Source organism: Drosophila melanogaster, chromosome 3L (genome assembly GCF_000001215.4).
Source record: "Drosophila melanogaster chromosome 3L".
Classification (NCBI taxonomy): Eukaryota; Metazoa; Arthropoda; class Insecta; order Diptera; family Drosophilidae; genus Drosophila; species Drosophila melanogaster.
In genome coordinates this window covers 10,767,893-10,828,840 of record NT_037436.4, presented here as the reverse complement: position 1 = coordinate 10,828,840, position 60,948 = coordinate 10,767,893, and the positions used below count along the sequence as shown (strand labels likewise).

At 40.7% G+C, this 60,948-nt stretch overlaps 3 protein-coding genes and 8 long non-coding RNA genes across 14 annotated transcripts; 1 reads left to right on the top strand and 10 right to left on the bottom strand.

Annotated features, from left to right (window-relative positions):
* Positions 1-3,239: 3,239 nt before the first annotated feature.
* On the bottom strand, positions 3,240-3,697 carry lncRNA:CR45246 (long non-coding RNA:CR45246). The gene has a single exon (NR_124861.1). It is a non-coding gene; the product is annotated as a long non-coding RNA:CR45246 (long non-coding RNA).
* Positions 3,698-11,658: 7,961 nt separating this feature from the next.
* Positions 11,659-12,260, bottom strand: lncRNA:CR45247 (long non-coding RNA:CR45247). The gene has a single exon (NR_124860.1). It is a non-coding gene; the product is annotated as a long non-coding RNA:CR45247 (long non-coding RNA).
* Positions 12,261-12,756: 496 nt separating this feature from the next.
* On the bottom strand, positions 12,757-14,022 carry CG42831 (uncharacterized protein). The gene has a single exon (NM_001202151.1). The coding sequence runs from the start codon at positions 13,770-13,772 to the stop codon at positions 13,398-13,400; it is 375 nt and encodes a 124-aa protein (NP_001189080.1). The 5' UTR covers positions 13,773-14,022; the 3' UTR covers positions 12,757-13,397.
* An 8,884-nt stretch (positions 14,023-22,906) lies between these two features.
* Positions 22,907-24,844, top strand: lncRNA:CR44347 (long non-coding RNA:CR44347). Of its 2 annotated transcripts, none has more exons than NR_124858.1 (1): positions 22,907-24,844. It is a non-coding gene; the product is annotated as a long non-coding RNA:CR44347 (long non-coding RNA). The 2 variants fall into 2 exon arrangements; NR_124859.1 differs by having other exon boundaries at positions 22,907-23,627.
* Positions 24,845-26,490: 1,646 nt separating this feature from the next.
* Positions 26,491-27,651, bottom strand: CG12523 (uncharacterized protein). 2 transcript variants are annotated; one of them, NM_001300093.1, is made up of 1 exon: positions 26,491-27,651. In NM_001300093.1, exon 1 carries the CDS (start codon positions 27,609-27,611, stop codon positions 26,859-26,861), a length of 753 nt encoding a protein of 250 aa, NP_001287022.1. In that variant the 5' UTR covers positions 27,612-27,651; the 3' UTR covers positions 26,491-26,858. The 2 variants fall into 2 exon arrangements, with proteins under 2 accessions (NP_001287022.1, NP_648411.1); NM_140154.3 differs by having other exon boundaries at positions 26,740-27,651.
* A 2,781-nt stretch (positions 27,652-30,432) lies between these two features.
* Positions 30,433-31,215, bottom strand: lncRNA:CR46231 (long non-coding RNA:CR46231). Its single transcript, NR_133216.1, has one exon. It is a non-coding gene; the product is annotated as a long non-coding RNA:CR46231 (long non-coding RNA).
* Positions 31,216-31,479: 264 nt separating this feature from the next.
* lncRNA:CR46230 (long non-coding RNA:CR46230) lies at positions 31,480-32,039 on the bottom strand. The gene has a single exon (NR_133215.1). It is a non-coding gene; the product is annotated as a long non-coding RNA:CR46230 (long non-coding RNA).
* Positions 32,040-33,665: 1,626 nt separating this feature from the next.
* On the bottom strand, positions 33,666-33,877 carry lncRNA:CR44546 (long non-coding RNA:CR44546). Its single transcript, NR_124857.2, has one exon. It is a non-coding gene; the product is annotated as a long non-coding RNA:CR44546 (long non-coding RNA).
* A 5,087-nt stretch (positions 33,878-38,964) lies between these two features.
* Positions 38,965-39,507, bottom strand: lncRNA:CR44545 (long non-coding RNA:CR44545). Its single transcript, NR_124856.1, has one exon. It is a non-coding gene; the product is annotated as a long non-coding RNA:CR44545 (long non-coding RNA).
* A 3,973-nt stretch (positions 39,508-43,480) lies between these two features.
* lncRNA:CR44544 (long non-coding RNA:CR44544) lies at positions 43,481-44,251 on the bottom strand. The gene is made up of 2 exons (NR_124855.1): positions 44,215-44,251; positions 43,481-43,949 (listed from the first exon to the last, which is right to left on the bottom strand). It is a non-coding gene; the product is annotated as a long non-coding RNA:CR44544 (long non-coding RNA).
* Positions 44,252-55,441: 11,190 nt separating this feature from the next.
* On the bottom strand, positions 55,442-56,916 carry CG43245 (uncharacterized protein). Of its 2 annotated transcripts, NM_001274759.1 has the most exons (4): positions 56,478-56,916; positions 56,289-56,401; positions 55,612-56,053; positions 55,442-55,537 (listed from the first exon to the last, which is right to left on the bottom strand). In NM_001274759.1, the coding sequence occupies exons 1-3, from the start codon at positions 56,483-56,485 to the stop codon at positions 55,974-55,976; spliced, it is 201 nt and encodes a 66-aa protein (NP_001261688.1). In that variant the 5' UTR covers positions 56,486-56,916; the 3' UTR covers positions 55,442-55,537; positions 55,612-55,973. The 2 variants fall into 2 exon arrangements, with proteins under 2 accessions (NP_001261688.1, NP_001246709.1); NM_001259780.2 differs by having other exon boundaries at positions 55,442-56,053.
* Between the last annotated feature and the right edge of the window lie 4,032 nt (positions 56,917-60,948).

Here is a 60,948-nt window from a genome sequence, read left to right as displayed (position 1 = left end):
CGCGGTGCATTTTTAAAAATGATGGAGACTTCGTTGAAGAGCCTCCTTAATCCTATTCTCCTTGAAATAGAGCTGAAAATCGTGCAATAAATAAGTGTGCAAGTGAAGGAATGAGAAAATTAAATAATATGTGAAACTAAGCAATTATTTTTTAAGGGTTGTCTATTTTTTTTTTAATTTTCAAGTTTCAGCCTAAATCAATATTCATCTGTTACCCGATATCTCATTCGAAGCGATTTTAATTAGAAACTTTTCGAAATTCTTCTTATTTTAAAGCAAATGAAGTATCCCGATATCTTAATCTCGATTTTATCGCCTCATTATTCTTTTCTCTTTCAACATTCCCCCCACATTCCCTGCCAATTTGGCTGTTTTTCAGCACATTCCCCTGAGTTGCGAAAACATCCTCACCCATCTCATCCACGATCCTTGGCAATCATCGTCAACGCATTGCTCAAGGTGTCATTTCCGGCTGCCCGGGCATTTTCCCCCTGGCCCCATGGTGCCTGCCCATCCTTCGTCCTCCACTCTGATTTCATTCCCTTTCCAACTGAAAGCGGTGTCAGGAGCAGTTGGTAAGTAACAAAATTAATTTTCGTACAATCCGGGCATCAAGGAGGAACAACAGGAACAACAATGGGAAGCAATAGCAGAGCGTTAAAAAAGGTGCAACCAAGCAGAGAGTTTTATCAGAGGAGTGTGCCCTCCGCTTTCCTTTTCAGCTCTTCAACATCCTCCTGTTCCGCCATCCCATCCCGAATTCCCATTTCAGTACCCCACATTCAACATACCGTTGTGCTGGCCTTTTGTCCAGTGGAGCATGGCAAAGCGGCTCCTTGACAGGACAACGCAGAAACAATCGCAGCGTTTTCAACATGTACTAATTTTCCACTCCACACCAAGGAACAATCACCCACACGCACACACAGATGCACGCCCACACGCACAGGGCACACACACACACACACACACACACATTCATTTTCAAAGGACAAAAGCCATTGCAGGGACTTGGACTTGACGCGTTTGGTCCTTGGCACTACAAGGGATTAACCTCAAAAAATCTCATCAAAGTCAAAGCCAAGAGGAAGACAACGAACAAAAAAAAAAAGAGATGGTGTCCAGGGAAGTAGGAGGCGATGCACTGAACAAAAATATTGGTTATGTTACAATTTAGCTCTTTCCCATAATTCATATTGTCACATCTTAAGTCTTCAACTCAGCTTATCATAATTTATTTATTAAAAATCAATTATGATTTTGTTGACTTATGCTTCTAGTTTTATACTTTGTAGATACAATTTTATACTGTTTGAAGATCTATAAGTGCAATATGGGTCTGAGAAGTAACGAAAGATCAAACTCCAAAAACATCAAAGCTACAGGGTTCTTCAGGTTTATATCGCTTAAGACTCTTGCACAAAGTTCTTGACTTTGGGTCAGCTCTCTTTTCTTCCGTGTGGACAAATGGGTGTGAGTCTGCAAATAGCATAAGAATCCAACGCACGCACACACACACACCGAAGTAAAAGGAACTTTGGGGATGGAGCCATAAAAATAAACCACCCAAAAGTGGGCTAAAATGAAGTTGTGTGTGCCAAGAACAATAAAAATGGCAAAGGAAGCTGCGAGCAGCAAAAGACCATGGAAAAAAAAATGTGGAAAAAAGGGAATGAGCCGGCTGCCAACATGATGATGGTGATGGCTAAAAGTTACAGCCTCGATCCAGTGCGAGGAAATAAAAAAAAACCCGAAGCGAGAAAAGAAAACCCAAAAGGAAAGCTTCCAGCGAAGGAATGAAGGAAAGAACAAATGGAAAAGGACGTGCCACAGACAGCGAGGGGAGTGGGGGTGGATGGAATGTTAGGGGGTTGGCGAGGCGACAGAAAAAATTATACAAATACAAAAGGAAGAAATCAAATGGGCAAAAAAGGACAATGACAAAAGAAAATAATACAAGCGATTGGGTTGAAAGGCTGTTGTGGGTGGTTGCTTGAAGCACAGGGGTTGCAATGACGAACGTCCGATGACAATGACATTTTTTTTTATTTTTTATTTTTATTATAATTTAGCTGTGTATTCTTGAACAAAACCTGTGCATATGCAGCTCAAATTTATATCCGATATTTGCACGAGCGGATGTAGAGTGTGAGATGGGCGAAAAATATCCTGGCAGCTTGTCAAGGGTCTCGAAACGAGACAGCCAAGGGTTGGGTTTTGCGAATTTTGGGTTTGGGTGATGACTGGGATCCAGACAGTGGCAACCTTCTTATGGAATAATATCCCGAATATGCGTAAATTTATTTTTTTTTTCCGCCTGATTCATTGTCCTATGCAAATGAGGCGCAAATCGGAATCACGGCGAGATGGGGAGGTGAGCGAAAGAAGAAAATGGATAAATTTGAAAAGCGGCAAAAGGAAAATGAAAAATGTTCAAGCGAAAACCGCAGGAACTTTGCCTCGTTTTATGCATCTCCTTTGCGCCAGTCAAACCAAATTCCTGCCACTTAGCGGCAGTTTCGTCATTTTCTGGGTAATTCGAAACTTTCCCATGGGATTAGATGAGGGCTGGAGTGCCAGGGTGGGTGGCCTTGTGGGTGGCTGCTTGCTGCGGCATGTAAGTTGACTATTATTTTGACATGACTACACAATCAAAGACTGCAAATATCCAGAGAACCCGGTTGCCCTTAAAGCTGCTTTGCTTATGGCCATCTCTCTCACCGCGTTATTCGCAATTTTCCCCACCACCCAGTAGACATTTGCCCACCGACCGCCAACCAACCACCCACATCAATGGCAAACGACCTTCGCTGACAAAATGCACAGTGGCATGGAAATTTCGCAGATGCTGGGTTGAAATTTTCCTGGTGGGGGTAATTGATGTGGTCGGAATATATGCATATTTCATATTAATTTTAAGAAAAAGCTGAGGGATTACGAAAATCGTGAAGGGTGTCCCATTTTAATTAAGTTCAAAGTTCGCCCTGCCTCTTGAAAATGTAATTTGTAGTTGTCATTTGTAAACTAACAAAGTATTAACATTAATTATACTTGCTGGTTTCGTAAAACTGAACGAATATAAATTGTTATACTATAGTAAAAGATTCACATTCAATATACAATATACATTTTGCTTAATAACATTTTTTTAAATCTATACACATATTTTTACTTAATTGGTTTGCTTATCTTTTCCAACTTATTTTCCTGAAGTGTTTATGGAGTTGACACAAGGGACTTTAATTGTTATATCTGTTAAGCTGGCTCTTATGAGTTAATCCCCCAATTTTCGACCACTGTGCCATGTCTGTTGAACATCGCTGTCGCGCTGCTTCGTCTCTAAGCCAAACATTGTGTTGACGGCTTTTAGGCATGTGCGTGGTGCTGTAGGGGGTGGTGGTGCAGTGGGTGGTGGTGATGGTGATGGAGGTTTCATTCCGCCTGGGCTTGGGTGTGTCAGAGGGCTGTAATAACAATGAGAACGATGACGACGACGACGTAGTCGCCCAGCAGAGTTGACAATATGCGCAGAACCATCGTCCTCCATTCACCATCCTCCACCTTTGCAGCCCATCTGTCTCCAGCAAGTCGCGTCAGTCTGTCCCCTTTCTGCCCACTCCCCATTCGGACCAAAGTCTTCAGCCGCTACTCCATCCGAGCGCTCCCTCCACATGCAAACATCAAAACGCCCAACCCTTAACCCATGCTCATGTTGCTGGCAATTTTCTATAATCCTTTTTTGCCTTTTGCAAGCATTTCTACAAGTTGCTCCGGTGTTGTTTTTGTTACTGTTTGAGTTTTCATTGTTGTTGCTGGTGAAAGTTTATGAAAAGTGACTGCGTTAGCAGAAAATATTATGCTGCCAGCGGCAATGACTCCACACAAAAAGCAGAAGCCCAGCCCTAAAAGTGAGCCGCCCACTACAGAACAGGACCCTCTCAACTGAGTGCTCTCCCCACTTTTTGGCCATAAACTCTTTTTTATTTCATTTTATATTCCCATTTTTTTCAGCCCTTTTTTCTGTGTAAGAGCTGGCAAAGTTTTAACTTTTGCTACCAAAGTTGGCTAAATGTTTAAATTCAAGAGAGGAAATATACGCAGATACAATATTGTGTTGGCCTATCATGGCCACAGTGCGTATGCGTGATATACTCGACCCGTTCCACAACATTTTCCAACCCAAAAACTTGCTGAGCTTAAATCAAACTTTTTGGTCATCTGACGGGAAAGGGGCATTCAAAATTGAGGGGACCTTAGAGGGTGGAGATGGGCATCGGAAAGTCCTTTTAGATCTGCACTTCAACTTTTGGGTCAACGTCTGTTTGTCTATTTGTTTGTCTGTTGCTATCTGCGTCTGACTGTCCTTGTTGTTGGTGTTGTTGTTGTTCCGCTGGGGTTTCTCTTACCAATCCGGCTTTTGCACTCTGGCCATCCTTTTTGGCCGCCCTTTCCTGGGCGCACTCAATGTCTGCTCGATTTGTTTGTACATTTCCCTCACAGGGCAACATCACCCCCTGCCAAAAGTTGCAAACTTTTCAGTTGACCATTGGACATTGTCCTTCTCTATCTTTTTGGGTCTAAGTGTTTGTGTGTCTGCGTGTGTGTGTTGTGTTTGTGTGTGTGAGCGACCTTTTTGTAAATTTTTGCCTTGACTGACTTGTTCGTCGTCCTGCGGTCCTTGGACTCCTCTGCTCTGCCAAGTTGCCTTGGCCCCACATTCTGCTGCTGCCACTGCTGCCTTTCTCTATTAACTTTTCGTTTTAGCTACTTTTTCTTTGTCCCATCCGACGGACAGTCGGTCCTTCTGTCCTTCGCTACGTGTATCTGTGACCTGCAGAGACTGATGACCACGGGATCTGGACGGATCTGGGGGTTCGGGTTGGTTAGGTTTTCCATTTGGCATGGGTTTGTCGCTCGAGTGTCGCCAGCCGAGGGGCGAAAAATGATTTGTGGATGGTTAACAAGAGGTTGAAACTATTTAGGGGATGAAACTTCAGCTAAAGGGCCAACGATGAATAATTGGATGGAGTTAATGTAGAATTGGGGAGATGCTCATTTCCATTTATGTGTATTAATTATAATAAGTATTATTATACCTTGTGTATTTTCACAATTTTATAATAATATACATGTTTTCATATACCATTTGAATAGAGTTAATTATTTGATCGCTTTAGATAAAAATCTTTAAATAAAAAGCTTATTAATGTCGGTAATATTAACTAAAACAGCAGGTAATGGAGTGCTCTGGTTTTATTTGTGTATTTTAAACATACACCATAATGATAAGCTTAATTTATTCACCCTAGTGTTATTGATAATATTTTGAATCATGTTCAACATTCAGTAATTGTACCCGTAGGATTTCTCATAAAAAAGACGACAGCCGATAGCTCAAAGAAAATATTTATTTGATCTTTATTCAAATTGCTTTTCTGTCCTCAGGCAATCATAATCTATCATGTGTTCCCCAAAACAGCATATTATCATCACCATCTTATGAGGCATATCCCCCGTTACTTTTCTATTTTCCTCGTTTCATCCACCAACTACAACTCGATTATATTCCAGTTGGCAGATGACAAAATATCGCACCAAAGTCGACAGTCGCCGTCACAGTTCTGGCTGCCTCTTTTTCCTACACCCAATCCCATCCGTATGTCCGATCCAAATAAATACAGCCATCTGCCCCCTGTTCCCTTTTCCCCATCCCTGCCCCTTTTCCAACCACCTGACGCCCGCTACTTGGGAAAAACCATAGCAATGCCATAGTCCACGCTCCGTACGGTCCGATGTCCTTAGTCCGAAAAGGACATGCTATAATTTCCAGCAACAACAGGGCGATGGTTTGGGGGAAACCCAAATGGGAAAGAGGGAGAGGGATAGAGAAATAAAGAAAACCGACTAAAGTAACCAAAGCAGAGGAAAAAAAGCAACAATCCCAAATGCGGCAACAACAGCTACAAACAACTTAGGCCAAGCCATGTCCCTGTGCGACCAAAAAGCTCGCCCATAGTTGTCCTTTGCCAGGCAACTTCATTCCACCACCCATCTACCAAGCACTGCGAAAAATATTACGTTCTTGGGGCCCAAATAAACAAATTAATGTTCGGAGTGTATGATGAAACATACTTCGAAGGGAAATTTAAAAATGATATAGTTTTAAATCCCGAAATAATGTATATTAAAGCGTTATATAGTTTTTAATAAATTCTTTTGCGATAGCTTTTATTATTTTTTTCCAGTGCAATTATCCCTGTATTGGTATGCATGCCTTGGTATGCCATCACGCAAAATGTTCCACTGTCCACCCGCTCCACCTCCACTTCGGCGCCGACACCACCAGTCCGCACCCACCTCTTAATGGGTGGCTTGACAGGGTTTAAGCTCTTTTACGGAGCAGATTGTGTTTCCACAACAACAACCCAAGCAACAGCTAGAGAATCAGGACGAGGGACAAGGGTTCGCGGTGGTGAAGAAGCAGCAAAGTAAACTCGGAAAAGGTTGCATTTGATGGGCGAAAGTGGGGGCAAGGAGATATGAAAGCCAAGTGAACTAGCGATGGCCGCCGGACCAGAATTATGATTTGGGAATAGCTCTGTGTTTAATACTAATGGGCTTCGCTCTAAGTACATTACTCTAAGAATCTTATTATTCTTGGAAAATTTCGACAGCTTGAGAAATGTTTACATGGGCAGATACATACAGTTAAGGCTATTTTTAAATAGACAGGGATTTTGTCAAATATTTTAAGCGTTTATGAATTCGAAATTATAATGAGATCAACGCTGAATCCCGATAGGTTAAAAATAATACTTTTGGTATTACTTACTACCATACTTGTTAAAGTTATTTTTAAGTATATGAATATGTGTAAGCCATTTTTCCGTTGACCTTTAACCTTTTGCTTGTGCGTGTCACGACCTTTTACCATCGCTATATTTGCCAATGGAAAAGACGTTGGCGGAAAATAAGCTGGCAAAAACCTGATTCTACTTTGGCGCAAAACTTTCTTAGCTTCGACTTTTGTTAGTAGTTGCCTCGACTTTCTTGCCCACTTGCCGCCCCCTTTTGGTCCTTATCCTGCCAGAACTGTCCTCTCCTCCTTCCCCACCAGTTTTCTTCTCGGCTGTTTTGCTGCTATGTTGCTTTTGTAAATTGGTAAAAGTTTGAGTTTAATTCAATTCGGAACGGTAGCTGTGAGTGGTAGCTTCCTAAAGGATAACGAAAACGTTGCCACCGAGTCTGGTGGTGGTGAGGGATGGTGAGAGGGGGTTGTCTGTATGTGTGTGCACAAGGGTGTGGGTGTAAAGGATATCACGCGCAAATTGCGGTGCCTGACTGCAAAAAGGGAGAAAAGGAGGAGACGAAGCAGTGGATGGCCCCACGTTGGGCGCCACGAAAACTTCTAGTTGTTTTCTCCATTGTTGTTGTTGTTGTTGTTGCACCACGTAGAAAAAATGGGGGTGAAGCCGGGGATAGCGTTTGGCTTGTTGCTCGGCACATGCAACTCTTGGCACGTAGTCGCTCCTAAATGTGACATGTTCATAGGGACAGGGGTACGGACTCAGGGGAAGTGAAAGGGATAACTGTACGAATAACAAATGGTTGCAACAAAAGCAATACAAAACACTTTTAGGACAAAAGTCGCCATCCCACTATATTGTTGCTGCATTTGATAGATTTTGGTTGCACTACCTCTGGGCATTCCACTCCGCCTCCAGCATTTTATTAGCAATTCCATACCCCTCGAAGGGAAAGACCACCCAGCTCGTACTCAACAGTTGTTGGTTTTGTTTTCGCTGTGCATTAAGTGTTGCCAACTTTATTTAATGGCATAACAGTTGACTGCCAGTCATTGGCCTCGCACTCCACTCTAGTGCACTGCAAAATTATGGAATTAACTGGAGAGTCTTAAAATCCGATTAGAAATATACAAACAAGCCTCGGTAGGACCGGTAGTGATTACTGAATTAAAGCTTTAAGAACACAGGATTTATTGACATTAGCAATGTTTATCAAATACATTGTAGTTGTAAGAGCTATGATATCTTTGATTTTATGCTATAAAGAATTGGAGTTAAGTGGTGTTGAAAGAAGAGATAAAATATATAAGGTAGCTTGAAAATAATTTCAAACTTTAACTGTGTGCGCAGACTCATTAGACAAGAGTCTGTTGACTTTTTAGGATATCACGCGCAAATTGCGGTGCCTGACTGCAAAAAGGGAGAAAATGAGGAGACGAAGCAGTGGATGGCCCCACGTTGGGCGCCACGAAAACTTCTAGTTGTTTTTAATAATTATAAAAAATCAGTATGTCTCCGCCATGAGTTACTTGAACAGCTTAAAATAGCAAACCAAAAGTGGAAACACCGGGGGGGGCGTGGAAAACATTGTTTGGTTATCTGCTTGGGAAATTACCTAATTTGAAAATGTTTCGTGCCTTGGTGACTTTTTTGCCATCGTTATTTCTGGTTTTGTGTGGTTGTGAGCAAGGCGTAAATTGTCTATTAGTCAGTGGAGAAAACGAGAGAGAAATTGCTGCACATTTTTATTATGTGTTCTTTTGCTTTCCGTTTTTGTTTTTCGTCTAAGGGATGAAATTTAATTAAGATACTTTGACGTCTCGCAGATACACAAACAGAAGGCTCCCAGCCACCCAAAAGCCTCCACATCCAAGGACAGAAACATTTGGTCCTTGGGATAATTCAATTTGTATGTGTATTGGTATGTGTGGGTGTGGAAAATCATCAATATACAAAGACAGCAGCCAAGACGCTGACAATGTCATGGGCCCCACCACCCACGAATGGGTGGGGTTTTTAGAGGGCGATGGTTCACTCACTTTCATTTTGTCATTTCGATAATTTTCGCCTTGTTGGATATATTTTGGGTTTTGCTTTATTCTGTGGGGATGACGAAAAGTGAAGGGCAGCAGCAGGCTCCTGTTAATGTATATACCATTTTATTGGGGGAGATTTGTGTTCGGCACAGGCCACTTGTGTGTTTCCTTCGATAATGAAATTACTTATCTATGTCATCTATGCTGATTTGGGTGTAGAAACATTTCAGAGTCAGGAGAAACCTTTTGAGGGATACAAGTGAACGATAAAATGAAAGTGGAAAAGAGTTGACACATGCTTGATCCTATTTTGGAAAAAAAAATTGGGTGTACTTTCAAATTCCAATTATATTTAGAAATGTACAATATTTTTATGAACCACTCTTTTCAAACTGTATTATAAATGTATATCAAAATTGGATCAATAGACTAATTTCCTTTTCTTACTATTAAATGTATTAAATGGACGTACGTTTTATATTGTTCATAAGTTTTCCAAAAGACTTTCCCGAAAACATTTTCCCATTAGCTTTTGACAGCTTCCGAAATAAGTTTCTAAAGAGGAGTTCTTTGATCTGTCTTGGTCAATTTGCTCCGCAGGTCAGGAAGTTCCATGTAGAACCATTTGGTTCCGCCCAGAACCCCCCAAATCCCCCCTGGCCATCGCATTAAAGTTGATGGCTTTCCAAACTGCTGAGGATATGGGGTAATGGAGAAAGGAAAGTCACTCGCATGACGCAATCTGGCAATTATCTGGTTGCCATCCTCAAAGTTACTTTCCTCTTGCCCGTCGCCAAACCCAAAAACTCAGAACTCCGTCGAATCTGTTCGAGGGGCGTCGTTTGTTCTATTGGAAATTTAATTAGGTTTACATCATTTTCGTGCACATTCTGCCAGATGGGCTGCGCCCATCTAAAACAAGTCCAAGTCGGGGCAGAACAACAGCGGCAGTTGGCCAAAAACAACTTTCACTTTGGGCATTAACTTCTTCAGGGGGCACTCAATTAGAGGCGCATCTACAAGTCAAATATTTTGACTGGGCACTGGAACAATACGAGCATCCATCTTCGATTAATTAAACTTAACCTCAGTGGCCGAAGGAGGGGAAGGAGATGCCATGGCTTGGCATAACAATGCATTAACGTACCGCTGGCTGTCAGACACCAACCACCACCCAATAAAATATTAATGGTTACAATTATGTGCTACGTGGCAAGGATAACAAAGTTCGCATCCTAACGCAATTACAAGACAATCAAAAAAAAAGCAGCAACTGAGGAAGTCCAACCAGCAACACACACAATAATTTATGCACCAACAAAAATGTTATTACTTAAATTGAAATTTATTTGCACCATAAGCGTTGTGATGAAAAATTTAATTTTTACAATTTAAAACAAATAACTTTTGGCAATAACAAAAAATAAACTCTAAAATATTAATCCAAAAACATCTAATATTCTATTGTCACAAAACACATTTTTATTGCATAAATTATAGACGTCTTTAAATGAAATTATAAAGTTCAGAGGAACTCCCAGTTTCCCTAGCTGTTACCTCGCTGCAATGATAAAGTTTTGGACGATTTCCAATAAAACTTCAATTATTAAATTAAAAAGTCACCCCCAGCGAGGGATTTTTTGTTTCAGTGCTAATAAATGCTCGGCATGCTTGAAATAATTCAATGAACGCACACAGAGCAAACCACGAACGAACATTCGCCGGCAGTCCAAACAAGTGGGGTTGGATCGGCTTCGCCCGAGAGATCCAATTCCAAGGGCTGCTAGATGGAGAAGGGGCATCTGTGGGTGGCTGGGCGGTTGGGTGGTTGGGTGGTTGGGCGGCATGGTCGAACCGCCCGCTGTGCGCTGAATAATTCGTAATGTATCTAACCTCGAAAACCTAATCAAGTCCAGTTAAGCAAATGTGTGCACAACTGGGCTGGGGTCCTGCAATTACCAGTACACAGGACATAGCCAGGACTCACTTAGAGTGGCGTGCCGGGTGTTATCCCCGGCCTCAAGGCGCCCCAATCCCAACGAATCAGATCCTCACTTCCCCCGTGACCAAACTAATCGCTCCGAGGTCTGCACAGAACGTCACACACGAACGCAACACGCTGCCGATGAACCAGGCGCCCAGAAGTTTGAATTCAACGACCGAGAGAGTCGAAGGAAATGTGCAAGACCCAAAACCCCGTCGCATTCCCACATGCGCAATGGGACGTGAAACTCTGGATATATACGTATATATATATATATATCTGGCAGCATTGTGTCCGTGCGAACTTGGTCGAACAATCGAACCGAGCCACAAAGCGTGTTAAAAGCCGAAGCGAACCCGAACAAACGCCACCCAACTGTGAGGGCGCCCAGTTCGATGGGTTTATGGAATCCAAGAGGTATGATCGAATCTTATTATATTATATTATAAAGATATTCTGATACCTATTTTATTATAAAAACAAAGAAACATGTTCTGAACATGTATGCTATTATGATCCTATAAAACGAAAGTGACTTCTAGTATTAGAAGTTTTCAATGAACATATAGTTATAATCTTAGAAATAATAATTTCAGTTTCAGTAACATTTTTTATTATTTTATTAATTTTTAATATAATATTTACTTCTTATATAGTTTTAGTATTCAAATTTTCAAAACCAGAGTACAACTTATTCGAAAAATCGCACCATTTGATTATGTGCGCCTTGCGTGTTCTACCGAAAAACACTCCTCTCCCTGTTGCAGTCGGCTCTGGAAATTATTCAGCTGGCAATTTTCCGGCTCACCCCGCAGCCCGCTGGCCCACAAGTGGAAAGCCAAGCGAGCGACGAGCGGAAAATTCACTTTTCGCCATCGCTGCGCACTTGTGCCGAAAGTCAGTCGGGCACGTCCGCCCTCCGTCAGGTCTACGGGTCAGTTGTCAATGGCAGTTGTGTGGGTGGTTGGGCGGAAAACACCAGTCGAGTGGGTGACCTCCGGCATGGGGTGGCGGTTGGGTGGCAGTAGAGGTCGGGCCGGCGGAGAAAGCCACTCTCTCATTTGCTCGCTCAGTCGATTTAATCGTTTAGTGCGCCCTTTTGCGCCTTATCAACGTTTCATTTAATTTAGCCCGAAACCTTTTTCGGTTTCGATTTGTGGGCGGTGTGGCAGTGAGTAAGTGAGTGAGTGGGTGGGTTGGCTCCTCGATTCGGTTACGGATTTCGATTGGAATTCCGGATTCCGTCCGGATTACGAATTCCGTATCGCTGGATGGCCCGCCGAGTTGCGGTTGATTAGGTGTTATCGTTATGATTAGTGGTCGCTCGAGTGGCAACTCCGTCCGGGAAGCTGCGGTTTCCAAAGGGTCGTTGTGGCTGGCAAAAGGGGGTGTGGCCAGCGTTGCGGTATGTGAGAGGCGTGTGAATGGGCGGGCGAGCGGATGATTAGCTAAGAGCAATTGGTGGATAAACATCTCAATAAATTGATTGCATGCCACGAAGAACTGCGAGTAGCCACAATTTTTTTTTTCCAAAATTTGGGAAAATATATATACGTGAAAATAAATGGGCCAACTAATATTAGATTAAATGAATCGTGTAATTACCGGAACATTTTTGTCAACGAGATAAGTGAACAAGATAGATAGTTAACTGGTTAAGTTTAACGCTGAATTCAAAACTACCGCTTGAATATTTAAAAAGTAAAGGTATTTCGAAAATGTTTGTTGCTGATATGTGCACGTTTTTGATTTGGTAGCACCCATTTCTTTTACCGTACATTGCTCATACGCCCCTTGGTACACTGGTAAAAAGAGAAGCACAAAGGAGGCGGAGAAGTGAGGTGGTATTCGTGTCGCACAGTAGCGGGGATTTATTAATATTTTTTCAGCGTTGCTGCACCGACCCAGTCCGCTTTTCACTCTGACTTTTCCAACGCTTTTTATTTTTTTTATTTTTTTTGTTGCATACATTTTGTAATTTCTTTGTGGAACTCTGTTCCTTTGCCTCCCTTCTATCCGTGCACTATGAGTTTGCCTTTGCCTGTATGGTATCCTCGCTATCCTTGGCGTTTTTATTCATTCATTTATTTGCGCTTTTCTACATTTCTTTTTTCGCCCCTTTCTCCGCTTTCCCTCCGCCTGCAGCTCAATTTCTTTGGGAACTTTCCTTGACGTCTTTTCCAACGTTTTTTGTAATAATACCCACGCTTGGTATGGGAATTTCGATCGGAAGCTTAAACATTGGTGTTTTATGGTGCTTCGAATACCCTAATTGGTATTGAATTTTCTCTTTCATGCTACATAATCGATTTCCTTAAAAAGTGAAGTTGATGCAATGTACTAGTATATTAATAATCAGATTGTTAGATGAGCCATTGTAATATGTTTTCAAATAGTATAGAAATCATGAGGGTATAACCTACTTCGCTTGTTTCTCATTTCCACACTTTTTCTGGTTCCTTTTCGAGCTTTCTTTCACGTTTTTCCTGTGTTCATTTTGCTTTCTTTTGCATTTTTTCTTGGTACAAAGTTGCCGCTTTATTGTTTCGATTTAAGTTACTTTGTATGCTGTCAACGTTGGGTAAGATGGTTATATAGCGAGTGTTGCCTCGAAGGAAGGGCCTTTAAATGGGGTGCTGGAGGTGACGAGGGTGGAAGGTTCACTGGAAGTTTGGGTTCTGGGTTTTGGGTCTTGTGGGTGGCCAATTCCTTGGCTCGACCGATGAATGCCCGCATTGAAATCGCTTGGGAGACGCTTTGGGTTTCATTGTTGCCTGGTTTTATTTCATGGCTGGGAAATAGGAGAATGAGGTTGGTCCTGAGGCTTGTACTTTGATTTGTCGGCCCCACAATTTCGCTTCGGCCCCGGCTTCGAGTTTTATGCCCGTTTAATGGCTGCGAATTTACTCGCTTTATGCGTCTTCGATAAGCATTTATTAGCGCCATGAAAATAGGGGGAGAACATCCATTGGGTTCGAGTTTGGGTTTGGGGTGTGATTTTGAAGCGAGGGTAATGGTTACGGTATTGGCTTACTTTTTACTGGGTGGCCGATGGGGCGTATGATTTATTTTTATGTTATTCATTTATTTTTATGCCTTGTCTCTCGCTGCCGCGCGCTGTATTCGTTTTGGGACTTTGTGGCTTCATCTTTGGGGTATACCATAAGCCCTATGGAACATATGCTGACAGTTTTCTCCACTGGGAGCTTGTTTGTTGAAATATTATAGCGAATTAGGAAAACCTTTTTGTTTCGGAAGACTTTGACAGGAAACGGAAAAGTTATTGCTTGTCAACATTTTTCCTTTACGTTTGCTGGTAATTACAAATGTTGGTTCCAATCTGTTAATATATAAATAATATTTGATATTCAAAACTTGAGCGTAACCAGAAAAAGTTTCGTGATATGAAGTATGTGCAGTTTAGCTAGACTGTGGAAAATGGGTATATTCTCATATATATATATATAGACCAGTTTCCTCTTTAAATTGGTATTTCACCCATTTTTCCCTTTTCAGCTTTTCCTCACAGCTGCCTTTCTCATTCCATCACTGGCGCATCCTCTTTTCCACAGCCATCAAGAGCACAGCCCTCTTTCTCCTTGGCTATATTGCAATTTTTGCTGCTGTTGCCCATAAAACTTTTCCACAATTTTTCCTCCTCTGGTTTTCTTTTTTCCCTGTCACGCCCCCTTCCAAGGGGAGGAGGATGAATGGGCGGTGTAGGGACAACAACAAGGACAACATTTACTTGTCTGCTTAACTGCAAAGACAAACCTTACTCAACTCCCCCCTGGGTTTTTCTCCCTCCAACAAGCTGCTTTGCCTGTCATCTAAAATTCATTTTTATACTTGTATTTTCTCTCTTGCTTTTTTTTTATACTTTTTTTTCCCCCTGCTGCTTTTTTTATTTCTGTTCGTTTTTGCCATTTTCTTTTCTTGAGCCATTTTTATTATTTTTGTCATAAGCTCCCTGTCGGTGTGTGTGTCCCAGTGAGTGTGTGAGTGTGCGGGCGGATGTGCTTGTGTGAGTGGCGGCTTCTTTATATATTTTTCATTGTGCCACCCTGCCACCAAAAATCCCCGCATCTGCCCGCCCCAACGCTTCATCCAAAACTCACAGAAGTCAAATACGTTTTAATATCTTTTCTCTCTTGACATTTTCACTACAGTTATGTTGCCATTTTTCCTCTCCGCTTGTGTGCGAGTGTGTGTGTGTGTGTGTGTGCATGGGGATATATGTCCTTTATGCACACGAGTGGGTGGGTGTGTGTGTGCTTGTGAGTTTTCTCCGCTTTTGGAGCTCACAGCTTCACGTAGTCGAAAGTCGCGCCAAGTTTTCCATCTTCTTCTTCCATGCTAAAGTATGTCGTCCTCTTTTTGTGTGTGTGTGTGTGTTTGTGTGGGTTTTTCATGGAAAACGCATCCTTCGCCTTCTATAATGTCCCTCGTTGTTTGCGAGTATGTGTGTGTGTGTGTGTGTGGGCGCAGCTTAATGCCTTTGCCAACATGCCGCCCACTTTGCCACCACCCCTCTCGACCAACCAACGTCCTTCGCCGGCTGTTGCAGGCTGCTGTCATTGCAGGAGCCAACATGTTCGCTTTCCATCTATCCATTCCTCGCGTTCGCCCCTTGCGCCACAATCCTCAGCTTTCCCGTGCCCCCGCACATTTTCACATTTTCTCCTCCATCTCGATGCAAGCGTAACATTTTGCGCCACAATTTTCCTTTTTGCTGGGTTGTCTTTTGCGTTAGCAACAGCGGGTCTTATACCCTACAATGGGATCCATTTAGATAGTAACATTTCGAAAAATGCTGTAAATTATATATGTTGTAAATTAGCCCAAACTATTCAATTTTCCGCAAATTTTTATTTATTTGTGTTGAAAAATGAATAAATAAAAATATTATTTAAGTAATGACAAATAATTTTTTAAACAATTCCGCTTAGGAACTTGATAACCACACTGATTACGTTTAATATTAAGCGAAAGTATTATTTTCGTTGGTTAGCGTATCGAATATTTAGGTGCTATTTACCCACTTGTTTAGTGTCCTTCCCCGCCCAGTGCTCCACATCAAAATGCCCTGCCTGCATTGCCTTTCTATCTCACTTTGTCCCTGTCCCTGGGCGGCATGCAATTTTTTTCCTCCGTCTGTGTTTGCCTGCTATGACTTGAGCTTTTAAAAATATTTTTGCTGAATTCTCCACTCGCCAAACACACGGAAAGTTAACCAAAATGTAGGATTTACTTATGTACCAGTGGGGTGTACATAATAGGTATGTACATACCGGGCCCGGGAGCTACTCTATGAAATGGTCAACGGGGAGACGCAAATAATCCCAACCCAACCCACTCGCAAAACGTGTAAACATTATGCAAACATTCCCGCCCACTTCCGAGCAGAGAACATTCCGTATTACAATCCCCAATTACCATCACCTGACTGAATAATTAAATACAAAACGATTTTCCTTTTAATCTGCGAATGCAGAACAGAGCGAAGGACATAAAAACGATGACACGCCCCCAAAATGGCCCCAGACCTAAAACCGAAGAACCGCACATAAATAATTAAAAAGGAAAATTCCACAATTGCAAAAAGGTCAGCGCATAAAAATTACGAAAATCGAATATTAAATTACCAACAGCAGGGAAAGCAGAAAATGCCGTTCTGCCGCTGTCGACATTTGCTCGACTTAACCCAACTTAACTGCCTGACAGCAAATTTTGTAAAATGTAATTAACCAGCGCCGGGTTCCTATGGTCGTGGAAAATGGGGAAAAGCCGAGCTGACAAACAACAAAAAGGAAAAATTGCGCGGAGAACGAGAAGGTGGTCAGAAATAAAAGCCAAGCGAAATGGGGAAAATCAACAGAACTCGTTGACATAATTTTCAAGCATCCCAAAGTGTGAGTGGGAAAAGGTGGTGAAAATGGAAAAGGAATTTGTGTGTGTGTGTGTATGTTTTTCCCCGTATGGCATTCACTTGCTGCTCTTTGCTGAGCGCCCAGTCAAATGAGCTGGACTAGGAGATACCCGATACCCGGCTAAGTCCACAAACCACCAAGAAATTACAGAAGCCCGGTGGAAAATTATGTTAACAGAGTCCCAACAGATGCAAAAAATGTCTAATTTGTGTGGAAATTGGAAAATGAAACGTGGTTTACTAAGGATTAACTTATTACCCTTAGTTAAACATTAAAAATAATTTGAAATTAATTGATAATTTTTAGCGCCAGGTAGAATAGTATTCGTGATCTAAATAAATTATAACTATGCATTGTATTAGAATTTGAGATTACTTTATCTATTAATTACTCTAGAAACGCTAGCTCACAAGCCCTATTTCTAATGTGCCACATAACACTAACTAGTACACCACACCTCCACTGCCCTCGTGTCATTACTAAATAGTGTTTGGGGTGGTCCTGTTATTTTTGGGGGTTTCAGTTTTGGTTGGCAACCATTTGTTGAACCTTATTCCTTTTTATTCCCGTTGCTGTTTGCTCGGCCACAAAATTTGCGCCTCATTTTCATAGAACCCCACAGTAGCGAGCGAACGAGACGGGAAAGGACCTTTCTCGTTAGCCGTCTCACTCGCAGGCTATAGCTGTCTCCATCTGCGTCTGTCTCTCTCTCACGTGGCCTGTCAGGAAACATGCTAAGCAGCGGCTTCCACATGCTGAAAGTCATTTTGATGGCCCAACAAATTCATTCCCGCCACCTCTCGCCAGTTACAAACCACCCGAAGGGACCCCAGGGGCCTTCAACCCTATGCTGAGTACCATACCAATGCCTTCTACCCTTCAGGCCACATTTGGCCCACCTCAATTCAATTTAACTTTCAACTTTAGCTCTCGCTTTCTCTCCGCTTTCACCACCCCTTGAGCTGGCTCTTTCTCTCTCTCTCTCTCTCTCTCTCTCTCCAGAGCGGGTTTTCCATAATAGCATTTTTCCGTTAGATCCGCTTCCTGGAATCTCTGTGCGCCCAGTCAACTCCCGCGTTTGTCGAACGCAACCAACGAGCGGGCGAACCGAACGGCGAACGGAACAACGAACGAACAGCTGGCGAGCGAGTACGACGAAACAACAGCGAGTGGGCGAGTGGGTCGGAGCTACGAACGCTACTGTATTGCAGATTGTAAGTTTGGTTTTCTTGTTCAGCTTAGTTGGGCAGTACACTGGAATACATTTTTGGACATGATAGATTTTACAAAACCCTTTTAAATTCCTAAGTTCTTATCAGAGGCTATCCAAAACTAATTCTTTACATATATGAGTAAAACAAAATATTAAATTTTGTCTAAAAATTATATATGTTGCTACATAAAAGAGAACACAATCCCTTTTTGCAATTCTTCATACAGCTGTTCACTATTTCGAGTGTAAGGAGCAGGACAATATTTCATATGGACCGAGTGGGTGGCATCCTCTCGCTACTGATTGTTATTGTTGTTGGCAAACGACTGTGCTTTTATCGTTTATTTGTGTCTGAGCCGGGCAGTTGGGAATGGGGCATGCAAAAAGGGGTTTCGGGTCGGCATTTTGGTATGCCGGATGGTGGATGTGGGATGTGCTTGAGAGCAAGTGCCCAAGCCGAGCACCTCGGCACAAAGAGGATCCCAAGAAAATCGTTTAGCGGATAAAGTCTTAGGGGTAGAGCTGCCCCTGGGGAATGAAACTCATGTTACGAGAGCAAGAAGGCAAAAGATGAGCTTTTACCCCTTCAAAGTACCAGGCAATCAGATTCAGTTGCTTGTTCTTAAGACCGGATGATGTTAAAGAATTCATTGCTTCAGTAAAGAGCTCTTAGGATACATACGTACAATATTGAGTCTTATGGGTCAAAAACTATGAGTTAAGAAAATAACAATCCCACAAGCTTTAAAAATATATAAAATTTGCAAAAAACTGAAAAAACCTAGAATTCCCAAATTTAAATGCATATCGATTATGATTGAGAAAACAAGCTCAACAAGATATGATATTCCATATTTGGGCCATCAGTTTCATTATTATGATCAAAATACTTATTTTTTTCACTTAAAATTCAATAAACCATTTTTGGCAAAACAAAGCAATATTCAGGATGGGTTTTTTTTTTGTATATCTTGACTAAAAATTGTCACACCGCTTAAAAAAATACAATTCCTTGCAAATTCATGTTTTTTGCAAAAAGGCTGTGTGTTTCATTAAATCACAAAATACATAAAACGAAACGTGCGAAACAAAACCTTTATAACCCCACTTACCAAATGGAGAATCCTTTTTTCTGAATACCTATCCCCAGATGAGCCTTTTCAGATTGCATTACAAAGTCCATTAATCTGCCGGCAATCACAAATCGAACATGCCCAGTGGTTCATTTAGCTGTCAGGGCCAGTCCGGACCAGTAATTTCCTCTCCCTCAAGCGACAAACAAATGTTGTCTGGGGTTTTATTTAACGGACAGTTGCCAGAATGGTAGTACAAAAACCAAATTCAATTGCCACATCCGCCACCGACTTGTCACGGGTGGTTGAAGAAAGATGCTGCTGCTCCACATCCAACCACTTTGCTGAATGTTTTCTGTTTCCATTTATGGGTGCAGAGTTCCTGTTCCTGGTGTCCAAAGTATCCTTGAGGGTTGCTCTCTTGCTGTTGTCATGGTCACTCGATTGCAGCAATTAATATTAAAAATGATTTCATTCCCGGTGGCTGAGCCTACAACCCTCCTCCAAACAGAAACGCAGGCAAATGTTGGTGTGATCTGTTTGTGGCATGGGTCACAAATATATATACACAAAAAAAAAAAAATAGAGTGGGTGATGGGATGCTGATGCCACATCTGATTGCGATGGTGATGGTGGTGTGTTAATGCATATTTCAGGCACGTGCTGGCTACGCTTCTTTGATTTAATGCACAAGAAGCTGGAGACTTCGAATAGCAGTTGATGGGTTGGGTAAAATGGCTTAAAAAATAAAAGCAAAAAAAAAAAGGTTACCAACGCGAGCAGAGCGACAGAAGGCAATGATGAGCGGCTTAAAATATTTGTTAAGACCTTTTTATTAAAAACAAAAAAAAAATCGGTTTTAAAGATTATTTGTCCGACTGGCGGCAAGAAACACCCACACCCTTAACATGGCTCGTCGAAACTCTTTGTTTGAATGGGCGTGATATTTTAATTACGACCTGACGATGCCTGATGTAGATATGTAAATTCGAGTGTACGTGTGATTATTGAGTGCTTTGAATTCTGACTTATGTTCTTTGCAGGGAAGGTTGTCTTTTATTGGGGTTGTCTTGAGGCCGTCGCACACAAAGGGGTTAAATATTCGAACTATTAATGTGGAAATGGTAATTTACATCCCAAAAAGTTTCACCAAGGAAGTTTCCCAAAATTCTGGGGTTTGGGCGTTCTTATCCTTATAAAGTGGCAAACAATAAAAGGAAGCGTAAACTTTATCAGACGTTGGCAAAAAGGAAATGACTTAATTAATATTGAAATATATTAGGATTCTTTTTTGGGGGAAATAATAATGGAATGAGAATGAACATCCCTTGAATATTTAAGCAGAGTGTACAATTTATTTCCTTTTTTTTTAAGTCAACCTATTCGAACATAGCATATCATAGAGAATGTTTTATTTTTGGGATGATAATAATGGCATTTGTATTCGAAAGTAATTACAATCGTTTCATTATTTTATCTCAAGAGTTTAAAAAGTTCTTTGGTACTTTGAAAGCCCATTAATGTTGAACAAATTACTCAGGTATCTCAGTCAAAGTGAGTCACTGGGGATAAGAAATTCGAATTTAGTTTAATTACCCTAACGATTTATGGATCCCCAAGGTGTTTTCACGATCTATTAAAATTCCTTAAACGTATTTTTATTTCTTTTCTTATCCTTGACTATTCGTGCGTAATTTTTTTCTTGCATTTTTGCGGGACATATGCTATTGTATACCCCCTCTCATTGTGGATATTCCCCAGACAGATGCTCTCTAGCCTGCACCATAGATGGTGTTTCCTGGCACTCCTGCCACGCCCCCGCCCACGACAAGCCCCCTTTTGGCCCCGTCAACTGTGTTAGCACTTGCTAGTGCGTTTTTTATGCCATGTTAAGGCCACTTTATGCGCTTTTTATGAGTCCGCAGCATCATAAAAAAATTCCTTTCCACACACACACACAAATAGTTATGCTTTTGTATGAGCTGGCAAGCGAACACACATCCATTTATGATTTTTTTTCCACTCGCTTATATATTTTTATATTTATTGATTTTGTATTAAAAATGTAAGTGCGGGCTTTTAGTTTGGTTGCGTTCTCATTCCCAGGATGGTGTAAAGATTTTTACGATATTGAAATAAAGCGATACACATTCAATAAGTATAAATAAATAACGTTAAACAGAACGAAAGGTTTTCAGGACTGCATTCTAAAAGGAATCGTGTTGTGTGTGGGGCGAAAATGTTGAGTGGAGACTGAAAAGGTTAAATCAAATAATTTTAGTGTAAATATAAAAAGGAAGAAATTGTTTGTCGACCCCTTTTGAGTATGGTATGTATATATGCGGAGTGAGTATGGAGTTTTAAAACGCAAGTTTCAAACGCAAGCCTTGAAATATTCAAATGTGTCAAAGTTTGCATTTAAGAAATATAATTTTTTAAAACGAAAATCAATTTATTTTTGTAAATGAAGAACATTAAACATAGATAATGTAATTTAATTTAAGTTGTAAATTAGTTGAAACAATTATATAACCATGCTTATTTCTATTGATAAGGTTTTGAAAAACCTTTTTTCGAATTCCTTGGTAATCTACTTTTCGAATTAATTTTAAAGCGTATTTTCTCGTTGGTGTATAATTTTTTGAGCGCGTTCCCTTGTTTTTCTTGTCGAGTGTAACATTGCCAAAGGGTAAAAGCAAAAATATATGCTCATATATACATTTACAAACAGGCGACGATTGCGACTCGATTATTTACAATTTGATTTTATTTTTGCAGCCATTGACAAACAGGCGGGAAAAACTCGGTGATACGTTGTATGTGTATGTGTATGTTCATGTGTGCTTTTGTGTGTTAGTGTGTGTGTGCCCAAAAGGCATTTCCCGGCGCAGTGAGAAAATCAATCAAAATCGATTTAAAAGCACAACTTCCGTTGCGGATTTACCAATGTCCGTGTGTGCCCGGGTGTGTGCGTGTGTGTGTGGGTGAATGTTTGCCATTGGGCTTGTGGGTGTATGTATGGGTGTGTGTATTGTGAAAATGTTACCAATTTATTTGTTTTTATGCCCTTGTGTGTGTTTTATTGCCTCAGCTTTTGTTGCTGTCATTGTCGCTTTGTTGCCTTCATCCGAGTCCATTTCCCATTTTCACCCCTTTTCCCTTCCATCAAAGTCCAAAAAAAATAAAAGGGGAATCACTTTGCATGCGCCCGTCTTCTGCTTTCACACACATATTTGGTCAATTTTCAATAACGGAATTGAGGCTCAAGCCCCAACGCACCCACACACATACATAAGCAGGCACTGAACGCATTTACAATTGGATTTTTGTGTTTTTTTAAGGGTAAAGGATTTGCTCGGGGACTGAATGGCCGAACAATAAAAGAGTGGAAATGGCATAAATACGTAATTCAGGACATTTGAATATTTCATAAGGACATGACCCACATACAAAATAAAACACAAAAATTATCACAATTCTCTGGTGCCGGCACACATTGGAAAATGCGTGTGCGTGTGTGTTTCGGAAAATCCAGCTCCAGGGTGAAGGAAATTTGCTTTTATTGCTGATAGTTTGCAACGTAATTGAGTGGGAAAAGGACAGAGATATGAGGAGCAAAAGACAGAAATAAGTATTTTTTGAATTATATTTTTTTATTTATTTTTAGAATTTATTATATAAAAAATATATAAAAAATCTATATCAATTTTGATTACTTGCAGATGTTTATCCGTTGTGGAATTCAAAAAAATCCAATTTAAAGGTCAATTGACTTGGATTATTGCATTTGAAGAAACGTGTCACATTACAAAAACTACAAAGGGAAATTCCAAAACGATAAGCATCGACGATTTCATGCTGAAGCAAATGACAGCTTTCACTTTTTCAAATATATCACATTGCAAACATAACCAATAAATCACAGGATGTCCATAAGTCAAGCCATCCCGCATTCATTCCCCTTCGACTTCCAATCAATTGACACCGAACAACACTCGATATCCCTCGACCTTCAGACCGATATCTGAAAATAGATAGGAATCGCAGTTGGCCAATTACTGTCCAACCCCCACCTCTCACGCAATCCTGCACCACCTGAACCAGCACCACCAACATCATCATCACCATCATCATCGCCGCACCACCCGAATTGCCGGCTGACGTTTGACATCACTTGAGTGTGCGACCACCTGACAAATACCTCGAATATCATTCACACCGGGACTCGTGAATCGTGAATCGGGATTCGGAATCTTACACTCATCATATCGCCGGCCACTGATTGGCATTGACAGACGTCGACGCAGACGCGTCGCCGGGCAACTGCAATTTTGTATCTTGATAAATTACTTATGACTGGCCCAGACATTGATGAGTACTCGGTGTACTCACTGCTCGGTACTCAGTACTCACTTGTCGGTTTTCCGGTGGATAATGGAAGGTGGAAGGGGGTTGGGAGGGGAGGCCTCGGGCACGCAGCACAAATCACCAAGTGCGCACCTGAAAACATTTAACGATAAACAAACATGGTGCGAAAGTGATGGCCTATTGCATACCCTTCAAAGGAAATTTATGAAAATAATACAAATATGCATATTCGTGGTTTTAAAAACTTAGCCTTATGCAGCAATCGCTATTGAAATAATAATATAAAAAACCCATTCATAAAAATCAATTGTCAGTATTTTTATTAAAACATTTGAACCTTTTTTTTTTACTTCAAAAGCCTTAAAATCTTTCATTGAAAAATAAAAACAGAAAGAACGAATGCAATGGTAGTGAGTCAAAAGGAATTGGACTGTGGGTGTTGACAAAAAAAAGGGTGCACCAGAGGGTATACGCAAATGAATTAGTAATAATATTTGCTTGTTTGCCTTTGTACTGCTTATTCCCGCCCCTCCCCGCCAACCCAACAGCATGCACATTTCGCGTTCGTTATTTTTTTTTTTTGCAAAACTTTTTCTCTTTTTTTGCCATACTTATACTTATAACGATTTCGTAGCTGTTTCAGTGTTTTGGCAGCCAACAAAGGCGACATCGAATTGGGTTCTAGGCGGGCAGGGGTGGTGGAAATGTGGGGAAATCGATGAGACGACAACTTGTGATGGAGGTTTTCTTCTAAATGGAGGTATGGATACGATGGAGGCGTCGCCGACGGCGTCGGTGGGACAGTTAATGGCGACAACGACGGCGCACGTCTGGGTCTGGAAGCCCCGACTTTGGCGACAGCCAACCGATCCGCTGTTGGTAATGGTGACTCTGGTTCTGGTACGGTGTCGTCGACCAGACGAAATCCCGCCAGCAGGCAATATCTCGCAGGAAAATAGTGCCACACACCACTCAACCAGGCAGACAGACTCCTTCTTCGGAATGACGGAATGGAGAACCGAAAAAAAATGAAATAAACCTGAAAGAGCGAAAATCAAACCACCCATATCAACTGGGTAAATCAAAGCAATTTCAAAACTAAGCAGGCAGACAATAACAAATCACGTTCATCGCAAAAAGGATGTGATGGATGGAGCATTTGTTCAAATGCTATTAGGACTCAATGAAAAGGATATGAAATAAGGAACTTCTTAACAGCAAGTAAATTGGAAAGCCCAGTTGTGAGCTTAAAATAACATATTGAACTTAACACGACATTATTTTTACCATTTTGTGTTACAATACAAATTTAGTAAAATATCTCATCAAATTTTAATCATTTTTAGGACAGAAAAGTTGGAAATGTTATTTCTTGTTTGAGACGAAGTCCAATAAAGTTATATATTATTTGTCATATGCTTATGTACACAGAATAATTCTTTTCTTATTAACTTTATCCCCTCGAAAATCTTCAAAGGTCGTCGTTTATTTATTAACTATACCCACAGCAGCAGCACACTTCCGACTTTTAATTAGAAAATCAAACATTGGTCTGAACGACAAATAAATAGAGAAGAAATTGAAGACTTTTTTTTTTAGCGTCTGTCAACCTACGTCACAATAACATTTTTTTTATGAATTCAATCAATGAACACGTAACTGACGGTTCATCCCTTTATTGCAAAAGTATATATCAGCCAGACAAATCGAAATTACTTTCGGTTAGAGGTTTGGGCTTTCATCCAGAATCCCGTCAAATGGAGCGGGTGAGATTCTTAATAACGACTTCCGAGGGGCGCTTAAACTGTTTGCTTTCGCCTCGTTGATTGTGTTTTCTGCAGTTTGTTTGTTGATGTTTGTGATTCAGAATCGACTGCCGTTGATGCACACGCGCCCACAGTAAACACACTTGGAAAGCGATTCGTCGGTCAACAGTTCAGATCAGTTCAGACAGTTGACGCGGCGAAGACGACCCCCCAAAAAGCAAAAAAAAAAAAAAAACATCTCTAAAAAGAGGGCGCCCAAAAAGCGAACCACCCACTGTTGTCCTTGGGTAAACACGCAATTTTCCACTCTTTGGACCGCTTTGCACGTGCTGCAAGAGCGGCAAGAACAATGGCACAATCAGTCAATAAGTAAAATTAAAATAATAACAAATTTTCGAGCAGAAAAGCACCAGTCAAATATAATCAACGCAATGGGGAAAGAATTATATCGTGGAAGTGGACGGGGGCGCAAATTTCAATGGAAAACATTTTTTCCGTTTAACTCATAAAAATTATTTCGTATACGATTTTGTTTAGATATGAGATTCAATTCGATTTTCCCATATTAAGTTCAAGTAATCTGTGTGTGTGTGTGTATTTGGGGTTTTTGTGTCGGAATGTGGCCCCAAATGTTTGTTTACAATGCCGGCAACAAGTTGATGGCTATTGAGTGGGAGAGAATAAATATGTTTAATCATTGTTTTTATAATTCTTCCCCAAATGCCGAAAAATTGCGCAATTCCCACAATGGAAAATGCCCAAATGGATGGCTATCCATGGGTGGGTGAGAAATATTCACTTCCTCTTTTTGATAAATCAATACAGAAAATACAGAAAATCAAACCTATCATATCGGCTATGCCTGCCAAAGCAACAAATTGCTCACTTCTTTCGGGTGTGTATATAAAGTTCCTTCTTTGTATTCATTGTGTAAATGTTCGAGGAAACCGAAAAGAGACCCAGTCTCAGTCTGTCCTTTATCCTTTTCTTCGACACTCCATTTTTCCCGCGCTCTATATCCAGCGAAGGAAAAAAAAAAATAAAAATAAGAAAAGAAAAGCTGAAAATGTTTTGCCCACTCTACGGCTGGCCCTAATCAAGTAACCCGAACACGTTCTTTGTTAGATTTATATGGAAAATATATTTTTATACATGCAACCCAATGAATCCCGACCCGAAAAGCAACCAAATCACCCCGCCCTTCCAGTTTCACCCACCCGCTGTGTGGAAACTGGCTCCTTGGGGGTGGCTAGACTTTTCCGGCTAGTCAAAAGTGATATTTTACATATTTTCCGACAGTTTTTCCTTTATTTTCCCACTTCCATGTCCTTTCTTGGCTGCTCCTTTTTTTTCCTTAGCCGAGCTTTGCTTGCATTTTATTACTTAACGCTTAAGTGTGCTTCTTAGGAAGGAAAAAGGCACGCAGAATGGTGGGTATTTCTTTCTTTTTTTTTTTTGCGCAGACTTTTCTGTTCTAAATTGAAAAGTTGTAAAAGGATTTCTTGGGTTGCTCCTTTTTTCCGTGCTCTAGAGTTTGGCAAATTAGATACTTCTCTTTTTTTTGGGAAATGATCAAACAGAAAAGTTTTATTTAACAAATATGGTGGTGTGGGGCATAACAGAGAAATGGATGTGAGATGTGGTGGGTGGAATGAAGACAATAAAATCACGGGTTATCACAATTACCAGCTGCCACCGCCCTGGGAAGCCCAACCTCCGCTGGATGAGCCACCTGCGGACCAACCGCCGTTGGAAGCTCCGCCGGAGGACCAGCCACCACTGGAAGGGGCACCGTAGGAACCACTGGGAGGACCGTACGAGGAACTGGGAGGACCGTACGAGGAACTGGGTGCAGCGTAGGATGAACCACCAGACGACCAACCACCGGAGTCTCCAGCTCCAGAATTCGATTCCGAGATGATTTTGATGATCTTCACAGCTTCAGCACCACCTCCACCTCCAGAGGACCAGCCACCGCTGGAAGCACCACCCGATGACCAACCGCCACCAGATGCACCACCATATCCTCCAGACGAACCTCCATAGCCGCCACCACCGTGGCCGCCAGACGAAGCCTGCTGCGAGATGATCTTGATGATTTTGATTTCCTGGCCGCCGCCACCGCCGCCATGTCCGCCACCACCGCCAGCCGTCCAGCCGCTGCCGCCGCCTCCTCCGGATTGCCAGCCTCCAGAGCCACCAGCTGGAGCAGTTTCGTGGATCACTTTGATGACTTTGACAGGCGGGGAACCGCCACCACCGCCATGGTGATCTGAGCCACCGCCACCGCCGCCGCCGTAGCTGTAGCCACCATCTCCGCCGCCGCCGTGGGAGGATCCACCACCACCGTAGCCACCACCACCACCACCTCCTCCTCCAATGAATCCTGCTTGAGCCACCGCGGCCAGAGCCAGCAAAGAGATGAATACTTTCATGTTGACCTGATGGAGATGAGCTAATGCGTCGAACTGATGTCTCTACCAGGTCGCGTTTACACTTTTATAGAGCGCACCACCGCGATTCGAGGCAATACGGCCTTGTCCGGAAGCACCACGCAAGTGGTGCAGTGCACTTCGAACACCCCCGGGCGAGTTAAAAGCATTAACACAGGCTCGAGTGGCTGAGGCGAAAGCATCGGTGGTTTGATGTCGATGACGAAAGACTCTCCCCTAGCCACCGTTGAAGGCAACATTTGCTGATCGAATCAATTTGGAAATGGCTTTAAAAAAACACGCTTCCTTGGGCAGCAACATATTATTAAATTATATTAGACCAATTTATACGTTGCTTTACCAAATTGTCGAATCGAGAGAGGCAAGGTATTCATTTAAACATACATATGCGAATAAAGTTTGAGTATAACTTTTCATTTCCTCAAATAAATGTCATTTTGGATTAGCCAGATATTTTAATATAAATGTTTTACTGGCAAAAATATAAGTAAGTGCCTTCGAATTAGTTTATATTTGCAAACTACATACCGAGTAGAGTATCTTATCAGCGACTATTATTCAAATTTGTTATACTTTCTCGTGATTTGTTAGCATTATGTAATCAAAAACACAGTCAAAAAGAAAAACAAATAAGCGAGCAGGCAGCGAACATTATTTTTGGCGCTTTGAGCGCACTTGAATGAAGTTTTTCCCCCCGATCGCAACCACAGCTGCCCCACTGCCACACTCGTCCCCCCCTTCCGACGATCGAAACGCAGCCGTGATTAATGAGTGCGGAGTTCAAAACGCAGGTGATGGAGCCCAGGTGAGAGGACCAGACGACAGCCAGGCGAGTTTCGTGCGCTTTCAACTGTCCCTGACATCGATCTGCGGGCTACCACTTTGCGGTGTTACGCATGCGATTCAGATGGGTCAACTCTGCCAAGTGCACAGAAAGAAACAATACAAACTTGTAGTAAAATGTGGGAAATTTATCAATTATGGACATTTGCAAGAATGTAAAGATTGCATACTTATGCAACTATATACACTCAGGAACCTTTGTGATTTCCTTATTTAGTAGAGACCTTTTATTTTGTTAAGTACACAGGAATAGAAATATATGTATTGTTGAGTTTTCTTCAAGTGCATCGTCTCCTGTTTCACTTCTTGATTTCGAACTCCATCCCAGACGACCCCGCCGTTCATTCATCCGTTCCAGCACCTTTGCAACGATCCATCTCCATTCATCGATCATCTAGCTTAGGGGGCAACAGTTCTCAATGAGACGTCAAGTTCTCATTAAGACGAGAGCCGCATGCAAATGCCAGATCAATTAATCAATTTGTTTTGCCAATAAATACGACTAAATATGGCCAACGATCTCTGCCAATAATGATAAATGGTTTCACCAGCTTGGCTTTGCTGCTTTTGCAGTCCATTTGGCATTATGTTATTTTATCTCTTTACATTTTCACTCGGCCAAATGAATTCAATTAACCAAAAAAAAAAAAACGACGACAAAAAATTCCACAAAAAATTAACGTGGGAATATTTTTTGGACTGCGCTTGGCCACGCATCACAAATATGTCAAGCTACTTCGGACCGCGCCAGCTGTCCCCCTTCTCCACAAATAAATAGACTACGCATGCAATCCACTGCCATTTTCATACACTTTTCGCAGCCCCAGGCGGAAAAGTCAGGATTGAATGGGTGATAAATTAATGGTCATTTATTTTCAAGCAGTTATAACTCCATTGGGTGCCCCGTGCATTTGAACAAGTGGAAAAATCAGTATTCTAAATTGATTACCCATTTTTTGATAAATTCGTTATAACAATCATATAATTTTATTTTGATTACATGTCATTTTTAAAGCATAATGTTAATAACTCCAACCAGCTTCATATGGCTTAACATCAAATTATTTCACACGTTTTAAGCCGAGACCCTTGGGTAAGTTGCTCTAGGGTTAAACTGGCTGGCTTTTCTCTAGCACTTCTCTTGGGTCACATTTAGCGAGTCTGACATTTGGTGGAAATATTGTTGGAAATATTCGCTGGACGAAAAGTGAAATAAAGTTGCAATTCCTGCAAGAGCTGTCAAAATGTTGCTGCAGTTGCTGCTGTTGCAGTGGCAGTTGACGCTGCTGCTGTTGCAGTTGATATTGCAGTTGCTGCTGGGCTCGGCAACCTGCTGACTGCTGCCCGTCGTTTTCCCATGTGAATGCTTAACCGATTGCAAGTGCTTACCCTCTCGCCCCCGACTAACCCCGTTCAATTTTCCCCCACCCCACCCCATTTCATTTTTTTTTCTTTTTTTTTTGTCAGTCAACCTGCCTGAAATTTTTGCCAAAAACAATTTCGACAGTCGCGCATTTTTCACGCTGCCTCATTTGCAGCGATTTTCAATGCGATATTTGTTGCTGTTGCTGCCACCGATTGTTGTTGCTAGTTGCAGTTGCCGCATTGCTTGTTGTTGCTTGTTCACATAACCATAACTCCGCATGGCACCTCAACAGATTGTGCCTAGGTTTTCCATACCCTTAAAGAGGGTACTCTTAATGGGCTCAGCTCTAGAAAGAAGTAGCTACTTATTATGCTGTGCAAAATAAACAATTATTTTTTTAGAAATTAAATTAACAGATGATAAACTTATATTTTAAAACAAATATATAGTTTTTACACACAAATATAGTTTATATTGTTAGCAATCACTTTTCATATGTCGTGCTATCAACTTATGGTATTTTTACAAAATCTATTTAAATTCGTAGCTTTTCCAGGGTATTAAATTTCTGTTTCAAATTGCCAACTTCGAGTTATTCCATCACATGTGCTGAGCCCCCAGTCGACTTTTATTTCGTTTGATTTCCTCGCCTTCAGGATCGTGACACACCGCCATGGATGTTGCAACTGCCGACTGGCGAGCGGCAAGTTGCGAACAGAAATGCTTGCGATTAGCTTGGCCTGGCCCTAAATGAAATCAGCGGCCAGCATTCGAGTCATAAATGGCTGGCAGTGGGGCAAAAACCTTTGCTAATATGTCATGAGCCCATCGAAAACGACGGGCGATGAACGTGTGGAGCGGGTCAGTGAAACATTGGGCAATTGGCATTTGTACAGATATTCGAGTACGGGTACTATATATATATATATACTGGGGTGTTATGCGCCATGTCATCGAAACCAGTTTACCGTTAGTGCAACACACACACACACACTTCTGTGTGTATGTCCCAACTGGTACAGTGCTGACCCATTAAAGCAATCAGCGGCAAACACATGTAAGTCAAGTGGCAAACAGCGGGGCACTGAGTAGTCGCAAACTTCGATTCCCGCCTCGTTTTTGGTTACGGTTGCGGCTCATTACGCAGTTCGCTTTGATTTGCATAGAATTCGAATGGAGTTTGCTTAGCCGAAATGGAGTTGGCCCCTTGGGAGTTGGCCAGCTACGGAGCGAGCAGTCCACAATCCCTCGATTTTGCCTCCTTCTTGCCGGCTCTTTGATTTGTGTGACATGTGCACAGAGAATTATTTGCTTATTGTTAAACATTTGCGTTTGAATAACTTGTAAACTGTCAGGGCAACACGGGTAAGCTTAACCCACCGTGGGTTTTAGTCGATCCTAATGAGATTTATTGAAGGGCGAAACGTTTCCTTGGGGATTTCTTAGGATATTGAATTAAATGAAGCCTTAAGACACATTTATTTAGTACCTCGAATGTGTTAAACTGATTGGACATGGAGAGTTATTTTAGATTGAATAAACAATTTGTTAAAGTTTAGTTCCAAATTGTATACATTAACTTATAAATATATTGTATACAACTTATGTAAGTAAAATAATAAAAACGTAGCAACATGAATTGGGAACTAACCCTAGATTTTTTTGGCTTCCAATGGGTTAATACTTGAAGTTGGACATGTAGTTAGCGTTATTGGCGATTGTCATATTCGGGCGGCATTCCTGCTCTGTCAATAGTCGATTGTCGATTGTTGAGGCCATGCAACCGGCTTATTACCGGCTATATCAGATGGCCAGAGACACTGAGACACACGCGGCGTATGCGCAATATCGATCCCATTGCATTCTCGACCATTTTTTCGATTGCTTTATTGCATTTTCCAACCGTTGACGCTGCTGCTGCTGCTGACCATGTCACATTCGCTTTTCGTCTCAATTGCAGTTGAAAGACAAATTGCGCACCTTTGGCAGCTTGGAATTTGACTTTTTGATTGACAACCGCAGCGATCAGCAATCGACAACACAAAATCCAAGTAAATCCAAAACCGAAAATCCAACGAACGGTTTCGCAAAGCTGTAAAGTTCAGTTTTTTAAACGTTTGCCTCGCTTTTTGCTGACCTCGAAAATAAATTCAATTATGCAGACCAAAAAACAACAACGATTTTGGCCAAAATTCGCAAGCCACCTACGCTGACTCCAAAGCAAATTGCCAAACAAAAAAAACTAGCTGCTGCGACGAAGACGAAATCGAAAAAAAACGGCAGCCGAAAAATAGCGACAAATATCAGAGTGTGATGGCAGAGCCCCTTAACCCCTTGACGCCCGATTAACCCACTCCCTTGCCACCAAATAACATCAATGCCAAAGAAAAACAAAAAATTGTGAGCGACTGGCAGGGAAAACGGGGCCAGTCTTCGTCTCGCCTCTCTGTTTTGAGAGCGATCTCCCAAAATAAAAAAGAAATTCAAGTGAAAATCAATTGCAGCTGCTAGAGCAAAAAAAAAAAAAAATGCCGGAGAGCTGGCCATTCTTTCAGTTTAGTTTCTTTCAGTTAACTCGTCAACTTCGCCGCTCTAAGCCAGAAAATCACAAACAGAAACTGTGACTGAGCGACGGACACTGAACCAGCTGACGTTACAGGTTTTCAAATCTGGCACATTAATTTTAAAGACAAATGAAACGAAAATAATACAAGATGAAAGCCAGGATTAGTTCGCAACGAAGTCGGAATACTCTAGGAAAGGAAAGGAAACTTGAATTGTTATAAAAATTTCAAAATATGTTTAACCTTAAATCAATTCATCTGAAAAGAAAATATTAGGAGATCTTAATAACATATTGCGACATTATTAATTTATCACTATTTTGATACAAATGCTCTAGAAGAATGTTTACGATTGATCCTTCATCCTTTTACCATTTTCACAGTTAATAAGAACCTTAGAACCTTTGCTAACTCATAGAGGCGTAATATCGCCCAAAAGCCTGGCTTAAAGCGAGGGTAACGATAACGGCTCACCTCGATGTGGATGGTGGACCACCTTGTGCGACCTTCTTTTCAGATGCCGACGTCGGGCTAAACAAAAATAAAAACAATAAAGCACAACAGCCGAAAAGCGGCAACAATTACCAGCAACAACGGCGGCCAACAGACAGAGCCAAAAGATAATAATGGCCAATAGTTTTACGAGTCGCCCGAACATCGGAGCCCGGCTTTGGAGTCAGAAACAAATACTCGATACTCGAATTTCGAAGCTCACTGCAAAGATCGCCAATGGCCAAGTTAACGTTTTGGCTTTACCTCACTTTGAGTTTGTGTCTTAGCCATTTGAAAGTCTTGTGCGAAATGAGCGTCAAAAAGTCAGTTGGCAGATGGGTGGTGGTATCAGGGGGAAACCGGGGAAGTGCTTCAAACCGATGGAGGCCTTTCCTTTTTTTTTTTTTGTTTTGTTGTTTTGTACGTTTTGTGTGTCACTTGCTGCGAAAGTCGCAAAAATGTAAGTTGAAAGTTGAACGTAGCGCGATGTTCGCACCAGAAATTGGTAAAGAGGGGGTATCTATCATTAGCCTTGGCTGGGTTATCCCCCAGGAGGTCTAACACTAACTGCTTTTTAGGGCATACGTGGGAATGGGATTCCCACTTTCATGACTGACAATTAACCGCAATTAAACAGACAGAAGTGAATGGATTATGAGTGTAGCGAAAAGATAGGAGTATCACCAGTTCGAATGATCACAATCACCAAATGTATAAAGTATAAAAGTTATAGAAAAAAGTATTTTTATGTACAAATACACACTACACATTACTTTTTTAAATATTTGATTTATTCATGTTATTGTTACACTGTTTTAGATGAGAATAATTGAATTACTAAGCCAAAAGTTTAAAGGGATAAGTATAAATGTATCATGCTGAGCAAAGCTGCTGGCATAAAAAGCAGAAGGTTTATGTAGATTGGTAACATCGTCACTCTATAAGGAAGTTCTCTGATCTTTAGCTCTTTCGAAACTGTTCTAAATTTCGCAACTTCCGCAACTTTTAATAATTTACTGTTTACAAAAAGGTTGTCTAATAAGATTACAGCATATGAATGGTTGACTAATGAATACGATATGGTAGATTAAGGAAAGTACTTTAGATAGTTGCAGCGGATCAGAAGTGAAAACAAGATTTGTAATTTTTAACGGCACCATTCCCATTTTTTTTAATGTAATTCCATTAATTTATTCTATGTATTTTATTTAAATTTCTAATTACAAAAAAGTACTCAGTTGCAAACATAAACTATTTATTATCGTTCGAAGATGCCAAGAAATGCAATCACGAGGCTGGCTGAATTATAAAATAGATTTATAGATTCGGATAGAAAGAAAGAATGCCATAGATTGATGGTCAATTAGAGAGATACATAAATAAGAGGATGCATTAGAGAGATGGACAGCTGGAAAGAGTAAAACTCCATTATCCATTTTTGCCAACTGCAAACTCAATCATCATCATCGTGGCCACATTCTCGGTCTCTTCCCCCGCGGATCAGCCAACTTTTTTTCGTACTCTTGTTCAACTGTGGCACAGATAATTTGCCATCAGCAGCGCCAAATGTAATCCGCCATATAACCGTCTAACGGTAACTCAAAGCCAACATAAATATGCGCAAAGCCAGCAACAACAAACACAATCAGCCGTGCAAACAGTTGGCCATGTGTTGTTGTTGTTGTTGTTTTCGTTAACAGCTTCTACAATTTTTCATCCAAGTGCAGCAGTAACAATAACGCTGCACTGAGAGAAAATGTTATAGTTTGTGAAAGAAATGAATATAGGCACAGAAACATAACGCTTTTGATATTTGTCTTGTTGAAAAATTAGAAAAATGTAGCGTTGCTTAACTAGCTAAGTGGCACTAAATAACGCAAAAACAATAGAAATTAATTAGAAGATTTATTTTTTATAATGGAACTATTCTTCTGAATTTTTTCAAGTGCAAGGGGCCACGAAAATGAGGGGGGAACGGTGTTTTTGAGAAGCCAAGCGATGCCAGGCAAACAAACAACTTCATGGGCGACGTGCAAAAATTCAATTGCTACAACGTCAACGTTGTTGTATTGTTGTTGTGCCCGTTGTTGTTGTTGTTGTTGTCAGCAGCAAATCACTGGCAAAATGCTCCCAGCTTCAACTTCAACTTCAACTTGAGCCACACTGCATCTGAATTCCCAGTGCCGTCGCTTGCAGATCTTCATGATCTTCCCGTTCCTCCGATCCATCTTTCTATAGCATCTTTCTCTCTCTCCTCTCTCTCTCTCTCTCTCTCTCTCTCTCACTCAGCAATCCCCAAGTTTTATGCATTTGTCAGGCCACACTTCGGCCTGCGTCGTCATCAAAAATAAAATATATGAAAAAAGTGCAAAAAAAATGTCAGTCAGTCAACGGCAGTTTGTAGCTAGAGCTCCCCACTCGCTTCACAAGACTACACGGGTTATCTCCCCACCGGAGCGCTTTCTTCCGTCGCATTTGTCTGTTTTTCCATGCCCAAGACTCGGCCACTGACTGCTTTCTGACAAGAGCTGAAATGTATCTTTCACCGAGTCACATCCAGCTAGAGATGACAGCGTGACCAAAGATCTATCTCAACTTGATTAAGATCTAAAGTTAGTTAGGATGGTTACGACAACTCTGCAGCGAGATAGTAATAAAAATGTATCTAATAGATACACTTAAATCCATAATACTGATTTCGGATCTAAGTTTCGATGCGGTGCTAGCTTATTGATTACGCAATTATTATTATTTTGTATATTAAAAGCTTATCTTATTTCTCATGAAATTTAAATTATATAAAGTATCATCTCCTTTACTCATTCCCTCACCCTTTTAGTTGGCTAATATGATAATAGTCTATAAATGTGTCTGAGCCAAATTTTAGACATCTCCTGAGAAAGCTAAGATCCGATCTTAAGCTTCGTTCTCGATGCACTGGCCAAACTGAAATGTATATACCGCCGAATCCCCCCTCACCATTTCCTCATCCTCATCCACATTCCCATTCCCAATCCTTGTTCTCACTGTGATGGAAAACCATTTTCTCTACAACTCCAATCGACGCTCCACTTTTTTGTGCTTTTTTTTTCTACGCCGTTGTTTTGGTTTACTGCTGTTTTTTTTTTTTTCTTTCTTTCTTTTTTTTTCGTTGTTGTGTGTAGCTAACATTTTTTATGCTCCAACTCCAACTAAACAATCAACTTTTCAAACTGTTTTTTCTTTTGCAGCACCCCTCCTGCCACTTGGCGCCCCTACATTTTTCCCTGGCTATTGCTTTTCCTATTTGCTGTTGGCTGCACTTTTTGACGGCTTTTATTGTTTGCCAATTTCTGGCCCCCGAGACCAGCGAAGCATTCCATCCTCGTACACTACCACTATACCACTGTGTACTATACCATACCATGCCATTCCGCGACGCACTCTTTTCCTCTAATCCAGCACTCACTCTCCACTTCCCCCCTCCCGCTGCCAATTGGTTGGGTTGCATGGGAAGAAACTATGTAGTTCAAAACTTTTCGTTACTAAATGGAATTATAAACTAACACGCTTTCAGAGATCGAATATATAGTCCTTCTCTTATGCGTATTTATATGAAGAATATGATATATAAAAAATATATATAAAAACAGGTATAAAAGATTATAGTGGTAATACTAAAATTTTAAACTAAATAAACCTCGCTAAAAAATAAGTATAAGGTATAACATACCAATAATACTGTATATATAATACTGTTTAAATTAAGAGTGTCCAAAAAAGCTATTTTTATTCCATCAGGATCTCTTGATTTTAAATGAAACTTATTTGACATACTAATCTTATTACTTTTAAAATTCAAATGTGTTTAGGTTTCCCCTATTTATTTTGAGATTTCTCCCAGTGCACTTCCTCCCCTTGGATCACCTTGTTCAACTCCTCCTGGCTGCGCATCCATTGTAAATCCGCTTGGCAGTTGAGGAAGCGTTTTGTTCGGCTTGTTTGCCGATCGAGGAAGGTTCGCTGACAGACGGAGAAAGATCGAAATTTGGTGGGGGGATTACCAGGGGTTTCTCATACCAGATGAAAATCGAGGGGAGATCGAGGGGTTGTTCCCTCGGCGTTCTCCTCGTTACTAGTTTGCCTGCACCTCGTTCACCGATCCCCTTCTATTTATTATTGCCCATGCATTTGACTTATTCTCACTGATCTCTAGCTTCAGAGATCTGGCGAAAGAGTGCGATGGAGACAAAGCTATCAGGGAGAAAGAGTCTCGCTCTGCTTGCAACTCGAATTGGTTTTACTCGGGATCGCCTGGCTCGATTTAGATGGCATGTCTGGGCATTTGTTGACGTAAATTGGCATTAACCTTCTCGCTGACCTCCTTCCGCACCGCACATTTAAAAGTTTGCCGACGAGGGAAAGGCCAGATTTGGTTACAGCAATTTATTGATTTTTTATGGGTTAGTTCTACTTTTAAAGAATAAATCGCCAGATCTCAGCTGAAGAGTTATGTTATTGCGAAAAACGACAAAGAGGCGTAATGTGGGGATTAAAGTTCATATTAGCTGTACTTTTAGCAATAAAGTACTTCTTGGCTAAATGACTTTGAATGTCTGTTTAAAAAAAAAAAAAGAAAATATATTGACATTTAATCGTAATGTTTGGGATGAATGTCATAAGATCCTATCATAAAGAAACTATTATGATAGCTGTATTTTTAGTGCTTTGGTCGATCCTAACAGTTTTAATTGTTGGGATAACTATTGTTGGGATGAATATTACGTAAATGTTTGTTTAATTTTTTTTCTTTTATGTGCAAACATACATATATACTATCGAAAAGTAATAAAAATCGCAACCACAATGATTTTTTGGACTGGTTTCCAAGGCGCCAAACAACTCCCATTACGCAATGGATTTTAAAATCGGTTGCGGATGATCTAATTGCCTAGTAGGAAGCTTTTTGACCTTTAACATTCCGCCTGAGTGCAGAATTCGTTTGCCTTTTGCGTTTGTTTAACATTTTTTTTTCGCTTGCCCGCTTGTCGTTTATTAATTAGCGAGTGTCGAAAATATGCAAATCAAACATTTCTTGTACATTTCGAGGCGTGGAGACAATGAGACAAAGTCTCGTGAGAAATCGAGAAATAGAAAATTATAGCGCGTCTTAAACGCAAACCAGAAAGACAAAGAAGAAGCAGCGAGAAAAAAAAGATGAAAACAAAAAGTGTATCTACAGTTAGTTGATTGTGCCCATTTCATTTTGTTAGCTTTTAGATGGTTACCAGTCCAAACCCACCGTCCTCCCCCTTTTTATATATATATATATAATTTTTTTTGCCTCCACACCGAAAAACAGACAAAAGAAGCCAACGAACGCAGTGTCTCCAGTGATGGGGAGAAGAAAGAAGAGCCTCCGAAGACGCAGCTGGTGGGGCGTGAGAATCACTGGAAGTATGGAAGTAGTTGGATGAGGAGTCGAGCCGAGAAGATGTAAGAAAAGAACGCGGGTGGAGCCACCGAACAAACAAACGAATTATGAACCAATTTACAAATTACCAAAGCCCACAGAAGAAGAAATTTCAGACAGTGGAGCGGTGAGAGGGCGGAGTACAGTGAACCACAGTGAGACAGACATTCGGTCTGGCAGACTGTTTCAGATGTTTCGCGAATGGTGATGCTGCCTGCCCTCCAGGAGAGATTAGGGTCCACGCCCCTCCTCTTCTGCTGACCAGAAGCCATTGACCAAGTAACGAGTTTCCAGAATCTATTCAGAATCAACCAATCCACTTGCCATGAATTACGGATACTATTTCCGTTCCAGTTTAAGAACTGGGCTTGAAAAGGGATTCTGCCATAGTATAATAATGATATTAATAATCCATTAACTTATGACCAAATTGTTAAGAGTTATAATTAAGGTACAGCGAAATTAGCTTGCTGGCTTTCGCAAAATTATCTAGTCAAATGCAACCATAGTAATAATAGTATCTTAACCACTGTAACATTTCAAGTAACTTGCTTGCTTACCATAAATGAAATTCGCTTAAATTTGTCATTAATCTTATGACCCTTTTCCTAACTCATTAGGAAACAATTTCTTACAGCTTCAAGGAGACCCTTTTGCCCAAGTATTTTTATTGCAAGCTCCATTCCTCATTATTTCTTAGCCGATTTGCTCATTTTGACTCCTTGCTTCTTATTTTGGCGTTCAAACTCGGTTTATTTGCTTGCGCCTGTCGTCTCGTCTCGTACACTTGGCAGATACCCAGATACCGAGATACAAAGATACAAGCCCATGGATGGCTCAGCATAAGTGAATATATCTTCTGAGCGGCGGGTTCTTGGAAATTTCGGTCCGCCAGCTGCTCCTCCAACCCATTCCATATCTCTTCGCTTTTCTGTGTCTGTTCACCTCGCGAATTCAATTAAAATGCCGCTCTCCAAGTTCTTTGGGTTTTTGGTTTCAGCTTAGTGTGTTGAACCCGGACGATGCTCCAAAAAACCAAAGTGTTATTAATTTGTGAAAGTTCTGCCTTGCCACGCCCACACAACATATAGCATGGTCAAAACAAACACCTGCCAAAAAAAAAAGTAGCTTTAAGATATATAAACTCGGAAACAATGATTCAAGTGCCACAAATCGAACAGCATGCCACATTTGAATTACAAAACGATTTGTGTGCGCAAATCAAATGCGATCTTGTCGCATTAATTACGTTAATTTGCTCACGCTCACGCTTCTCGTTATCCGGCATTTAGCATTATATTGGTCATCGAATCGTTTCGGTTATCGGCCAAGGATATCTTCAAACGATTCTGGTTCGAGTCGAAGTGCCATAGCATAATTCAGCTGGAATTACCTCATCTTATCTCGCAATTGGGGCTGATAAGATAGTCCCAAAATGATTCAACACTTTTCGAAAGCCTCGAGCGTTGCATAAATCGAAACTAGTTTCCCTTTCTCAGCTATTTTTTTTTTCCTCCAATTCAATTTCGGATTTAATAATCTTCCTAGAGAGAGAGAGGCTGAAATTAATTTGCCAAAAAGCAGAAAAACAAACAGCACAGCTTTAGCCAACAAAAGATACAAATAGTTGCAGCCGCAGATACACAGATACAATACATATGCGTGTGTGCTGCTGTTGTTGCTGTTGCTCATTGCGCAGTTAATTTGTTCAAGCACTCAATGCGTCAATACCATTTGACTTTCACTTATTTGCCCCACTCGCCACTGCAGACACCCGAAACTGAACAATGGTGGAGGAGGGTCAGATACAGATACATCAGATGCGGATACATAGACGGGCGATAGAGGGCCAAGTGCTGCTAGGAAGTTGATTATACAATCTTCATGGTTTGGGGGAAATGTCAAACGGTAATCAATAGAAATGAGATTATTTCAGATTCATTTTAATGTGTTTTAACAAATATCTGTAATATTTTATAATAAACTGCGCTTAATTAATGCCAGACGTTGCCAGATCTTATCCAGAAGAGTACTAAGGAAGTATGCAATCTGTTGCAGATTTCCTTGAAAAAGGAAAGTAAGAAGCGTTCTTCTACTGGAATAATGACCTCATATCGATACTGTCACTTTCAGCTCTGGAAACTCCACCCTCTACCAGCCAGCCATAGGAAAATACATGTGCCCCCGGATATGTTCTTGACTCACATGTGATTCATTCTGTGCGTTTGTCCCCCGAAACATTTTCTTCCCCTCAGTTCCACCCACAAAATAGATACAGATACAAAAAAAAACTATCTGTGAGATACGATTTCCATTGGGTCGCAGTTGCTGCTGCTGCTATTGTTGTTGTTGTTGTTGTTGTCTGGCGCGAGCAATTGATGTTGTAACATGGCTACCACGAGTGCAACATGCCCCTGCCCCCCTTGGCCACCCTCGGCACTCCCCCAATCTCAAAATGTGTGACATAATCTGTGCAGACTTCAATGTTGTTGCTGCATTTTGGGGCTGCTGCATTTGCTGCTGCTGCTGCAGTCTCACTCATTCAATAAGTCAGTCAGAGTCCAAGACGCCGGCGAGTTCAATGAACCGACCAAACGAATGAACGCCACCGCTTGCTTTTGTGTAAAAAACAAAAAAAGCGGCACCAACAAATAAAAATGGGGAGAAAAAAAAATTAAATATTTTTTGCTGCCTTTTTGGTCGAATATGTTACAAATTTTGTGTTTCTCTTTCAACTGAAAAGTTTGTTAGCTTTGCCCGGACCGCTCGTTGGCAGGCGACTCTGTGAAATCACTTACTGGTTTTTATGCGACCAACAGCCGAACAACAACCACAGTGACAACAAACAGCCAAAACAGGCGACAACAACACGAGCAACCCGCCTTACCAACAACTGTAAATTTGTTGGCCGCACGTTACTCATTTGGCCGCTTCGCACCTTTTTTACGAATAATCCTCCTCCACTTAAGGTAACAACATCGACTTGATCATATTATTGCTCAAAAAAAGTAGAAAATATTTTAATTTAATAACGATTTACATTGCGCAAATGGTTAAGTAAATGTACATATTTATGCAACTAGTTTTTCAAAAAGGAGTGCAGTAATTTATAGAGATATTTCAATTTCTTGACTGATATACCTGCATAAGAGAAAAACATATCTATAAGGTGTATATTTTGTTTAATAAAAATTAAATAATATTAGAAGGTATACCAGATAAAACTCCATATAATTGGAACACCACATTGCCGAATGAAGTGCATTACCTCATTAGCGTGTTGTACAGTAATTTTCCATTAAAGATTCTCGCACTACCAAAACACCTTATAGACCTTGCCTTTGTTTGCCTCATTGTTAAGTATTTTATTTTTTTTTTTTCATATTTCTTTGCTATTTACCGCCTAGCTGCGATTTCAGCCCAATGAAACAGCATTGAGACGTCATCCGATCACTCTCGAGTCTTGGAGACCTTATTGACTATATAAACTATGCGCTCACATAGAGATATTTCTATAATTACTAAACAAATGCCAATGTCAGGCGGCGAATGCAACGACTGCAGCAACAACCGGTGGCAACAATCACTCGAGGTATTACAACAGCAAATAATCATAATTATATGACAGACAGACAAAGTCTTGGCCCGATCTCGGTTCAGCTGGGTTAAGCTGAGTAGTGGTGCCGACTTGGGTGGACCCGAGTCGCTTTAAAGCGGTTACCGCTTCACACTTTGGCGTTGCCGACCCCAATGGAGGGAGAGAAAACCTAATGCAAGACGATCTACGACCGCAGACGGTGGAAGATTGAAAAACATTTCGTAAAAATAATTGTTGAGAAATTTGTATGGCCAAGAGAGCAATTACGAGGCGAACCAGACCAGACCAGCCCAGCCCAGGCAGAAAGCCCACGACTTCCCCACTCAGCTGCTTCCCCCATCGCCCCCTGCAAAGTCACCACCCCTACGCCCCTGTGTCGGCGCCCCTCTTCGCGCTCAAGCTAACACCATGGGCCGCTTAATGACCCTATTTTAATTTCAAGCATCGCTTGTCCATCGCACTTTGCGGAATTTACATTATACGCATACATATTTCTCAGTCGCTTATTTCGGTTTTCTGTTTTCTTTTTTTTTTTATTTTGTTTTTCTGGCTCCTCGGTTTTTAAACTTTTGAAAAGCCGCCCTGGAAACAGAGTACAGTGGTTAAAAAATATTTTTCAAATGAATTTAATTCGATTTTTTGGTCAATATTGTTCAAATGTCCTACACAGATTGATCGATTATTTGTTAAAAATAATTCTTACCTTGAAAATAATATTTAACTTTATACTGATTTAAAGGGATTTTTGCTAAGACTCAGCAGTAATTATTGTAAAGGTTTAGTTTAGGTGTTAAGATGGTTATGTCTTTTACTAATATATGTCATAGCCATTAATCATTTTTTAAATGAAATTTACTAAAGTTAAAAAATTTTTTTGTTAATTTTAAATTCTTTTTTTTTTTTTTGCTTAAATACATCCACTGTTTGATTTCGTGTTGACGCTGAAGAAGCGACGAAGCAGAGTTGACTTTTGGACGCTAATATGACGACGATCTTGGCCTTTGGGCGAGGCGGCCATCAACAGCAGCAACAACAAGCATAACAAAATTATCAACAACGCTAAAAACAATGAGAGCGACAACAACAACAACAACAACGTCAACAGTAACAAGAGCCGAGGAAGCCAGAAAAAAAAATTATTTAAGACAATGGAAATTCATTTCATTCGCTGAGAGACTGACTTCTTGGCCAAAGGCAAGGTCTTTTCGACGGGATCCCCGATTTACCCCCGATTTTTCCCCGATTTTCAACCATGTTCACCTCACCCTCTGAGAAATTAGCTGCTTTAGTTATTATTATTATTATTGTTGTAGTTTTGCCCGCCGACTGGGCAGGCGTTTCTATATCTATATAAGTGATCGTCGTAGCTGGCACTTCATGTTTGCCTTTCAACTTGTCTGTCTGCTCTTCTCCAGCTTTTTTTCAAATGTTTTTTTTTTCTTCTGTTTTTGCATCCGCTTCCGCAACAACAATTAATGTATTTGCAACAACAAACAACAAATTTTGTTACCCAAGAGATTTTATTATCATTTTTTTACTACACCCTCGCCCAGCGAAGTTTGACCTCAAAAATGAAACGTTGAAATGAAAAATATTTAATCTAATGTGAAAATCGTTGGAGCGTCATCAGATTTTCTTCCCGCTGTTCACCTTTTGGAACTGATAATGACGACACGACAACTTTTCGTTGAGAGTGAGAAATTGTATCATTTGGTGATTGTTCTCCACTTTGGAGGCACCACCTCTCCACTTAGGTAATTATATGAATTCAAAACACTGCTGGGAAGTTTTATGGGTTGGCAGCAATGTTTTGTTCTCATAAATCAGGAGAATCGCATAAATGTAGCCGGGGAATGCGACAGATATGTTGCTGATGTCGGATTACTCATACGCATAAATATTTATTTGCAATGATGATTATCGGATTTGACAAGCGGTGAGGGGGAGGCGGGGAACAGAACACCCAGTCAAAGGCCCAAGCTCAGAGTCACATGATATTGGTACACTGAAAAAAAAGGCAAGCATTAAAGTGAACTAGATCATGATTAAGTAAGTTTCTTGAGTGTTTATTTGCCATTTTAAATACATATATTGCCTAAAAAATGTAAATAATAAAAACATTTATTATTATTTTGGTTTTAATGATATTTTTGATATTTTTAACTTACGAAACAAGTTGTTAAATGCCTAGCCAGATATTTAAGTTACAATATACTCCCGTAAGTTATTAATTTTTTTGTTCAGTGTACTTCACTGGTGCATAATCTTACCTCTCATTCGCACTCGATGATCACTCCACCCGCACATGCACTGAACTGAATTGTTCGCGATTATTATCATGCCGTTTTAAGCTTTGCTTGATCATCACCATCCAGTGCACATTTGAGTTATTTACAAAACTGGGTGGGAAAAAAAAGGGGGAGGCAAACTGTAATTCTGGGAGGTTGAGGTGGGGCCTTGCGTCTTGCGCAATTTTAATAAATATTTACATTTGTTTCAAACCAATTTGCGCAATTTGTGCAGCTGCCTGAGAAGATCTAACTGACTGCACTGAGTTGCATAATTTAATAAGCGAGGTTGGATTCAATAGCTTCTATTAACCTACGTAAGTAGAGATACTTAATGTTTTATTTTTTAACACTTTTCAAGTGCCTTTATTATTATTGGGTGTTAAAAAATCGCAAAGGTCAATCGCATTGGTAAATATAGAATTTAAATTAAGCATAGCTTAAAGATTTTTTTTAAACTTTTAGAACGCCATCTTACTGGCAAAAGTCATTTTTGTCATCATTTTTGAATTGGCGTGCGCTGCTCATTAGCCAAACAACAATTTATGACAAACAATTGCAATGTATTAAAGCCTGCCTGTGAGCCACAAGATCAATTAAAAGTTGTTTGATTGCTATCAGTTGTACCCAACTAAGGCCAAACTTGGTTCAGAAACAATGCACACGTGTGACATAAATGACTTCATGTCACCCAGTCAGTACCCCCAACTTTATTCATGTGACAAACAGATGTGCTATTAGCAGATAAATTTCCATTTTCGCCCCCCATTCCCCCGTTCAAAATAACACCCCAAAATGGCAGTCTGATGGATTTCTCCCCATTGATATCTTTGGGCAGAGACACAAAGAGAGCAGTTTCAGAAAAGGGGGAATCCAGGGGATGATCTACTCTATTTTTATCAATGACTTGCCATCATTGGCCATAGCCAAAATTGGAACAATCAAGGCATAGGCCAGCAACAGATGCCGGGCAGCAACAGCATCGAAAATAGTATGGAATGCGACTAAATTTAGGCAGAGACAAAGATACGTACTGGAATATAGGGATGGCTACACAGAAAATCTCTAAAATACATTTCTTTCAAACATAACTATTAGAAAACTGAATGTGAAGTACCAAAATGGTGGTAATTAATTTTAAGCTATATAATCAGAAGAGTCTTTAAATTAGATACATTTTTGTTAAATCCATAAATTTGTATATACAACCTATTTTTTTTCTCAGTGTACTGTGTAAATAGTAGGATGAGGAACATGCACTTACATATGTTCCAGACGAACTCAGAGTTCTCGACTACGACTTCGCCTTGTTCCGAGTGTGCGTATTAATAAAAGAAAGTGCAATGAATTCCCAAATATGTTAAATTGTCTGCCAAACAAAGGAGCTCGATGTCGATGGCCAATGGAGGGTGGTGGGGGGGCTAGTGATATAGGGGAAAAATGGGAGGCAGGGCCCCAATAACATGTGTGCAACAGATACGTAGTGCGATTCAGGGAGTCTGGCCCTCTCACATTCCCCTCTTTCTCTGCATCTTTGATTTTCCTAGTCTTTTCCCGCAAAAGTCTTCTTTGGCTGTGGATCGTAATTAAAACTGAAGTGGAGGCACTAAATTTAACAGCCCCCAATGATGAGGAGGATCACGAGTGGGAGTGGAACCATTAACTCCAGTTGTCTGTACCGATATTAGTGAAAACTTGAAACCTAATTGTTTAAATAATGAAACTTAATATAGGCAGAATTGCACTTGGATATATTCCCCCTTTCTGCACATCAACTTGTCCTTTTGTATCCTCTACTGTTCCTTCCTTCCTTTGTTCCCTTATATTAATCCGTGTTTCGGACTCATTGGCCGAAAACAAACTTTCCCATTCATGTCTATCAACTGTATACACACATTATGCGATATGCCACGCCCAAACCACAGCCCATTACATGGCCCATCATGCAATTAGTGGGTCCGAACGCCCTAGACAACCCCCATCCCCTCGAAGCTAACCGCTCTTCACGAACTTCCTTGCGGCTGCCACATATGAGTAAATATATAAGTGAATTCAAGTGCGAGTTACTGGTAGCGGAGCACAAAACAAACTTGAAACCCTGGATGGACATGGGATAGGAAATGGATGAGGGGGAAATGGGGAATACCCTTGCCGGAGCAAAAGAAAAGTAAAAACCCAAATGAAAAATCATACAAAAGGCGCATAAATTAGCAATGGTCTGTAATTCCAAAAAGGGTCTCGACGTCGACCGCTTCGCAAAGTGGTAGGGAAAATTTTCCATAAATATATATATATTTTTTTTTCTGCCCAACATTGGCCGACAAAAACTGGGCAGTGTGGGTAGTTTGGGTAGTTACACTCGGCGTGCCTGCGACGCATTCATTAGTTTAGTATTAAAATAGTCATCGTAAAGTGGTAGCTTTGCCATCCGAAACAATGTGCAGAAAGTCTAGAAGGCTAAGGATCAGCGAAGAAGGCAAAAATATAAGTATCAGCAATTACTAAGGGCCAAAATTTATGAACTGCAGCTAAACAGGTCGTAGTTATATACAGCAGAGGTCAAATAAGAAGTTATTATGCTCACTTAGCTAAACATTGATTTTGTTAATAAATACAAAGTTATACATGGTTTTAGTAGTGCTATATGGAATTTAATGGAATTTTAATAGTGAGGTTGAAGTGTGTTGAATAATAATATCTGTTACTTCACAAAACTATATCATAAATATTTTATAGTTTTTTTTTTAATATAAAGAAACCAATTCTAATCGATTTGTATTAAGTACTTTCTTTAAAGAACAGGCTCATTAGCTATAGTTATTATTATAATCATATTATTCTTACGACAATTGTGGGTATTTTTTTTAAAGTATCTTTCGATGTTTATGTGCGTCTTGCAGTCGCCCAAAAGTCGCCGCTTGTCGCTCATCCCCCTAAAATCCCCGTTTTCCTAAGATTTTCTCGCCCTAAGGGGAGCAATGAACTATACACTCGTCTCTGCGCACTCAGATTGAGATAGAGATTCAAACTCGTACATACTACATACATAAGTTACATGCGATACACACTGTTCATAGTGGTTATGTGTAGGTGCTAGGGCGGTTTCTGTTGGGTACGCGATAAGTATTGTAATATGCCGACATATCAGACATGCATATTTATGGAACTCGCAGCAACGCTCGCAAATGACCTTGAGGCATTCGAGAGCTGAAGCTAAAGGCGAAAAGGTTCCCAGGCTATGATGGGATAAAAGCTGGGAAGAACTACTAATTAAATTTATGGCATTTTTCTTGCGGAATTTGATTCTCCTTCACATTAGTATCAACTACGTTGGTACTTGTAAGTGAAATGTTTATTCAAATGTAGATAGTTTAGCATACCTTTGTATTATCCATCCTTTCCTAAGTAAGGATTAGTTTTGCCATGTTAATTTTTTTTTTGTATTAATCCGTTGTTTTGAATCCTACATTATTATTAAATCTCATTCAAGAAAATCCCAAATTAATTCCGCTTAATTCCAACTTATTCCTCTTTTGCTATCCATTGTTGTTGCCCACTTCTATTATTCCATCATCCATAGAAGGTCGCTACTCTAAGTCAACACAAATCAGTTGTCAGCCATTAAAACCGGTGGATTCCCCCTACTCATAATTATTCAAATTTGCATTTTGATAAACAATTAAACCGAGAAAAGAAGGAAGCAAAAGAACCCCATTTCATGCCAAAACAAAACAAGACAAGCTCCACTCAACGCAACAATTTCAATGTGATAGATCAATTGTCTGTATCCCCTGGGGAGGAAACCGAAGAGGAAAAGCCCCGCCTGTAGCTATATCTTTCTGATGCCTTCTTATTCTGTGGCTATAGGAATTGCCCAGACAGCGCGTCAAATCTTGGGCTTGACTCTTCTTAACCCGCAGCCCAGTCAACACTTTTCCACCAAACATTCCCTTTGGGGTTCCATTTTTCTCGTATTTTTTTTTTTTTTTTGCCTGCTGCCCGGTTTCTTTTTCTTGCTCCAGTGAATCTTTGCTGTCTCGATTTGGTCTTGGTCTTGTACTTGGTTTTCTTTTACCTTGCTTTTCACCTGTCCGTCGTGTGGAAATCATGTGAAAACATGTGGCCGCCAGTCAAGCAGTCAGTCAGTCAGCCAGTCCAGTCACTCACTCATCCACTCATTTACTCATTCAGTTAGCCAAGTTTCATCTGAAGCCGCAGCAACAATGGGGATCAACAAATTAAAGTAATTTCCTACCGCAACGTTTCCACCAGTTTACACTTTCCGTAAGGTGAAGTTCGAATCTATAGCCATTTCGATTTGACGCTCTGAAACTCTTTGAATTTTCCACAAAGAGTGTATTGCTATCATTGTATTCGAGGTTTTCTTTCAAAATTTCTTCGTTGTTTTTCCACTGATTTCTCAATGCGTTAATTGGAGCTTTTCATATGCCAAGTGCATGGCCATCGGCTGAGCTATGTAACTACCAAATTACCAGATAAAACAGTTGGGAGGCGGACTTGTTCGATGATTCGCAGAAAATTTTACTGTTTAAATCATTCATGCAATCGCTTGGCCTATTTAAAAATGTTGTTACCTGCTATGCTTTAAATGGAAAGGATAATAATATATATAAAATTATCTCGAATTTTCCAATTGCAGTTTAAAGCATACCTTGCTTATGGAAATGCCAAACTCTATATGGCGAAGTCGAAAAGCTATTCCGATGATTACGTGATTTAATTTGCATAGTTCTTTCAGCACCCTGCTAGGCAATCCGTAAACTACTTATTCTGAAGGCCCCGCGGTGTCGTCATCACGACGGCGTCATCATTGCCACGGAAAATGGTGTCAATCTCACGAGCCGTTTGAAAATTAATAAAGCGAGTCAACGGCGGTGGCAGCGTCATCTGTATCCGATAGATACATTGGCTCATAAGCATAAATAATGCGATCGCAGTGGAAAATCTGGCTGCGAGTGTGACTGTGACTGTGCTGCAGCTTTTCCAGTTATGCGTCAGCCAATCGAGGGGCGGCTTGGGGGAGGGGGCGTGGCCGGAGCTTTGACTGACATTTATCGCCAGCTTCAATTGTTGCTGCTGCTGCTGCTGCTGCACAGAGTTGCAACAGAGTTTGTTTTTCTTTTCATTTTTTTTTTTTTTGGCGTTTTGTTTTGTATTTTTTGTCGGTTTTTGGTTTTAGTCTTTTCGGTTTTGTGTTTTGTATTTCGTACATTTTGGTGGCTGCTGGCTGACGACGGCGACGAACGAGGCTCAACGTTTTGGAAAATTTAGCACAAGGTTGCCACAAAAGCAGCAGAGCCAGCAAAATGAGCAATTGTGGCAACACAGTCGAAGTTGAAATTGAAATTGAAGCTGCTAAACGCCAATACACCAGAGTTGTTGCATTCAAATCGTTGTAGTTGTTGCCCAAAATCGTAAATAAATAAATACTTAATTATGTTGTTTTGGCCGCACCGCTTTTGGTTCGCCGAAGAACTGCAAGTCGTGGCAGAGAAAAAACACATTGCGCATACGCCATGTTTAACAACACGATCGGCACTCGCGGCGTTGAGGTGAGGTGAGGTGAGAATCAAGACCTTTTCTCAGCCAGTCACTCAGGACAGGAGTCAAACACTTGTTGCCAATTAATCAGACACTTGGGTAGTTAAGCTAAGCTAAGACCTGCCGTCAACATTGCGTATACGACTGGAAGGCGAGAAGAAAATTGTCAAGCGGGCAAGCTGGGTGTAGTTAACATTAGTTAAAAAATTGGATCGAATGATGTAAGAACGTAACGTATTTAAACTTTGCTATTAATTGGGACATGCTGTCAGAAATCGAAAGGACCGTTAAGTATTCTTTTATTTACAATAAAAATGTTATTGCTGTTTCAAAGGTTAAATGTAAGTGGAATAAACCGAAAGATTCAGTTTTAAATGCAAATTTAAAGCTTTTTTTTGGATTCAGTCTAATCCAAACTAATTTCTTTTAAATTTTCCAGTTACTTTGAAGTTTTGGTGTGTATTATCTGAGATATACAGAACATAAGCTACGCCAAAAAAATGGTAGCAACTAAGAGATAATTATGTTGTTGAAAACTGTAATAATACGATGCTAAACTGAACTCTTATGTACTTGTGCTTGCAAAACTTCCCTTAATCTGGCATCTAGAATCCGATGAGCAACACTTCGGTTGCGAAACGCCATTGAAACGATTCAGCGGAGTGTGGTGCAAGCATCCTCAGACTTCCACAGCCCACCGACAGCTGCTTACGGCTTACTGATGCTGCTGCAACTCCACCTACAGATACGGATTTGTGGCATTGAAAGGGTTGAGGAGTGCGGATGGCGAGGGGTAAACAGCAGCAGCATCCGCTGTTACTTCAGAACAAAATGCAAAAACAAATGCGACGAGACGATGAAGCCAACGACCGCAAACGTGCAGCGACAACAACAAAGGCAGCGCTCCAAAAAATGCAGCAGCCAAACAAACCACTCGACTGGGATCGGAATTCGCTTCCTCCCCCCCACCAGCCCCGCTTCCATCCATCCACTATCACGAACCGGAAGTAAAAACGTGCCAACAGAAGATGCGAATTTCTGCTGCTGCTGCTTCTGCTACTGCGATGTTGCCGCTGCCGTGATGTTGCTACTTTTGCCACTGCTGATGTTGCTGCATCTGCATCTGCGGCGCTCGCGAAAGCAGGAAAGCAGCAGCAAGTGCCAGTCGCACAGTTCTCTGCATTCTCGTCCAGTTTAAGGGATGGGGTGCACTGAACCAAATCATCATAGTAATAAGAAACATTAATTTTGTAAAGATAAAACTTTCCTTTAAACTTAAAAATAAAGACTTTAACAAATTGTAAGTACAGCCTTTATTTTATTAAAAAATGGCATATGATATATAACTTAATCCTTAACACTAAGACAAATTAATTGCTAAACGATATTTCCGCAATTTCACAAATTCTAATTTCTTAAGAATAATTACTCATTTTGCCTTTATTGAATTTCCTTTGCTTTTAACATTTTTGTTTGATTTTATAAACATCTTTCATAACATATTAACTACATTTTCTCCCAGTGCACTGCCTCTCTTTACAGTATAAAGTTTGGCACTCAAAAACTTTCAAGTCATCGTTGCACTTCCCCTCGAACTAAAACTAAAACCAAAACCGGGAACAGAGCACAGCAATTTCCCAGCATCATCATTTGGCACTTGTCTCTCCGTTTCTCCTCGTTCACAGCGGACTTCTCCGCATTTTCTCCGCTGTTCGCCTGTTACAATTTTAAGCTATTTTTATTGAAAACGAGCGATATTCTCAGCGTTTGGCGGAGAAAGAGCGTTGAGACGCCGAGTTGATGAAACTGTGTTAAGTGCATACTTTGGGTTTTCACGATAAAGTTGAAAACCCCTTCCAGTCACCGAAAACCCGAGGAAAACTTCTTACTTGGAGGGTTTGTTTTTTTTCTTTTTTTTTTGGATGGCTTCATTGTCACTGAGTTGCAGCAAAAACTTTTGCTCGCAAAGAAAACTCAACAAAATTTGAATGATTCCCCCCTTCATCAGATATACAGGCACATGCATATACTTGGTTTTCTATGCACATATATATATTTCTAGAGTGCAATCTTGAAAACCCCTCATTTTCCCCGGATTTCCCCTCGCCATTTGTCGTAATTTTCTTGCATTTTTTTTTTCAAACAAAAACTGCGCTTATTACGACAGCCCCAATGCATTAGAAGCTTCTCTTCTGGAATTCGAAGGGGCGGGGAAAATCAGGGCAAAGGGGGGTCATTGGTGGAGGGGCTGAAGGGGCAGCCGCTGCTTTTTAAGCTGCTCACACTCAACCCAGCGAAACTCAGTTCGCGCACACAGCTACCAAGTGGCCGAGACTAAAAACCGAGCACCGAAACAGCAACAGAGAAACAGATATGGGGACAGAGACACTGCGACCCGATACAGTGGCTACCGAGTATGATGCACCATATCAAAACAAGGCAACTTGAAAGGTTTAAAATAAAACGGAATAGTCTTTTTTCAGTAAAAGAATGCAAGTATTTAAAAGATGCATTTGTTTGGCTAATTATCTGCACAACTTTACCGATTTTGCCAAAATGAGTTTTCCCTGTGAGAGCTTCTGCTTTAGCTGCTGCCTCTGTGACTGCAGCTCGCCTCATTTCGATTCATTTGCACTTGTCTCAGAGCGGACTGCCCTTCTCCTTCCGGCGTTCCCTGAATCTCAGACTGATTCCTTCCATTCCTGGACTTCCTTTGGCTTAGAAATGGTTCGGTGTGTGTGTGTGTGTGTGTGCGTGTGTGAGTTTGGGTTTCCCTGCGGCTTTTGTGTGCTGCAACTCGGCTCCTCCATTTCCAGTTTTCGCACATCTCGCCCCGTTCTCTTCCGTGTATTTGGCAAGTGCTGGCAAGTGGAGAGAAAGAGGCGCACAAACATCCATTTGCCCATGAGAACGGTGAATCCAGAACCGAGAACCCAGCGTTGAGAAACCGAGAGAACCCGAGAGCTGCGTTTCCAGCAAGCCAAAATAAAAGAAAAGAAAATAAAACCTATATACACATATAGACGAAACGCCTCCAATCGCCGTTCGTAACCCCCGATTTCTGTGAGTGGAATGGAGCTGCTGGCCACTTCTGAACGCCTGTTCTCAAACGACTCAAACTGAGAGAGAGATAAAAGCATGCTGTGCATGATGATGCTTCTGTGTTGATAAGGCCCCCGATTGTCACAGTGTGTGTCTGTGGAAATTGAGCACAATTCCTATACGCACCAAGTATCTCATGGATAGCCATATAGCCCGCCACCTACTTATGTACTTTGCGATTCATCCGTAGGCTGAGATTGAGATTGAAGCCGGCGTACTGGGCTGAATAACAAAACCAAAAGAAAACGAAAAAAAAAAAACACTTTTCTTGAGTGAATTATGAAGTTGTCTTCGCCCGTTACGTGGGTGGGTGGTTTCCCCCCCCCCCTCCGGTTTTCCATTCCATCCTTAAGTCTCGATTTATTGTTGTACTTAAAACAGAGTCACTTCTCGGCTAGGCCCCTCTTAAAAAATCCAGAAACAGACGACTTTGTATGACGAAGAAAGAGTTTTTCATCATCGAGAAATGCCCCGAAACCGTTAGCTGGATCATAAAATAGAGATGAAAAACTTTGAAATGCTTTTTTGTCGTAGCTGTAAATGCAACTGACACACAAACCCAAAAAGACGCACCGCGATCACGAGTGGAAAAATGTTTTGTGCCTATGATTGTATCTGCATCTGTGCCTGTGGAGTCGCAGTTGGAAATGGAAATGGAAATGGAGCTGTTGATGCCGGACACATGCAAATGCATTCTTTGTGGGCCGCTCTAATGATCACCACGATGACAATGATCATAATGATGCGGCTTTCGATGATCGGACACAAGCGAATGACTCGCTGTTCGGGGAAAAAAAAGGTCTAGGTCTAAAAGTCCAATAAAATCTGAGCTTGACATCGTTTATCACTCACTTCACTCGGTCTGCGGGTCATATAAAATCACTTTTTTATGGCCGAGGAAAATCGAACTAGGAATCAAATTATTAGAGGCCCATAATGGTAAATCTTTTGTTTAACAACAAGTAACAAACTGTTCATCAAAAATATAATTGAAATAAAACAAAGAGATTATTTGTATAAAACTATAAAATCACACAACAACTTTTTATTCTCATTGATAAGCCGGGAAACAAGTTCAATCAATAAATTATAACTAAGCAATGTAACAAAATAGTAAGCAATTAAATCAATAATAACCTTGCTAATATACTATGTAATTATAAGCATGCTTACATGCTAAGTTTTTATACCCCTCCAATTTTAATTCACTAATTTATGCATTCGAATGGAAAATGTTATGAATCCCGAAAATGTCTAATCTCCATGTCCGGCAATTTGCAGTTGCTCCTTTGACATCCAACTATGGCAAGTCGTCCGTTTTGCAGATGAAACCAAGATGGAGCCGAGCGATAGATGATCCCATCTGGAGTTTGGAGTTCAGTCGGGACTTTCACTTTGCTTTGGCTCACAAATTATAGCTAATTATGCAGCATCTTAGACGAGATTGGGCAACTCCTGGCCGGCAACTCTGCAATTTGGCCATGTGGTTGGGGGCTAATGCTGAGGCTAAAAACAGACAGAAAAGAAAAAATATATATATACTGATGCTTGGGCAAATCTGGGGCCGATCTGGCCATGTGGGTTTTTTGCCATGAGCCAGAAAGGCAAACAAAGCTTAGGCCGTAATAACTTTGTTTTGAGCCGCACTGCACTTTGAGCAGCCATTATAACTAAATTTTTGTTTGCAAAATATTCCGACTTTCATTTTCACGACACTGAGTTGCGTTGAAAGTTGATTCGCCGCAGATACATTGTATCTTTTGGACTGATCGCGTTTTGCTGCTATTTGCCGTTACTCGGCTCAAGGTCAAAATGGGCTGAAATTGTTGCCACGTTTAAGAATGCGTTGACAATATTTTTTGTTCAACTTAATTAAAAGGCAAATAGCACACAACTCACACACAAAAACAAAGCACAAGAAAAAAAAAAACAAAAAGCGAAACGAAACAAGAAAACCAAAACTGATAAAAGGTTTTATCAGCCAGCCAGTGCGGAGACATTAACCACGATAATTATACAAAACATGTGAGCCGCAGTGTGGACCTGCAGACAATTGGAAAGGGGCCATAAAGCAACAGCAAAGTCGACCGCAGATACAGATACAAATTGTATCTGGTGCACCCAGTGGTTTGGTGATAAGCGGATGGGGCCACGTGTGGAATGTGGAGCGCGGACTATCTGTAGATAGATATGTATCTTCTCCCCAAACGGCAGTTCAAGGAAATGTTACGCAGATACTTAGAGCAGATACGCAGATACACATACTTACGCTCCACCAATCGAAACCATCGAGACCAATTTGCAAATACTTCTCGTGCGAACATGAAACTTTATCTTCCGCTAGAAGATAAAATCCGATAAAAATCCAATTTTGATAAGCTCCTAAATTATGTTTAAAAACGAACGATCTAAGGGGTTTATCTTGCGGTTTTGACTGTGCCAGCTTATCATTTTGCCTTTATCTCACTCATTTCACAACGCATTATAAATATATTCTTAGCAATAATTTGGCTATAAGTTTACGACTTTTCCAAATATTTATTTTCATTTTATTGCGTTCTTAATCTTCTCAAACGGCTTTTAAAGACAGACTCGAAGCTTTTTGTCCAGGCTTCTTACATTTTATATAGATTGCATTCTCCTGTTGGGAAATTAATACTTTTATTTTAAAATTAATCCAAATGGGATTATTTGATTATTCTATCATACTTTTACCTTTCCCACTCGTATTAAAGGGTATAAAAACGGTCGAGTTAGCAGGTAATGGAATGGGTATCCCTATCGTAACCCCAACAGGTTTCGATCGTCCGATCGGTCCTTAACATCCTCCTTCTCGAATGGTTGATTCTGCTCCCGTTGCCGCTTCTGTCACCAGACGGCGTTTCCAATGCACTTGGCCCCCAACTCCTTCCTGCGGCACAAAGCGGTCATCATCGTCGTCATCAGCTAAACCATCGATGTGTGTGGCCCGGCCCTTTTGGGTTTGGGGTCTTAAAACTGGGATGGGATCCGTGGATGGGGGGACTTGAACTGAACTGGGGACTTTGGGCTCAGTTGTCGGCGCCGCTGGAATGCTGTTAGTTATAAAATGGCCACAAAATCATAACGCGGGCGTGGGCTGCCACTGGACTCAGTCGCACTGCTCTTTCTTTCTGCACTGCAAGAAAAAATTAATAAAGAAAAATTTTTAAAAATGCATAGCAAAAGTATTCTTGCTAATTCAATTATGATAAATCTAAGATATACCAATTATCTTAAAATTATGATATGACCATAGTCAGTTCTTGAAATAAAAGTTTGCAGTTTCTTTAAATTAATGACAATTAATATTAAATAATTCATTATAATTTGATCTACTATTTTCTCGCCCTGTGTAACCCGAATCCCCGAACCTGATATGACCGATGACGAGTTGCTGCCTCCGTCGAGGTTTCCGTCCAGAATATGTGTTCTGTCCAACTCTCTCCCACAGCATCCACGCATTTTTGTGTTTGGTCCGTCTGGGCTGGAGGTTTGTTTTTTTTTTAATGGAACCCCAGTCGAATGGGCTGAGTGTGAATTGAAATGTATTTTTTACATACCCGTACATGTGTTCTATGCCAGTCGATTGGATCTCGAAAATCAAATCAAAACTCGTCGTCGTTTTATGGCTTTTTAGAAACTCTAGGAACTCGTTTTTGTTCGATTTGTTTCTGTTTTGTTTTCCCTCGGTCTCTGTTTGTTGTTCTCGTTATTATTATTATTATTATTTTTCTATACCCATTTCAATGTGTCGGCGGCGTTGGTGGCTCGCTTTGAATAATGATGATAAGGCCCCAGACTCGCCTCTTCTCGATACCAGTTGATTCTGATTCTGAATCCGATTCCGTACCAATCCGTCCATCCATACAGCTATCCATCCATCCATCCATCCGTCCAGCAACCCATCTCCCTCTCACGGCGGCTTGATTATTGATTTATTGTCTGCTTTTTGGGTCTGTGTCGCACAGGTAAACGGGAAAGAAATCGTCACGGATACGCAAAACGGTCAGCACACCGAAATGTATCTCGGGCTTTGCTTTTTGTATCTCCGTCGACCATGCAGATACATTTTTGAAGCGCACGCTTCAGCATTTCTTATGTTGTTGTCATCAATTTAACAACAACGACATCGTCGGACAACAAAAGAGCCCAAAAGAACTAAACCGATCCGAGCTGAGCTGAGCTGAGCTGAACTGAACTGAACTGAACCCAACGCTGAAACGAGAAAAAGAAAACATTCTTGTCGACTTGATCCCGAAACGTTCTCATAATTTGTTTGCGACTCCCCCCTATACCATACCATCCATACCATTTGGCCATTGTGCGACCGCGGACTATGAGAAAGATTTTATTTCGTTCAAGTGGTTTTTGATTTAACACCAAACAACCAAGCAAAGAGTGGAAAATATTTTAATGATGCGTCGACGACGTCGCTGCAACTGAAAAACAAAAAAAAAAAGAGGAGAAATAAATGGAAAACAAAAAGATTTCTAACTTGTTTTTCGGTGGCCTTTCTTTTTTTTCCGCTTCTTCGGCGGTGTGTTGTTCTCAATTTATTTGTGGCTGTTGGATTCGGAAGACATTCGTTCGATTGATTAGCTCGCTGGGAAAGCTGGCGATCACTTTCGAATCGAGGTCGTATTAAATGGGTTTTATCACCCCTTTTCTTCTTGCCGAGGGGAAGGGGGGTATGAGTTCTGGTATGAGTTCGCACCGGAAGGGTTAAACTCGAGAGTGCTGCACTCGACAAGCTGCCAATGAGGTCCTGCAATTGTCCAGGATCCTGGTTCCTGTACGATGCGGTTTAACATCTGTCACGGCTGTTTCCTTCCTGGGACCAGCAAAAAAAAAAAAATATTTAAAAAAAAACCGACGACAATAACAACTAAAACCGCATCGTGGGCTTTGGACGTAAGCAGGCAAAATATTGAGCAGCTTTTATGAGGTATTTTAACAATAATTGACATACATTTATGACCATAAAGAAGGGAAGAGTAGGGCTTATAGGTTCAGTGATCGAGTTGGTCGGCTGCAAAGGGAAGTTGATTAACAACATCCAACCACAAGAGATTGCGATGACTAACCAAAACTATAAATAATCCTAGGTGTTAATCTAACTAAAGTGTGTGAAATAATGTGCACATTTAGCTGTTTGTTAATTTATACAAAGAATCTAAAAATAAGATAAGACGACATGGGTTTCTGTAATGGGCTTATATTAAGGAACAACATAAATGTTACAACAGCTAAATTAATACAAGCTCTTGAAGGATTTAAATAGCCAACCATATAACTTTAAAATTATATTAGCGTATAATATAAATACAAACTATTAAATGAAATACTATTGTATTTATAGTTAATGTGACTGCCTCGAAAACAAACATCTAGATGCAAAATGCATTACGTTTTCCAATACACTACACATATTAGGGTGATTTATTTTCGCCTTAGTGCATTCATAATTTGCTGGCAACATACATATTTTAGCAATAAGTGCAGGAATATATTTTACATCTCGAGTATGTAAAAGCCACTCAACGGGTTTCCCTCTTCTGGCTTTTGATATAAAGCCGACTGCTTAATTCCCCCCATCCTCTGGCCATTACCTTTCCCCCGTCCATCGAGAATACCCCTTCACTCTACTCCTTCAACTAATGTGACACTAATCATGTGACCTCGAGTGCCGCTGGCCACATTTTTATGACCGCTTTGCACGCTGTTTACACACGACAATCGTCGATCGACCAAAGTTTTCCAACATTCTCCGGAAAGAAGAACAGAACAGACTAGAACACAGGACGGAAAGTAAAGAAAATGTGATCCATTCATGAAAGAAATGCCATTCTAATGCTTTCTTCTCACTGCGCCTCTATTGTGGCACCTTTTCATTGGGTTCTCCTAGGGGGAAATCAACAAACGAAGAATGGGAAAATGTGTTAAGGGGCAGCAAATGGGACTGAAAAGGTTTTTTTATTGCGTAGGTCGGCAGAAGGAGGGAAAAACGGGAGGTGGGGAGTTCGATGATTGCAGAGAAAGAAAAATCGAGCACATTTGTTTAAGCATCTAAAACTTACTTTTGTTTTTACTCGACAGTTATTTTATTTGTTTATTAAAGCACTCTTAAAATATTACAAAAATTTATTATAACATACTATTAATAATTAATTGTTACACAATTTTGCTTTCAGTGTAATATTTGATATTCACCTTTCGTGTGTTAGTTGCCTACTCAAAAACCCATAACGCGTGTCAGAGCAACCAATTAGTTGAGTGAGTGGGAGAGAGTGCGAGATAAAGAGAAAATGAGATGGAGATGCGCATGCGCGACCTTTTGTGTCCTGTTTCGGGGGTTGGATGATAACAGAACAACAAGATCTCCTTAAACTGGTGACGCTGATGAGCCGCAAACTGCGCAGGAAGCTACTCTCTCTCGTTCCGCTCCCCGTTATCCTACTACCCCGTGCGATTGACAGGCGGCATTTAGGGGATAATGTCGGGCAATATAGCATATACAGTATAAATACATGAATGCAGGATCCCAACCCCTGGAGGATATCGAGGATCGAGGATGGAGTGTGTGTAGGCAGGAGACGCAGCAGGACGCGCTCCACAAAATTTCATTAAACATCTGCCCGGCTCATCATTATCATCATCATCCTTCTTACCTTCGTTTTAACTTTTTATTTTTTCCTTTTGGTCCTGTGCGAGGACATGTGCGTTTTTAGTTATTGAAATTTTTACTTGTTTTGTCCTGCCTCTATGCATTGTGCATTGAGTATTTAATTGCAGATAATATCGACAAAACAAAACAGCAGGCGGACGACGGAGGCCAGAATCAACAGCTGAAGTCCCCGGAAATGCATCTGGGCATCAAGGGGACTCCCCTGCGGTCTCCTTTCTTCGCCAGGATCTCCTATGTATGTTGTCCTTTCCCGTCTAACCCCTCTTGACATTCGATTTGTTTGCCGTGGAGACTCGAGCACGTGTCAATAATTGTTCAGATGGCGAATGGAGCCTTCTCGCAGGTCCTCGAAGAATCAGCTGTCGTTTTTTGGGGGGAAAAGATGAGTCTTAGGCCTTTTGAAACCATACAGCTTACACAATTTTATTTTAGGGTGATAATGAAGGCATACATTGTTCTGTTGTACGGAAAGCAGGAATGGAAGTTTAATATATATTAAAATATATTTTGAAAACACAAATTAATATATATTCTTTCTTCTAGGAAGTTGATACTTTATAGAGTTTTTATATCTAAAATCAATCAAATACATTCTAAAATGTTCTAAATCTTTCATCAAAACCAACGATGTTTATGTTTATTACTGTTTTGATATACGTTTATTCTTCAATTAAAAATCCAGCTCGTTGTTGAACTTTCTTAAACTATTAACATTGTTTTGACTTTGACATTCACTAGCATTTACAGGCAATAAAGCTCAAATCAAAGTCTTGCAAATAGCACACGAAATTGAAATTTTAAATGAATTGAATACCATTAAAAAAAAAAGTCCAGTAGCTTTTACCCAATTTCATAGGCACTCCGTTATTCTGACCACCGCTGCTTCAATCTAGGCTGCTGTCAATCAATTGCAACCGTTAATTATCCCCAACTCACCAGCGAATGAGTTTGAATATCGCCATTCGATTGATATATATATTTACCCAGCTTAAGTCTGCCCACATCGCAGATTTGTGTTTGGCAAGATCTGCCGGCCAAGCAATGCAAATTAGTTGCGCACTTGGTCAACAGTTAACTCATCATCGCCAAACAACTTCCAGCCGCCTCTTCTCCGTAAAAGCTAACGGCAAAGCTAAGGCCAACTGAAGTTGGCTAAGAGGATGATGAAGAAGAAGAAGAAGAAGAAGAGGGAGAAAAGAGAAGCCAGCAAAGAAGCTAATGTAATTGTGTTTGTAAATGCCATAAAGTTGGCAACACTTGCTATGCTGTGAATATGTTTGCCCACCTAAGACCCCCTTCATTTCACCGCCCACCTCGCCGTTCCCTTGCCCCCTTTTACCGCCCAC

Coding starts and splice junctions, on each gene's coding strand:
- CG12523 (NM_001300093.1), bottom strand. CDS start 27,611: ATGAAAGTATTCATCTCTTTGCTGGCTCTGGCCGCGGTGGCTCAAGCA.
- CG43245 (NM_001259780.2), bottom strand. Junction 56,054..56,288: donor CTCGTCATCGGTCATATCAG/GTTCGGGGATTC, acceptor TTTTTCTTGCAG/TGCAGAAAGAAAGAGCAGTG.
- CG42831 (NM_001202151.1), bottom strand. CDS start 13,772: ATGGCGCTAATAAATGCTTATCGAAGACGCATAAAGCGAGTAAATTCG.